This window comes from Struthio camelus, chromosome 1 (assembly GCF_040807025.1).
Source record: "Struthio camelus isolate bStrCam1 chromosome 1, bStrCam1.hap1, whole genome shotgun sequence".
Classification (NCBI taxonomy): Eukaryota; Metazoa; Chordata; class Aves; order Struthioniformes; family Struthionidae; genus Struthio; species Struthio camelus.
The window spans coordinates 27,486,163-27,555,083 of record NC_090942.1 but is presented as its reverse complement, the minus strand read 5'-3'; the positions used below and the strand labels follow the sequence as shown (position 1 = coordinate 27,555,083).

Here is a 68,921-nt window from a genome sequence, read left to right as displayed (position 1 = left end):
GGCAGCAATGCAACACGTACTACTCCATAAGAGACACGAGCAGAGGGGACAGTCATATGCGCAGGGCAGGCAAAGTCAGGAAGGGGAACAGAATAAAACGGAGAGACCTACTAGATTACAACATTTATTAAATACCAAGTTGGAACACAATACTTGCAGTTAAAGACCGCACGTTATTATTATTGGCTACACCGCACTGTTGCACTCGTACAAAAACAGTGGCAAGGGTTGCTTTTCCTCACAGCCTGGTAACGCGAGTCCCTCTGTCAGGAGGTAGTAGTCTCAGGATAACCACTCTTAGCTCTCTGGAACGGGGCTGTCAAAACATCGCGGCACTCTTGCGTTGCCCTGGAAAGTGGCTCCTGGTCTACGTTTTCTGAAGATCCTTCAGTAGATGCCCAGGGAGAAGCTCCAGCCGATCCAACGTTCAGCTCAGCCATTGCTGGGGAAGGGGCGGGGCGAGAGCGGGAGGGGAGAAAATGCCCTATGTTAGTGTTGCAGTAGGAAAAGGTCCCCAAAGCAAACAAACCTTATTACTCCCAGGAGACAGGCAACTCCAGTCACAATGCAAACGGATTCAATGCCACGGATTTGTGTCCGTCCTAGCAAACGGAAAGAGCTCTAGCGCAACGGCTGGCCACTCGCTAGGAGAGTAAAGGCTACTGGGACAGAAGGAATTGCTCTCAGGGGCTACCTGCTTTGCAACAGGCCCAGTCACCGCCAAGCCACAACTCTGGAGAAACAATTATCCTGAAGAGGTGGAATTGCTCAGGGCTCGGGGGCAGGGGCTGAACGTGCGCATAGGCCGCTTTTCCTCTCTGTGATCTAAAGGCAACTGCATACGACTCTGTACGACTATTATTTGCATAAGCAGCAAGTTGCCTCGCAGAGCTCTAGGTTGGAAAGCTAGTAGAAAACAACTGTGCTTAGCACAGGAGCTTGGCAGCTTTCCAGTAGTTGTGTTCAAAATGGAGGAACCGTCCTCTTCCTTGGTAACACCGCTAACAGATCCTGACAGATTACCTTGCTCAAGTTCTTCAGCGATATTTTTGACCATTCCCGCCGCACCTGCAAGTACAGACAAGATACCCTTAAGGCCTCAGTAGCTACATTCTTGTAGCATTAGCTTCTCAAGCCAACTGCAACATGGGAATAAACACTGGAAACATCACCCCCACTACAGAGAAAGTCTTTGTCCACCAAGGCCCAGCGTTCCCATTACTCTATGGCATTAACCGTCTCACAAAGCAATCCCCAACTCGAGAGCTTCTCCACACCCCCACTCTGTGCAAAGGCGGGAACGGATCACGGCATTTTGTGAAGAATCACGTGCTCCCTTGCCCCACTCTCGGCATGCGCTTCCCAAACCTCAGGGCACGCTGCTCACCACGCTGTGAGGAACATGCCGTCACACGGACTGCTAATTCTGGGGCGCGCCCGGACCAGAGCTTTTGCCGAGGTTGCAGCGCTCTGAGGGTCAGCAGGCGTGTCTAGACTCCTAGATTGGGTGCGGTGGAGCTAGGAACGGATGCTCATTTTCAGCTTGAGAATAACAGGTATTCCCAATGCCTTACCTCAGCCATATGAGCTTCCACTCTCTCCGTCACAGAGGAAGCGCTGCCCACCGGGTTCGTTGCCAGAGAGTGGCTTCTGCAGGGCTCATAGCATTGCGCAGCAGCAGCAGCTTCCGCAAGCCTCTCGTTAGCGCTCTCTCACTGCAGGCGTTTTGTGAGAGCCAATTCATATTCTAAATGCCTAACTCTCTGCTGCAGTCGGCCTACCGCGGAAGCTGCAGAAGCGGCTCTTAGTTGTTCCGCTCGGTCCTGGGCGGCTGCCTGTGCCTGAAGCAGATAATGCAGTTTCAACCCCCAGGAAAGAAAAAGAGATCATTCCCCCCAGGCCCTTTCACACACCCACTTTGAAGAGCACAACCTCACCCAGGGAGCCAACTGGGCCTCCTCACTGCCCTCTACAATCAAGGGCAAAACCCAAAAGCACCCCATTACATCATCCTTTTGGTTCAGAAAGAAACCGGCTCTCTCAGCGCAACTTTTTGCTTTGCTTTGTTTTGTTTTGAATCAGAGCTAGTTCTGATTCAAGCCACCTCTGTCTCTCTAAGACACTAGTCCACTTGCAATTCTCGTCTTTCTTGGCGCTGTTACAGATTCGCCAGTGACCGAGGTGCGTAAAGAAGATTATTCACCACATCTCAGAATGCCTGAGGACAAGCATCCAACAAGCTCGCACCCTTCAGCAACCTCCTGAAGCTATAACGAGCCCATGACCCCACAGCACTGACCGGCACAAGCATAACATACCGAGAAATGACAACAGTAAAGAATGAATGACAAGCCACAAACGGACTGCGCGTACTAGCGGTAAGGGAGCTCACCTGCAGAAAGAGATTGACTTCCTGTAGTTTTTGCCTTAGCTCTTGCCCAGCCTTTTGCTCAATCTCCCTTTTATCCTCTTCTCTGTGCCTCTGATCCCTCATCTTGGCCTCTAAGCGACACCTCAGCGCAACCACCTCTTCTTCCAGCTGCCGCTTGCTCTTCCGCAGTTTGTCACGGCTCCCATGCAGCCAAGCCAACTCTTCTCGCGCACCTTCGTTTGCTTTCTCTAGCTGCCTCGACTTCCTCCGCTCTGCCTCCAGGGAGCAGCACAGCTCACGGACCTGCACACAGGGAAAGGACTCACTCACCTAAGCAGACCCAGAGGTCTAAGCGTACGCAGTTCTGTGACAATCCACCGAGCGTGTCCCTTTGTGCCGGGAGGCCTCCGCAGAACGACCGAACCAGTTGAGAGGCATTTTGCCCTGGTAAGGTAATTCGGCGGGCTCCCGACACTAAACAGGGTCGGCTGGTAGTGTAGGTGTCCCTACTCCTTAGGAATGAGTTTACTATTGTAACAGGTAAGTAACCGAGTGTAATGAACTAATGAACGGGAACGATAACAACTGTAATCATATTGACAACAATATACAATAATCACAAGGTATTCACTTGTTTACAGTGGTATACCTGAAGCTTCAGGAAAGAGGAAACAGAAATGATTATCTCTTTCTACATACACGCACACACACGCACACACACACACACACACACACACACACACAGGTTTGAGTTTAGAAGACAATCAACAAAGAAGTGCCAGGGTTTCAGTAGGCCCCAAAGGTCAACTAAAACTCTGCCGCCGTCGTCGTCGTCTTCTCTCCGCAGAAACGCACCTTTTCCACACCTCTCACACCTATGCTTCCGATGTCCTTGCCTTTCATACTGTGGTTAGGCTTATAATGGTCCTACTTACCGGTCTTCCAGAGCACAAATTCATCTGTCAGACCTCAAAGATGCTGCCAGGGCCTCAAGCTTTCAAGCTGGGCTCTCGCCCAGAAAGGCCCAGGCTCACAAGTGCCCCGCTATCGCAACGCCTCTTCACTTCCCAAAGGATTACACAGGCTTTTTCAGGGACCATAAGAGACAGCCGTTCTTTTCAAACACGGCCACCACATAATTAACACCACAACCCAACAGCCAGGAAAAGAATCTTACAGCTTTCCAAAACAAGCACCACAACAAGCCAACCAAAGCTCACCTTTGTTCGTAATTTAGCAACTTCTCTGCCCCTTCCCGAACACGGGTCCTCCCTTTCGCCCGGGAAATTCATCTGGGACTCTCGCGCCCGCCTCTCATACGCCCTCACTTTCTTCATAGCTTTCTCCAGAAGCCTCTTCGACCTGCACAGCACATTAGCAAGTAAAGTAGGAAGCCCAAGCACAGTCCGCCTTTACGCATGCACTTCCCTAAGCACCACGCATACGGTGCGGGGCTTACTTCATTTGTACCATGGCGGACAGGCCAGGACTTCCAGAACAAGACACCAAGCCAAAACACCACACCAACCCACCCACCCACATCATTCCCCTCCCACACATCACTTGCCCAGTCAACATTTCATCTGCTCCCTTGAAGCTTCTCCCTCTGCCTGACAACAGGCACAAGACACAAGCGACTTCTTCCTGCCCTCCCGCCCTCCCTCTCTTCCCAGGACAACTGCCCTCCTGCCTGCACTTCCACCTACCTAAAACCGCACGCTCCCCTACAGAAGCCACTTGCAAGACCTAACGCAAGCCTTGAGCTCGCTCACCAACAGATACGTACTCGGAGTCTCAGGGGCAAGGTACATAACGCCTGACTCCCCGCTCATTCGACAGCTCTTACAAGTACTCAACGGCTGTACCTGTTGCATTCTTTCTGCAGTGCAACGTTTTTCTTCATTTCTTCCTCCAGGCGGGCTTCTGCGGGTTGTTTCCACTCTGCCAGCTCCTTCCCTGGCTTTCTTCCGCTCTCACGCTTTCCGGACAGGAAGAAGAAATGGCACACACGACTCACTCACGGCACCTAGAAGCACTAGGTGCGCACAGCCTTCCTCACAAAGGTGCGGCAGGACATCTCTCTCTGCTAGCCGAGGGCCGGCCCCACAACTCCAGGGGACAGAATCCCACGCAAACTGCAGCACTTCAATATTTCCACCACCCAGGCTAAGACCGAGGGACAGAAACTGGTGCCTGCCACCCCTCTCTCCCCCCACACCACCCTCCCCCCGACCCCCACTAAAGCAAAGACCACCCGCTACTAGCGAGGGGCTCACGGGGGCAAAGGTGCCACGCACACTGGAGAACACCTTCCTCAGGCCCTCCGCTAATAGCCGACGGTACTTAGGTATCCCCATCCGGGCAGAGCACAGCTTAATTTAAAGCTCCAGGGGGATCTTCAGCGACCAGCGGCAAATGGAATTCCTGGCACAGCCTGAGGAGGCCGCTTAAGACTTGGCAACGACGTGCTTGGCACCAAGGACGTTCCACAAGTTCACTTGCAGAACGCCTTTAAGGCGGCAACAGCTGAAGTGCTGCTGCCACACGGCTTAAGCACCACAACCGGTACAAAGCAGCAACCATTCACACCGGCGCACAAGTGCCGTAAGTGCCCTTACCTCAAACACTGTTAAGTAAGACTCAGCAGAGTAGCGCACAAAACCAGAAAGCCTGCGAGCGGACCAACAGCAGCCGATCGCCTGCAGCCTGCAGGGAATGATTTCCCCGAGGCTCCCCAGGAAAATCTCTTCCGAAAACGCCCCCGCATACATACACACACAACTGCGCACAGTAGCTCATGAAACAGGAAGGCTATGACTAGCTTACAGAGGCAGAGGCGTGCAGCTCTTTCTGAAGAGCTTCGAGTCTAGCTGCCTGCTGCTGCCCTGTGTCTTCCAGCCGGGCGTTTTCCAGTTCAAGTCTTGAAAAGAAACACAGGCCTCGTCATGGAAATCCACAGGAGCACCAACACTGGCACAACAGCGCCAAATCACACAGTCCAAAGCAAAAGCCTCTCCCAAAATCGTGTACTGACTTGCTGAGATGCAACAAGGCCATCCTGCTGCTATTACACCAGCCCACAAAGCAAAGCCTTGCTTCACTGTGCCACTTCCTTACCGTCCCACTCGTTCCTCCAGGTCTTTTAGGCTAACGCCTCCCAAAGAGGCTTCCAGAAGGTCTTGCAGTTGCCGGGAAGAAGCTGTCGCTTCCCTCTGTTTCTCTGCCAGGGCCGTCTTCAAATCCTGAACACAACGCTCAGCCTGAACATGCTGCTCTTCCAACGCCTGCAACTGTAAAACCACGCTAGTCAGGACCCACGCTAGTCAGCTTCGCTTTCAGACAGACGACTCCACTGCTTCGACTCTCCAAAACCACGTTGCTCCTTCCGCTTTCATACCGGCCTCTCCCATCCCCATCTCAATTTCCTACCAGCTGCCCAAACGCAGCTGCAACACCAATCCTACTCCTTCCCGTGACTCGGGACGCTCCTAGCATCCAGCTGCTCGCTCCCCCACGGGAAGCATTACTGCAAAGGCTCTCCCTTCTCCTGCTGGCACTTCCCAACTCCAGGATAACGACCACAATCACAAAGACTTCTAGTCCAACGCTGCCCACGCTGCTATACCTTATTCTTACACAAATGGTGGAAAGCCGGTCCCTACACTCCTTCCTTCAACTCCGTACTTGCGTTGGTGGCAGCGGTGGGCGTAGTGAACGGAAAGCAAGTCAGTAGCTCTGAACGTAGCTCTCTCCAAAAACAACTTGGAAGTGAATTAGCATTTCGGGATCCTAATGCTTACTAACTACAGGTTCATCCCCAGGGCCCTGCAGGAACTATAGCACTTTGCGGCACATTTGCATCATGCAGCCACAAGATGGCCAAGATGTTTTCTACAGAAAAAGCTCAGCACTAGGGCCAACCCACGGCCTTCTCCGGGCAGCTAGGTTAGGAGGTCAAGTTCCTCCTACAGTCAGGGAACAGGACAAGTCACAGCACCTGCCTGACATGCTGCTTCCCGTATACAGTGCAAAAACCCCACCTAGCAACCAGCGCTGCGTGTGCGAGCGCAAACCATGAAGAAGGATCGCACCCTTTCAAGTGCTGCCCCCCCCCAGAACACAGACTGTCACCTTCGCAGGCATTTGACCAGCTACAAAGAAGGAACCAAAGCTCTACACACACAGCCAAATATAGAGAAAGAGTACAACAGCCTCAACAGGAAAACACGCAGCACTCTCAGGGCACCCGGAGCTCACCCACTGTCACCTTCAGGTCCACCTCAAAGCTCAGGCGGGTTCGGAGAGACAACAAGCTGCTTGAGCAGCCTCCTCGTGGGTAGGTGTGACCCCCAACACACTGCTTGGCCCCTCACGCTTGAAAGGGCAGCTCCCTGACGCGCTTGGTCTGTTTGCCACCATGGGGCAGCGGCGGGAAGAAGGGAAGGCAACAGAAGGGACACCACTGCACTACTACCCTACAGCCTCAACAAGGGCTTTTCCCCATCGTTTACAGGGGAAAACCACCTCCTCACAGTCATGCAGGCCGCTACAGGCTTTGCCTACCTTGGCTTTCACCCTGGCCAGTTCCTCTTGCAACCGCAACTTGTCTCCCTGCAGCTCACCGCAGGAAACCTTTGGAACTTCAAGTGAACCTTCTGGAAGCAACTGCTTTCCAGGAGCTTCAGCAACCTCCGCCGGCAGCTCTGCGGCCATCGCCTAAGGAAAGATTGTGCCGTGAGCCTCACAAAAAGGGCACGAACATGCACTACCACCTTCTTTTCACTCACGACAGCCTTCTTCAGAGGGAGCCCAAAGATAACATACATCTAAAGTATATTTCACATCTGCCACTCTCTGCGGTCTTCCGCCTGCGCTCTTTTGGCAATAACACCTTGCTCTAGGCTAACATCTCCACAGCTCTTCAACACAGCTCCTCACCTGTCCGTCACACTGAAAATCAGTCTGTGTTGCAGCAGCCTCGCGTCCTTCACGCTCTCCTCCCTCCTTTGCAGACACCTAGGTGAGCGAGAACACAAACAAGCAGAGAGTGGTGCAAGCAATCTCCAGAAACGCTTCACCCACAAACTGCATTTCAAATGCAGGACTACCCAAGCACAACTCGGATTGTCGATCAAGCATTACCTGCAGATTCACTGCTGCTTCGGGACTTTGGCAGGCCGTCAAGGAACGCAGGCTCTGGAAGTAGAACAGCCCTTTCAGAACCCCCAACTGCGCTCCCTCCAAGCCTACACCCACTCTGCTGCTGTCCTTAGTACTTGGCTGCACCGTCCCAAACACGCTCCTTTCACTGCATAACCCGGCAAAGCAGCAGCAACCCTTCCAAGCACGCACAGAACCAGAACCTTCTCTCTTGCAGTAGGACTCTAGAAATACAACTCAAAGGCCACTTGCTGCCACTCCCAGGACATTAGCACACCCCACTTAGGCACAGTCCTCACCAAACCGCTTGCACAGAGCACAAGCGGCTCCAGGTCACAGGAACAAACCTGTGGCGCAGCCACCACAAGCGGCAACTGAGCCTCATCCCTGCTAGGGCCCACGTCCAAGGCAAGCTCCCGCGCACTTCCCCCCACGGGCAACCCACTGCGCCCCTCACACCAAGCACCTCGGAATCCCAGGGAGAGTCGCTCTCGTCCTCCTGCTCCGCTCCTGCGGACGACGCAACACCTGCAAAGGAAGCCACAAATGACACACCACCGCTCCTTCTTTCCCTCTCCTGCTCTCCTCCAGCACGCAAGCCCTGCGCCCAGGACACACCAAACCGTTCCACTCCCCAGGAAAAACAAAGCAGCGTCATTTAAGGGCGCCTGCACCCCCAGCCGCACCACCACGCCATCGCCACTTCCTGCCGCCTTCTTGCCAGCACCACAGGCCCAAGCCCAGCAGCACAGCTCACGCCCCTACCAAGAACGCCCAACACATGCTCGGCGAGCATCCAAACAAGGCTCTGCCATGCCACAGTCGCCGACTACGCAGCTCTGACGGCATCTCCCCTCCAAACTACAGCTCCAGAGTTGGCCCTTCACAATCCCTCGGCACGCTACAGGAGCGACCCGCAAAGCACTAGCCAAACACCCTCCCACCCGCAGGAAGTCACCAAGAAACAACCCTCCTTCCCTAGCACTACCACAAAACATCTCCCTCCAGCTACGTTCCCTCCCCCCCTCCCCGCCATTGCCTGCCCAGCGCCTACCTGCCTGCTCTACCCTCTCACAGGCAGATCGCCATTTCAGTTCATTCACCCAGCCCAAAGAGCAGAGAAACAAAGCCCCTCCATGTCTAGAAACTCACCTCTCACACCAGCAGGGGCTCCTGCAGCAGCCGCCACTTGGGCACCACCAGGAGCCTCCTCTCCCTTCCTTTCCGGTGAGTCGTCCTAAAAGAGATCGGCCCGCACACTTAGAAAGAACAGAAACAAGCAGCCTCCACGAGAACGTATGTGAAGGGACGGCAATGCCGAAGCTCACAAACGCCCTGCTCCCTTCCCCTAAAGCCCCTGAGAAGCACTACCCACACTCCAGCTTCCCCTACGCGGCAATACTCAGCAGCACACACATCCTCCCCCCCTCCTTTGCACCAACAAACACCGCCAGCTGCCTGCTTCTCCAACAACCTGAGGCAAACCTCCCCCTGGGCCCTCGCTTCCACTCTCCAACCCCCAACTGCGCTCCCTCCAAGCCTACACCCACTCTGCTGCTGTCCTTAGTACTTGGCTGCACCGTCCCAAACACGCTCTTTTCACTGCATAACCTGGCAAAGCAGCAGCAACCCTTCCAAGCACGCACAGAACCAGAACCTTCTCTCTTGCAGTAGGACTCTAGAAATACAACTCAAAGGCCACTTGCTGCCACTCCCAGGACATTAGCACACCCCACTTAGGCACAGTCCTCACCAAACCGCTTGCACAGAGCACAAGCGGCTCCAGGTCACAGGAACAAACCTGTGGCGCAGCCACCACAAGCGGCAACTGAGCCTCATCCCTGCTAGGGCCCACGTCCAAGGCAAGCTCCCGCGCACTTCCCCCCTCGGGCAACCCACTGCGCCCCTCACACCAAGCACCTCGGAATCCCAGGGAGAGTCGCTCTCGTCCTCCTGCTCCGCTCCTGCGGACGACGCAACACCTGCAAAGGAAGCCACAAATGACACACCACCGCTCCTTCTTTCCCTCTCCTGCTCTCCTCCAGCACGCAAGCCCTGCGCCCAGGACACACCAAACCGTTCCACTCCCCAGGAAAAACAAAGCAGCGTCATTTAAGGGCGCCTGCACCCCCAGCCGCACCACCACGCCATCGCCACTTCCTGCCGCCTTCTTGCCAGCACCACAGGCCCAAGCCCAGCAGCACAGCTCACGCCCCTACCAAGAACGCCCAACACATGCTCGGCGAGCATCCAAACAAGGCTCTGCCATGCCACAGTCGCCGACTACGCAGCTCTGACGGCATCTCCCCTCCAAACTACAGCTCCAGAGTTGGCCCTTCACAATCCCTCGGCACGCTACAGGAGCGACCCGCAAAGCACTAGCCAAACACCCTCCCACCCGCAGGAAGTCACCAAGAAACAACCCTCCTTCCCTAGCACTACCACAAAACATCTCCCTCCAGCTACGTTCCCTCCCCCCCTCCCCGCCATTGCCTGCCCAGCGCCTACCTGCCTGCTCTACCCTCTCACAGGCAGATCGCCATTTCAGTTCATTCACCCAGCCCAAAGAGCAGAGAAACAAAGCCCCTCCATGTCTAGAAACTCACCTCTCACACCAGCAGGGGCTCCTGCAGCAGCCGCCACTTGGGCACCACCAGGAGCCTCCTCTCCCTTCCTTTCCGGTGAGTCGTCCTGAAAGAGATCGGCCCGCACACTTAGAAAGAACAGAAACAAGCAGCCTCCACGAGAACGTATGTGAAGGGACGGCAATGCCGAAGCTCACAAACGCCCTGCTCCCTTCCCCTAAAGCCCCTGAGAAGCACTACCCACACTCCAGCTTCCCCTACACGGCAATACTCAGCAGCACACACATCCTCCCCCCCTCCTTTGCACCAACAAACACCGCCAGCTGCCTGCTTCTCCAACAACCTGAGGCAAACCTCCCCCTGGGCCCTCGCTTCCACTCTCCAACCCCCAACTGCGCTCCCTCCAAGCCTACACCCACTCTGCTGCTGTCCTTAGTACTTGGCTGCACCGTCCCAAACACGCTCCTTTCACTGCATAACCTGGCAAAGCAGCAGCAACCCTTCCAAGCACGCACAGAACCAGAACCTTCTCTCTTGCAGTAGGACTCTAGAAATACAACTCCAAGGCCACTTGCTGCCACTCCCAGGACAGCAGCCTCTGCCCAGGCCATCCACACCTTGCCAAATACTTCTCCTCTCTCGAGCCACAGAGAAAAACCTTCTCGCTCCTCTTTTACAAGGCCTGCAGATGTCTTTATGTACACAGCAATACCTAATGTCACTAACGTCCTGCTCCCATTCCATAAAGCCCCCCGAGAAGCACTGCCCGCACACAGTCAGGCTCTGCCTTCACCTACGTTACCTTATCCAGCAGCACACACACCCTTTCCCCCTCCCTTGGGCTCACGAGACCACCAGCTGCCTGCTTCTCAAACTACCGTAGTCTCACCTCCCCCTCTTTCCTCACTTTCACTCCTCCAACCACCATCACATCTTACTATGCCACACTAGCTCTTCTCACACAACAGCTGCCACAGTCTCTGACAGGCCACTGAGACAAGGGCAACCAGGTTGCAAATAAACATGCCTGCATCTCCAGCACTACGGGGTGCGTTCCTGCACCACACTCGGCTTCTTCAGCTTCTTCATCATGGCACAGCCCCAATGCCACACACCTCAACTGAAAAACAAACCAAAACAAAACAAAAGAAACAAAAGGAAGGGGAAACAGGTGGTGTGAGATCCCATGCAAGCCCGCAATGCCATCCCCCAGGAGGAAAAAAAGACCCTCTTGAGCCACTCCCCCCGCCCCCAAGCACTCTTGGGCAACCTGACAAGGACGAAAGAAAGGAGAGCCAGGAGATGAAGCATTGCAGCAGATCTTGAACAGCAAGTGCCCTTTTCCCCATATCAGCCTGAATTCTATCACCAAAGTTACTGGAAACAAACAGCAAGGCTTGGAGGACAAAAGAACAGGCCATCTAGAGGCTGATCAGCTTTGGGACGAGAACTCTGACTCAGGTGAAGAAAACCATGCGGTCGCTTTTCTTGTCACCTACTGCTCTTCCCACCCGCAACCGCAAGCCTGCTGCATGCTCTGCCACGGACGGCTACAAGGCTTGGAGCAAACAGCTCACCGCAGCTGAAAGACTGGCAGGCAGGAGACCGCGGGGCAGGAGAAAACCACCCTGCCTGGACACGCGCTTTTGCCCAAATCTAGACAGCTCTGCCCTGCAAACGAGTCGCTCCACGGGCAGTTCTCCTTCTGGAGGCACTTTACCTTGGCAGCTAAACTGCTTTTTTCTTCCTCAGAAGCAGGACAGCTGTCATCGCTCTCCTCTGCCTCCAACACTCTTCAAAGGCAAAGGCAAAGGCAAGAAGGACCGTCTCGCTCAAATCTCCCCTCTTTTTCGGCAGGTTAAGGTCGTTGGCAAAAGCTACTGTTCGAGTCTCACCTCGTGAAGTATTCGTGGGAAAAGCCACCTCTCACTGTTCAAATATTAATTGACAGGATTAATTCTTAGCATGTCGGACCTTCGACTTTCAGCAATGCAGACAAGCATGTTACACGGACAATTCTACAGGCCAGACTAGAGTGAAGCAGTCATGCCAGACAGCATGAACGAAAGCATGCCCCAAACCACCAATTTCTCCCATCCTACTCAATTCTCGCTGCCCCCCCCCACCCCCCGCAAAATAAAAAAGGACAAGAATTCCACACCGCCCTTGTCTTTCCTTCGAACGTTCCAAACCTCAAACCTGCCATGGCATGAATATGCTATGTGAGCAGGCAGCGAGCAAATGCTGGTAGCGGTTGAACAGGACAAGAAGGAAACAAACTGCCGAGCTCTTCATACCACACAGGCAGAGATCGGTCTCTCTCTCGTGCTCTCTTTGCCTCTACCCCCACCCCCGCCAACCTGTGCTTCAAAATGCCAGAGACTACGCTGTATTTCCTGCTCTACCCAGCCTCCCACCCATCACCCCCAAAACCAAAAGCCAGCCTCAAAACCAAAGGACTATCCTCACGGAGGAGGATCACCAGCGCGTCTCTACTCCGTCCCTAGCAAGGGTACTCAACAGGCAAGAGGGACGGAACCCTGCCAAGCTTCAATACAAGCCACCACAAGAAAAGGCCGTAGGCATTCTCCTCCTCAGCTCCTCCACAGTTAAGCCTCCTACCTCCTCGGTCCGCAGCAGGTGTGCCCAACGCAAACGCAGCAGCTCCTGCCTCGCAACGAGTGCTAAGCACTGGCGTGCTTTCTGCGCTGCCTGCACAAGCTTCTCCCACGTTTTTCTCGGCTGCGCGGTCTGCCAGCTGTTCACTAACACTAGGGAGGTGCGGAAAGAAAGGGAACACTGTCACTATAATCAACTACATCCTTGCATAACACCACTTACCAAACAAGACGATTTGCGGGGGAAGCTTTCCTCAACTCCCCAACTCACACTTGACACAGGGAACGCTACGTCCCGGAAGATTCCACTGAGCCCACCTTCAACAAAGGTCTCCACGCATCATTAAACCTTGCGCCTCTTACCAAACACGTCCGCACACCAACACGGACATTCGGACCGCTTAGCGACTCTCACCGTGACCTAAAGCACTTACCCAGTGTGTCCAGACCTCCTAGCATAAGCCTCCGCTGTCCATCCAAGAACGTCTTTCTGGCAAAGGTCAGCACCATAGCCAAGAAGAACTTCTATCATGCTCACGTCCCCGGCAGAGGCGGCAAGCATCAGAGGGGTCCTAAAGCAGCCACAAGACGAGACAAAAGCTATCAGGAGACACCGACGTTTCACTGGCGTTCCTTTCATCCCTATTTGCTCCCAAAACAATTACACCTCCCCCTTTCCTACAGCCAGGAGGAAAGCAAAGCCAACCACACGGAAGCCCACGAGAACTCGGGTTGCAAGGGGCCGCAGCACGTCCCTGGGCCAAACGTCTCCCCCGCTAAGCACCCTCGGCTACCCGGCCAGACCAGGCAAACTTCACCAATGCTCAGGAGACCCACGCCCCGTTTTGACAAACCCTTCACCTTTCCGACTGATCTCGAGCGTGCACGTCGGCTCCTTTGCTAAGCAGGAACTCCACCATCTCTACGTGATGCGCGGACACGGCCAGAGAAAGGGGCGTGTATCCCATCTGAAAGCATAACGCCCCTCTCCAGTTAGAAAAACACAGAGAAGCAAAGCAACTTTTTCTTCTCAGGAGCGGCCTGACCCAAATTCCACGCTTACCTTATTCTGCGCATCAAGATGGGCGTTGTGCGCCAGTAACTGCCCTGCTAGGCAGGTGTTAGGAGCAAGGGCAGCCAGGTGAAGGGCAGTGTTGCCGTTAGCATCCGCAAGGTTAGCGTCGGCGCCATGCGCTAGCAGAATGGCGACGCAGCCTTCGTGCTGGCACTGCACTGCCTGCCAACCACACGGGAAACAAGGAAACGTTGCCAGCAATTACGCTTCCCTCTGGCAGAATTCCCACAGCTTGCCGACCTCGGACAACAATAACGCGCCCAAACATTAGGCAACGCACGCCTAGCCAGCGCCCAGCGCACCACAAGCTCCACCCAGACCTACCTCCAGAATCACCCAAGAGCTCGATCGCTCGGGGCGCAATTTAGAAGCCCTGCCTACCGCAGCACCCACGTACCTTCATCAGTGGCGATCTCTTGAAGTTGTCACGAGGATTTAGCTTGCACTTCCTCTCTACTAAGTACAAGACAACCTCCGCATGTCCGTTAGCGCAAGCCAGATGCAGAGGTGTCCTAAAAATTGAGCATGTTACCTTAGCGCAGGCCAGACAGCTGAAGAGACCGCGCCTGCCCATGTCACGCGGGTGACCGCTGCACACCCAAAGCCCGAGACGCCGGGGCTAGGAAAAAGCCCCTCCCCGCCCCAGCCCCAGCCCCAGCCCCAGCCCCCACTTAGGAAGACAACGTTGCCTCAGCTCCGCGCTCCCTTCCCTGCGCGTGCATCCCTGCGCCCAGGCCCCCCATTTCTCCCAGCCAGCCTCCGGCTTCCGCTCTGCAACTGCTGCCCTCCGCCCCGGCACCTCCTCCCTGCCTCCAACACCACTACGCACACAGCCCAGCAAGCAAGAGCAAGGCTTGCGCACCTCCAGCCTACGGCAAGGCAACCTCCACCTGCTGCCAGGACCACTCACGCCACAGCAGCAGGCCGCAGGCCCAGCACGTGCCTTTTATAACACCAGAACATCCCCTCGCTGCTGGCCTTGCCGGGAAGTCGCGCCCTCTGGCCTCTTCCCGGCCTTACTGCTGCAGCAAGCACCAGCACGCGCTCGCTCCCAAGGGCCCTCCACAACACCTACCAAACCCGACAGCAGAAACCTTCCCCCTCGACCCTGTCACGCTCCCAGCAACAAAGTCCCGCTCCGGCCTGGCCACACACGCAACCGGCCTCCGAGCCCCGAGCCCCGAGCCCCGAGCCCACCCCGCGCGCGCAAGGCCGACTGCCCTCCCGCACTCCCTCGCCAGCCCAAGCAAACGGCCCTGCCTTCCCGGCACAAAGGCGCTCCTGCCAGCTGCACGCCAGCTCCAACCCACCAGCCGCCGCCCCCGCCGGCACCGACGCAGCAGCCCGGCCCTCGCCGCCGCCCCCCCCACCCCCCGCGCCGCCCCGGCCCCCCCGCCGCCCCTCACCGCTTCGCCTTGTCCCGCCCGTCGAGGCCGACTCTCGGCAGCCACCGCCGCCGCCGCACCCGCGCCAGGTCGCCGCTGGCGGCCGCGCGGTGCAGCTTGCCCAGCTCCTTCTCCCGGAGCTCGTAGGCAGCGCCGACGCAGCGCAGGGGCGCGCTGCCGCCGCACGCCCACCGCGACCGCGACCGCGACCGCGACGGCGACGGCGAAGGCGGCTGCCCCTGGCCCTGGCCGAAGAGCCCCAAGAGCCTCTTCATGCTGCGGCGGGCACGCGGGCGGCGGACAGCCCCGAGCAGGGGCCGCGGCCCGGGCCAGCTGCTGCGGGGCTGAGTCCCGGCGAGCTCGGAGCCCCCGGGCCGGGGGCAGAGGCGCCGGCCGAGGACAGCGACGCAGCGACGCTGGCAGCGAGGCACACGGCCGCAACAGCACCGAGGACCACCGGCTCCGGAGGCGGTGGCGGGCGCGCCGCGCATGCGCAACAGCCGCGGCGAGGGCGCGGGGGGGGGCGTCACAGGGCAGCGGGGTGACGCGCCGAGGGGCGGGGCTGTGCAGCGAGGGGGCGGGGCTGCGGCCGGGGCGGGCCCGGGGCGGGGCGGGGGGGGGCGCTGCCGCCTCCTTCGCGGCGCTGCCGGGCCGGGCCGGGGGGCGGCGGCGGCGGCGGCGGCGGCGGCGGGTGGCTGCGGCCGGCCGAAGGACGTCTTTGTTGGGGGTCCCTCCCCGGCGGCCCCCAGCTCCAGCTCTTACTCTGCTGTGCCGTCATTTCCCTGAAGAATTCATGCTGCTGCTGCTCCAGGTGCGGGACACTGTGCTCCTCGCAAACCTGCGCTCCCACTGTTTCCCTAAGGGCGCGGGCGTCGCGAGCGCTTGGCCGAGCTCGCAGGGCTGAAGTAGCTCGTTGCGCCTGAAGAGACGGCGACTGCTTAGGTTGAGCCCCGCAGCTGGCTGCTCTGGCTGCTGCCCGGCCAGGCCGCGAGCGTGCCGGTCCTTCTGGGCTCCCAGCTCTGCGCCTGCGCCGTAGGAAGCCCAAGTGCCGGAGGGAGCCAAATTGGCCGCGAGTCGCGACTCTCACCGAGGTGAGCGACTCTCACCGAAAGCGGATCGCTCCAGCTGTTAGCAGAGACCACAGCGAGAGGCTGGAGGGCGATTGCTCCCTTTGGCAGAAAGTTATTATCAAAACGATTAAAATGTGGTTACGATTTCTTTCTCTAACCATTGCTGACTCCTTGCTGCCCACCTGCACCCCCAGGCCTTCCTCTGCCCAGCTGCTTTCCTGGCAGTAGCCCCCAGCCTGCCCCAGGTGCAGCCCTTGACAGTTCCCCTTGTCGAACTTGACTAGATGCCCGGTCGCCCGCTTCTCCTGCTTGTCACAGAATCACCGGACGTTTGAGGTTGGAAGGCACCTCTGGAGATCGTCTCGTCCAGCCCCCCCTACTCAAGCAGGATCACCTCAAGTAGTCGGCCCAGGACCCTAGCCAGACGGCTTGGGAACATCTCCGAGGACGGAGACTCCCCAAGCTCTCTGGGCAACCTCTTCCAGGGCTCAGTCACCCCTCACAGCAAAGAACTTTTTCCTCCTGTTCAGACAGGACGGCCTGTGTTTCAGTTTGTGCCCCTTGCCCCTCGTCCTACCGCTAGGCACCGCTGAGAAGAGTCTGCCTCCGACTTCTTTACACCCTCCCTTCGCATCCTGCCTACACCCTGATCCGCGGTCTTCTCTTCTGCAGGCTGAACAATCCCAGCTCTCTCAGCCTTTCCTCGTATGAGAGCTACTCCAGTCCCTTAATCATCTTAGTAGCCCTTCGCTGGACTCGCTCCAGTAGCTCCATCCCTCTCCTCTAGTGCAGGGGCCAGAACAGACGGGACTTTGCTCTACCCGCCTTGTAAGCGCTACCAGCTCCTGTCATGCCAGATGCCAGCGCTGAATTTCAGTGCTGCTGCTCCGGCGGCCAAGAACTTTCACCTCTCCCTGACACCCAGCAGGACAGAAGCAGGCAGGGAACCACTGGAAAACAGTTCCTCTCAGAGTTTGGCAACAGGACAACCCAAAGCGAAGGCACTTCAGAGGCGTTCCGCACCTGCTTTTGCTTTGCAGAGAGAAGAGCAAGTGCCCAGCACTGGACAGCGGTTCCGCTTTGCCAGTCACGCTGCAGGGCAGAGAACTTCCATAACCCCTTTCCCCTTTGCAGACTGCAAGCGGATCCAACAGCCTTCCAGACCGGCGGGCTTTGCGACCTTTCCTGGCTACCAGAAGCTCTCGCCCTCCCTTCTGCCCAGACCACAGGAAGCATCGTTCTCAAAGGCAGCAAGAGGCCAGTGCCCCGCTACGAGCGAGACGTGAGGCAACCGGGCACCTTGTCAAGTTCAACAAGGGGAACCGCCAAGGGCTGCACCTGGGGACGATCGAGGCCCCTGTCTTCACACACTCGTGCTTCCAGCCCCCGCTGAGGAAAAACACACAGTCTGCATGCTGGCCCTTGGCCTGGCTGCCAGGACAGGCTGAAGGAGCAGCTGGGAAGCCAGCTGAAGGGAGCAGAGCAGAGCAGAGCTGAGCTCTCCCTTGGACAAACGGCCTCTCTGCCCTCAGGCCTGGAGCTGTCTGCATAAGTGACTTTTGGTCAGACCAGCGCGAGGCAGAAGGGCTAAGCGCCTGCCCAGGAAGAAAGCCTGGCTAGGCCTTCAAAAACATGACTTCCATCATCCGTGCTGGCTAGCGCTGAACAACTCGCAAAACGCAGGGACAAAACGCAGCCCTTGCCCGCAAATGCCGCAGCAGGCCAGACTTCCACCAGCATGCACCATTTGGCAGCAATGCAACACGTACTACTCCATAAGAGACACGAGCAGAGGGGACAGTCATATGCGCAGGGCAGGCAAAGTCAGGAAGGGGAACAGAATAAAACGGAGAGACCTACTAGATTACAACATTTATTAAATACCAAGTTGGAACACAATACTTGCAGTTAAAGACCGCACGTTATTATTATTGGCTACACCGCACTGTTGCACTCGTACAAAAACAGTGGCAAGGGTTGCTTTTCCTCACAGCCTGGTAACGCGAGTCCCTCTGTCAGGAGGTAGTAGTCTCAGGATAACCACTCTTAGCTCTCTGGAACGGGGCTGTCAAAACATCGCGGCACTCTTGCGTTGCCCTGGAAAGTGGCTCCTGGTCTACGTTTTCTGAAGATCCTTCAGTAGATGCCCAGGGAGAAGCTCCAGCCGATCCAACGTTCAGCTCAGCCATTGCTGGGGAAGGGGCGGGGCGAGAGCGGGAGGGGAGAAAATGCCCTATGTTAGTGTTGCAGTAGGAAAAGGTCCCCAAAGCAAACAAACCTTATTACTCCCAGGAGACAGGCAACTCCAGTCACAATGCAAACGGATTCAATGCCACGGATTTGTGTCCGTCCTAGCAAACGGAAAGAGCTCTAGCGCAACGGCTGGCCACTCGCTAGGAGAGTAAAGGCTACTGGGACAGAAGGAATTGCTCTCAGGGGCTACCTGCTTTGCAACAGGCCCAGTCACCGCCAAGCCACAACTCTGGAGAAACAATTATCCTGAAGAGGTGGAATTGCTCAGGGCTCGGGGGCAGGGGCTGAACGTGCGCATAGGCCGCTTTTCCTCTCTGTGATCTAAAGGCAACTGCATACGACTCTGTACGACTATTATTTGCATAAGCAGCAAGTTGCCTCGCAGAGCTCTAGGTTGGAAAGCTAGTAGAAAACAACTGTGCTTAGCACAGGAGCTTGGCAGCTTTCCAGTAGTTGTGTTCAAAATGGAGGAACCGTCCTCTTCCTTGGTAACACCGCTAACAGATCCTGACAGATTACCTTGCTCAAGTTCTTCAGCGATATTTTTGACCATTCCCGCCGCACCTGCAAGTACAGACAAGATACCCTTAAGGCCTCAGTAGCTACATTCTTGTAGCATTAGCTTCTCAAGCCAACTGCAACATGGGAATAAACACTGGAAACATCACCCCCACTACAGAGAAAGTCTTTGTCCACCAAGGCCCAGCGTTCCCATTACTCTATGGCATTAACCGTCTCACAAAGCAATCCCCAACTCGAGAGCTTCTCCACACCCCCACTCTGTGCAAAGGCGGGAACGGATCACGGCATTTTGTGAAGAATCACGTGCTCCCTTGCCCCACTCTCGGCATGCGCTTCCCAAACCTCAGGGCACGCTGCTCACCACGCTGTGAGGAACATGCCGTCACACGGACTGCTAATTCTGGGGCGCGCCCGGACCAGAGCTTTTGCCGAGGTTGCAGCGCTCTGAGGGTCAGCAGGCGTGTCTAGACTCCTAGATTGGGCGCGGTGGAGCTAGGAACGGATGCTCATTTTCAGCTTGAGAATAACAGGTATTCCCAATGCCTTACCTCAGCCATATGAGCTTCCACTCTCTCCGTCACAGAGGAAGCGCTGCCCACCGGGTTCGTTGCCAGAGAGTGGCTTCTGCAGGGCTCATAGCATTGGGCAGCAGCAGCAGCTTCCGCAAGCCTCTCGTTAGCGCTCTCTCACTGCAGGCGTTTTGTGAGAGCCAATTCATATTCTAAATGCCTAACTCTCTGCTGCAGTCGGCCTACCGCGGAAGCTGCAGAAGCGGCTCTTAGTTGTTCCGCTCGGTCCTGGGCGGCTGCCTGTGTCTGAAGCAGATAATGCAGTTTCAACCCCCAGGAAAGAAAAAGAGATCATTCCCCCCAGGCCCTTTCACACACCCACTTTGAAGAGCACAACCTCACCCAGGGAGCCAACTGGGCCTCCTCACTGCCCTCTACAATCAAGGGCAAAACCCAAAAGCACCCCATTACATCATCCTTTTGGTTCAGAAAGAAACCGGCTCTCTCAGCGCAACTTTTTGCTTTGCTTTGTTTTGTTTTGAATCAGAGCTAGTTCTGATTCAAGCCACCTCTGTCTCTCTAAGACACTAGTCCACTTGCAATTCTCGTCTTTCTTGGCGCTGTTACAGATTCGCCAGTGACCGAGGTGCGTAAAGAAGATTATTCACCACATCTCAGAATGCCTGAGGACAAGCATCCAACAAGCTCGCACCCTTCAGCAACCTCCTGAAGCTATAACGAGCCCATGACCCCACAGCACTGACCGGCACAAGCATAACATACCGAGAAATGACAACAGTAAAGAATGAATGACAAGCCACAAACGGACTGCGCGTACTAGCGGTAAGGGAGCTCACCTGCAGAAAGAGATTGACTTCCTGTAGTTTTTGCCTTAGCTCTTGCCCAGCCTTTTGCTCAATCTCCCTTTTATCCTCTTCTCTGTGCCTCTGATCCCTCATCTTGGCCTCTAAGCGACACCTCAGCGCAACCACCTCTTCTTCCAGCTGCCGCTTGCTCTTCCACAGTTTGTCACGGCTCCCATGCAGCCAAGCCAACTCTTCTCGCGCACCTTCGTTTGCTTTCTCTAGCTGCCTCGACTTCCTCCGCTCTGCCTCCAGGGAGCAGCACAGCTCACGGACCTGCACACAGGGAAAGGACTCACTCACCTAAGCAGACCCAGAGGTCTAAGCGTACGCAGTTCTGTGACAATCCACCGAGCGTGTCCCTTTGTGCCGGGAGGCCTCCGCAGAACGACCGAACCAGTTGAGAGGCATTTTGCCCTGGTAAGGTAATTCGGCGGGCTCCCGACACTAAACAGGGTCGGCTGGTAGTGTAGGTGTCCCTACTCCTTAGGAATGAGTTTACTATTGTAACAGGTAAGTAACCGAGTGTAATGAACTAATGAACGGGAACGGTAACAACTGTAATCATATTGACAACAATATACAATAATCACAAGGTATTCACTTGTTTACAGTGGTATACCTGAAGCTTCAGGAAAGAGGAAACAGAAATGATTATCTCTTTCTACATACACGCACACACACGCACACACACACACACACACACACAGGTTTGAGTTTAGAAGACAATCAACAAAGAAGTGCCAGGGTTTCAGTAGGCCCCAAAGGTCAACTAAAACTCTGCCGCCGTCGTCGTCGTCTTCTCTCCGCAGAAACGCACCTTTTCCACACCTCTCACACCTATGCTTCCGATGTCCTTGCCTTTCATACTGTGGTTAGGCTTATAATGGTCCTACTTACCGGTCTTCCAGAGCACAAATTCATCTGTCAGACCTCAAAGATGCTGCCAGGGCCTCAAGCTTTCAAGCTGGGCTCTCGCCCAGAAAGGCCCAGGCTCACAAGTGCCCCGCTATCGCAACGCCTCTTCACTTCCCAAAGGATTACACAGGCTTTTTCAGGGACCATAAGAGACAGCCGTTCTTTTCAAACACGGCCACCACATAATTAACACCACAACCCAACAGCCAGGAAAAGAATCTTACAGCTTTCCAAAACAAGCACCACAACAAGCCAACCAAAGCTCACCTTTGTTCGTAATTTAGCAACTTCTCTGCCCCTTCCCGAACACGGGTCCTCCCTTTCGCCCGGGAAATTCATCTGGGACTCTCGCGCCCGCCTCTCATACGCCCTCACTTTCTTCATAGCTTTCTCCAGAAGCCTCTTCGACCTGCACAGCACATTAGCAAGTAAAGTAGGAAGCCCAAGCACAGTCCGCCTTTACGCATGCACTTCCCTAAGCACCACGCATACGGTGCGGGGCTTACTTCATTTGTACCATGGCGGACAGGCCAGGACTTCCAGAACAAGACACCAAGCCAAAACACCACACCAACCCACCCACCCACATCATTCCCCTCCCACACATCACTTGCCCAGTCAACATTTCATCTGCTCCCTTGAAGCTTCTCCCTCTGCCTGACAACAGGCACAAGACACAAGCGACTTCTTCCTGCCCTCCCGCCCTCCCTCTCTTCCCAGGACAACTGCCCTCCTGCCTGCACTTCCACCTACCTAAAACCGCACGCTCCCCTACAGAAGCCACTTGCAAGACCTAACGCAAGCCTTGAGCTCGCTCACCAACAGATACGTACTCGGAGTCTCAGGGGCAAGGTACATAACGCCTGACTCCCCGCTCATTCGACAGCTCTTACAAGTACTCAACGGCTGTACCTGTTGCATTCTTTCTGCAGTGCAACGTTTTTCTTCATTTCTTCCTCCAGGCGGGCTTCTGCGGGTTGTTTCCACTCTGCCAGCTCCTTCCCTGGCTTTCTTCCGCTCTCACGCTTTCCGGACAGGAAGAAGAAATGGCACACACGACTCACTCACGGCACCTAGAAGCACTAGGTGCGCACAGCCTTCCTCACAAAGGTGCGGCAGGACATCTCTCTCTGCTAGCCGAGGGCCGGCCCCACAACTCCAGGGGACAGAATCCCACGCAAACTGCAGCACTTCAATATTTCCACCACCCAGGCTAAGACCGAGGGACAGAAACTGGTGCCTGCCACCCCTCTCTCCCCCCACACCACCCTCCCCCCGACCCCCACTAAAGCAAAGACCACCCGCTACTAGCGAGGGGCTCACGGGGGCAAAGGTGCCACGCACACTGGAGAACACCTTCCTCAGGCCCTCCGCTAATAGCCGACGGTACTTAGGTATCCCCATCCGGGCAGAGCACAGCTTAATTTAAAGCTCCAGGGGGATCTTCAGCGACCAGCGGCGAATGGAATTCCTGGCACAGCCTGAGGAGGCCGCTTAAGACTTGGCAACGACGTGCTTGGCACCAAGGACGTTCCACAAGTTCACTTGCAGAACGCCTTTAAGGCGGCAACAGCTGAAGTGCTGCTGCCACACGGCTTAAGCACCACAACCGGTACAAAGCAGCAACCATTCACACCGGCGCACAAGTGCCGTAAGTGCCCTTACCTCAAACACTGTTAAGTAAGACTCAGCAGAGTAGCGCACAAAACCAGAAAGCCTGCGAGCGGACCAACAGCAGCCGATCGCCTGCAGCCTGCAGGGAATGATTTCCCCGAGGCTCCCCAGGAAAATCTCTTCCGAAAACGCCCCCGCATACATACACACACAACTGCGCACAGTAGCTCATGAAACAGGAAGGCTATGACTAGCTTACAGAGGCAGAGGCGTGCAGCTCTTTCTGAAGAGCTTCGAGTCTAGCTGCCTGCTGCTGCCCTGTGTCTTCCAGCCGGGCGTTTTCCAGTTCAAGTCTTGAAAAGAAACACAGGCCTCGTTATGGAAATCCACAGGAGCACCAACACTGGCACAACAGCGCCAAATCACACAGTCCAAAGCAAAAACCTCTCCCAAAATCGTGTACTGACTTGCTGAGATGCAACAAGGCCATCCTGCTGCTATTACACCAGCCCACAAAGCAAAGCCTTGCTTCACTGTGCCACTTCCTTACCGTCCCACTCGTTCCTCCAGGTCTTTTAGGCTAACGCCTCCCAAAGAGGCTTCCAGAAGGTCTTGCAGTTGCCGGGAAGAAGCTGTCGCTTCCCTCTGTTTCTCTGCCAGGGCCGTCTTCAAATCCTGAACACAACGCTCAGCCTGAACATGCTGCTCTTCCAACGCCTGCAACTGTAAAACCACGCTAGTCAGGACCCACGCTAGTCAGCTTCGCTTTCAGACAGACGACTCCACTGCTTCGACTCTCCAAAACCACGTTGCTCCTTCCGCTTTCATACCGGCCTCTCCCATCCCCATCTCAATTTCCTACCAGCTGCCCAAACGCAGCTGCAACACCAATCCTACTCCTTCCCGTGACTCGGGACGCTCCTAGCATCCAGCTGCTCGCTCCCTCACGGGAAGCATTACTGCAAAGGCTCTCCCTTCTCCTGCTGGCACTTCCCAACTCCAGGATAACGACCACAATCACAAAGACTTCTAGTCCAACGCTGCCCACGCTGCTATACCTTATTCTTACACAAATGGTGGAAAGCCGGTCCCTACACTCCTTCCTTCAACTCCGTACTTGCGTTGGTGGCAGCGGTGGGCGTAGTGAACGGAAAGCAAGTCAGTAGCTCTGAACGTAGCTCTCTCCAAAAACAACTTGGAAGTGAATTAGCATTTCGGGATCCTAATGCTTACTAACTACAGGTTCATCCCCAGGGCCCTGCAGGAACTATAGCACTTTGCGGCACATTTGCATCATGCAGCCACAAGATGGCCAAGATGTTTTCTACAGAAAAAGCTCAGCACTAGGGCCAACCCACGGCCTTCTCCGGGCAGCTAGGTTAGGAGGTCAAGTTCCTCCTACAGTCAGGGAACAGGACAAGTCACAGCACCTGCCTGACATGCTGCTTCCCGTATACAGTGCAAAAACCCCACCTAGCAACCAGCGCTGCGTGTGCGAGCGCAAACCATGAAGAAGGATCGCACCCTTTCAAGTGCTGCCCCCCCCCAGAACACAGACTGTCACCTTCGCAGGCATTTGACCAGCTACAAAGAAGGAACCAAAGCTCTACACACACAGCCAAATATAGAGAAAGAGTACAACAGCCTCAACAGGAAAACACGCAGCACTCTCAGGGCACCCGGAGCTCACCCACTGTCACCTTCAGGTCCACCTCAAAGCTCAGGCGGGTTCGGAGAGACAACAAGCTGCTTGAGCAGCCTCCTCGTGGGTAGGTGTGACCCCCAACACACTGCTTGGCCCCTCACGCTTGAAAGGGCAGCTCCCTGACGCGCTTGGTCTGTTTGCCACCATGGGGCAGCGGCGGGAAGAAGGGAAGGCAACAGAAGGGACACCACTGCACTACTACCCTACAGCCTCAACAAGGGCTTTTCCCCATCGTTTACAGGGGAAAACCACCTCCTCACAGTCATGCAGGCCGCTACAGGCTTTGCCTACCTTGGCTTTCACCCTGGCCAGTTCCTCTTGCAACCGCAACTTGTCTCCCTGCAGCTCACCGCAGGAAACCTTTGGAACTTCAAGTGAACCTTCTGGAAGCAACTGCTTTCCAGGAGCTTCAGCAACCTCCGCCGGCAGCTCTGCGGCCATCGCCTAAGGAAAGATTGTGCCGTGAGCCTCACAAAAAGGGCACGAACATGCACTACCACCTTCTTTTCACTCACGACAGCCTTCTTCAGAGGGAGCCCAAAGATAACATACATCTAAAGTATATTTCACATCTGCCACTCTCTGCGGTCTTCCGCCTGCGCTCTTTTGGCAATAACACCTCGCTCTAGGCTAACATCTCCACAGCTCTTCAACACAGCTCCTCACCTGTCCGTCACACTGAAAATCAGTCTGTGTTGCAGCAGCCTCGCGTCCTTCACGCTCTCCTCCCTCCTTTGCAGACACCTAGGTGAGCGAGAACACAAACAAGCAGAGAGTGGTGCAAGCAATCTCCAGAAACGCTTCACCCACAAACTGCATTTCAAATGCAGGACTACCCAAGCACAACTCGGATTGTCGCTCAAGCATTACCTGCAGATTCACTGCTGCTTCGGGACTTTGGCAGGCCGTCAAGGAACGCAGGCTCTGGAAGTAGAACAGCCCTTTCAGAACCCCCAACTGCGCTCCCTCCAAGCCTACACCCACTCTGCTGCTGTCCTTAGTACTTGGCTGCACCGTCCCAAACACGCTCCTTTCACTGCATAACCCGGCAAAGCAGCAGCAACCCTTCCAAGCACGCACAGAACCAGAACCTTCTCTCTTGCAGTAGGACTCTAGAAATACAACTCAAAGGCCACTTGCTGCCACTCCCAGGACATTAGCACACCCCACTTAGGCACAGTCCTCACCAAACCGCTTGCACAGAGCACAAGCGGCTCCAGGTCACAGGAACAAACCTGTGGCGCAGCCACCACAAGCGGCAACTGAGCCTCATCCCTGCTAGGGCCCACGTCCAAGGCAAGCTCCCGCGCACTTCCCCCCTCGGGCAACCCACTGCGCCCCTCACACCAAGCACCTCGGAATCCCAGGGAGAGTCGCTCTCGTCCTCCTGCTCCGCTCCTGCGGACGACGCAACACCTGCAAAGGAAGCCACAAATGACACACCACCGCTCCTTCTTTCCCTCTCCTGCTCTCCTCCAGCACGCAAGCCCTGCGCCCAGGACACACCAAACCGTTCCACTCCCCAGGAAAAACAAAGCAGCATCATTTAAGGGCGCCTGCAACCCCAACCGCACCACCACGCCATCGCCACTTCCTGCCGCCTTCTTGCCAGCACCACAGGCCCAAGCCCAGCAGCACAGCTCACGCCCCTACCAAGAACGCCCAACACATGCTCGGCGAGCATCCAAACAAGGCTCTGCCATGCCACAGTCGCCGACTACGCAGCTCTGACGGCATCTCCCCTCCAAACTACAGCTCCAGAGTTGGCCCTTCACAATCCCTCGGCACGCTACAGGAGCGACCCGCAAAGCACTAGCCAAACACCCTCCCACCCGCAGGAAGTCACCAAGAAACAACCCTCCTTCCCTAGCACTACCACAAAACATCTCCCTCCAGCTACGTTCCCTCCCCCCTTCCCCGCCATTGCCTGCCCAGCGCCTACCTGCCTGCTCTACCCTCTCACAGGCAGATCGCCATTTCAGTTCATTCACCCAGCCCAAAGAGCAGAGAAACAAAGCCCCTCCATGTCTAGAAACTCACCTCTCACACCAGCAGGGGCTCCTGCAGCAGCCGCCACTTGGGCACCACCAGGAGCCTCCTCTCCCTTCCTTTCCGGTGAGTCGTCCTAAAAGAGATCGGCCCGCACACTTAGAAAGAACAGAAACAAGCAGCCTCCACGAGAACGTATGTGAAGGGACGGCAATGCCGAAGCTCACAAACGCCCTGCTCCCTTCCCCTAAAGCCCCTGAGAAGCACTACCCACACTCCAGCTTCCCCTACACGGCAATACTCAGCCGCACACACATCCTTCCCCCCTCCTTTGCACTAACAAACACCGCCAGCTGCCTGCTTCTCCAACAACCTGAGGCAAACCTCCCCCTGGGCCCTCGCTTCCACTCTCCAACCCCCAACTGCGCTCCCTCCAAGCCTACACCCACTCTGCTGCTGTCCTTAGTACTTGGCTGCACCGTCCCAAACACGCTCCTTTCACTGCATAACCTGGCAAAGCAGCAGCAACCCTTCCAAGCACGCACAGAACCAGAACCTTCTCTCTTGCAGTAGGACTCTAGAAATACAACTCCAAGGCCACTTGCTGCCACTCCCAGGACATTAGCACACCCCACTTAGGCACAGTCCTCACCAAACCGCTTGCACAGAGCACAAGCGGCTCCAGGTCACAGGAACAAACCTGTGGCGCAGCCACCACAAGCGGCAACTGAGCCTCATCCCTGCTAGGGCCCACGTCCAAGGCAAGCTCCCGCGCACTTCCCCCCTCGGGCAACCCACTGCGCCCCTCACACCAAGCACCTCGGAATCCCAGGGAGAGTCGCTCTCGTCCTCCTGCTCCGCTCCTGCGGACGACGCAACACCTGCAAAGGAAGCCACAAATGACACACCACCGCTCCTTCTTTCCCTCTCCTGCTCTCCTCCAGCACGCAAGCCCTGCGCCCAGGACACACCAAACCGTTCCACTCCCCAGGAAAAACAAAGCAGCGTCATTTAAGGGCGCCTGCACCCCCAGCCGCACCACCACGCCATCGCCACTTCCTGCCGCCTTCTTGCCAGCACCACAGGCCCAAGCCCAGCAGCACAGCTCACGCCCCTACCAAGAACGCCCAACACATGCTCGGCGAGCATCCAAACAAGGCTCTGCCATGCCACAGTCGCCGACTACGCAGCTCTGACGGCATCTCCCCTCCAAACTACAGCTCCAGAGTTGGCCCTTCACAATCCCTCGGCACGCTACAGGAGCGACCCGCAAAGCACTAGCCAAACACCCTCCCACCCGCAGGAAGTCACCAAGAAACAACCCTCCTTCCCTAGCACTACCACAAAACATCTCCCTCCAGCTACGTTCCCTCCCCCCCTCCCCGCCATTGCCTGCCCAGCGCCTACCTGCCTGCTCTACCCTCTCACAGGCAGATCGCCATTTCAGTTCATTCACCCAGCCCAAAGAGCAGAGAAACAAAGCCCCTCCATGTCTAGAAACTCACCTCTCACACCAGCAGGGGCTCCTGCAGCAGCCGCCACTTGGGCACCACCAGGAGCCTCCTCTCCCTTCCTTTCCGGTGAGTCGTCCTAAAAGAGATCGGCCTGCACACTTAGAAAGAACAGAAACAAGCAGCCTCCACGAGAACGTATGTGAAGGGACGGCAATGCCGAAGCTCACAAACGCCCTGCTCCCTTCCCCTAAAGCCCCTGAGAAGCACTACCCACACTCCAGCTTCCCCTACACGGCAATACTCAGCAGCACACACATCCTTCCCCCCTCCTTTGCACCAACAAACACCGCCAGCTGCCTGCTTCTCCAACAACCTGAGGCAAACCTCCCCCTGGGCCCTCGCTTCCACTCTCCAACCCCCAACTGCGCTCCCTCCAAGCCTACACCCACTCTGCTGCTGTCCTTAGTACTTGGCTGCACCGTCCCAAACACGCTCCTTTCACTGCATAACCCGGCAAAGCAGCAGCAACCCTTCCAAGCACGCACAGAACCAGAACCTTCTCTCTTGCAGTAGGACTCTAGAAATACAACTCAAAGGCCACTTGCTGCCACTCCCAGGACATTAGCACACCCCACTTAGGCACAGTCCTCACCAAACCGCTTGCACAGAGCACAAGCGGCTCCAGGTCACAGGAACAAACCTGTGGCGCAGCCACCACAAGCGGCAACTGAGCCTCATCCCTGCTAGGGCCCACGTCCAAGGCAAGCTCCCGCGCACTTCCCCCCACGGGCAACCCACTGCGCCCCTCACACCAAGCACCTCGGAATCCCAGGGAGAGTCGCTCTCATCCTCCTGCTCCGCTCCTGCGGACGACGCAACACCTGCAAAGGAAGCCACAAATGACACACCACCGCTCCTTCTTTCCCTCTCCTGCTCTCCTCCAGCACGCAAGCCCTGCGCCCAGGACACACCAAACCGTTCCACTCCCCAGGAAAAACAAAGCAGCGTCATTTAAGGGCGCCTGCACCCCCAGCCGCACCACCACGCCATCGCCACTTCCTGCCGCCTTCTTGCCAGCACCACAGGCCCAAGCCCAGCAGCACAGCTCACGCCCCTACCAAGAACGCCCAACACATGCTCGGCGAGCATCCAAACAAGGCTCTGCCATGCCACAGTCGCCGACTACGCAGCTCTGACGGCATCTCCCCTCCAAACTACAGCTCCAGAGTTGGCCCTTCACAATCCCTCGGCACGCTACAGGAGCGACCCGCAAAGCACTAGCCAAACACCCTCCCACCCGCAGGAAGTCACCAAGAAACAACCCTCCTTCCCTAGCACTACCACAAAACATCTCCCTCCAGCTACGTTCCCTCCCCCCTTCCCCGCCATTGCCTGCCCAGCGCCTACCTGCCTGCTCTACCCTCTCACAGGCAGATCGCCATTTCAGTTCATTCACCCAGCCCAAAGAGCAGAGAAACAAAGCCCCTCCATGTCTAGAAACTCACCTCTCACACCAGCAGGGGCTCCTGCAGCAGCCGCCACTTGGGCACCACCAGGAGCCTCCTCTCCCTTCCTTTCCGGTGAGTCGTCCTAAAAGAGATCGGCCTGCACACTTAGAAAGAACAGAAACAAGCAGCCTCCACGAGAACGTATGTGAAGGGACGGCAATGCCGAAGCTCACAAACGCCCTGCTCCCTTCCCCTAAAGCCCCTGAGAAGCACTACCCACACTCCAGCTTCCCCTACACGGCAATACTCAGCAGCACACACATCCTCCCCCCCTCCTTTGCACCAACAAACACCGCCAGCTGCCTGCTTCTCCAACAACCTGAGGCAAACCTCCCCCTGGGCCCTCGCTTCCACTCTCCAACCCCCAACTGCGCTCCCTCCAAGCCTACACCCACTCTGCTGCTGTCCTTAGTACTTGGCTGCACCGTCCCAAACACGCTCCTTTCACTGCATAACCTGGCAAAGCAGCAGCAACCCTTCCAAGCACGCACAGAACCAGAACCTTCTCTCTTGCAGTAGGACTCTAGAAATACAACTCCAAGGCCACTTGCTGCCACTCCCAGGACAGCAGCCTCTGCCCAGGCCATCCACACCTTGCCAAATACTTCTCCTCTCTCGAGCCACAGAGAAAAACCTTCTCGCTCCTCTTTTACAAGGCCTGCAGATGTCTTTATGTACACAGCAATACCTAATGTCACTAACGTCCTGCTCCCATTCCATAAAGCCCCCCGAGAAGCACTGCCCGCACACAGTCAGGCTCTGCCTTCACCTACGTTACCTTATCCAGCAGCACACACACCCTTTCCCCCTCCCTTGGGCTCACGAGACCACCAGCTGCCTGCTTCTCAAACTACCGTAGTCTCACCTCCCCCTCTTTCCTCACTTTCACTCCTCCAACCACCATCACATCTTACTATGCCACACTAGCTCTTCTCACACAACAGCTGCCACAGTCTCTGACAGGCCACTGAGACAAGGGCAACCAGGTTGCAAATAAACATGCCTGCATCTCCAGCACTACGGGGTGCGTTCCTGCACCACACTCGGCTTCTTCAGCTTCTTCATCATGGCACAGCCCCAATGCCACACACCTCAACTGAAAAACAAACCAAAACAAAACAAAAGAAACAAAAGGAAGGGGAAACAGGTGGTGTGAGATCCCATGCAAGCCCGCAATGCCATCCCCCAGGAGGAAAAAAAGACCCTCTTGAGCCACTCCCCCCGCCCCCAAGCGCTCTTGGGCAACCTGACAAGGACGAAAGAAAGGAGAGCCAGGAGATGAAGCATTGCAGCAGATCTTGAACAGCAAGTGCCCTTTTCCCCATATCAGCCTGAATTCTATCACCAAAGTTACTGGAAACAAACAGCAAGGCTTGGAGGACAAAAGAACAGGCCATCTAGAGGCTGATCAGCTTTGGGACGAGAACTCTGACTCAGGTGAAGAAAACCATGCGGTCGCTTTTCTTGTCACCTACTGCTCTTCCCACCCGCAACCGCAAGCCTGCTGCATGCTCTGCCACGGACGGCTACAAGGCTTGGAGCAAACAGCTCACCGCAGCTGAAAGACTGGCAGGCAGGAGACCGCGGGGCAGGAGAAAACCACCCTGCCTGGACACGCGCTTTTGCCCAAATCTAGACAGCTCTGCCCTGCAAACGAGTCGCTCCACGGGCAGTTCTCCTTCTGGAGGCACTTTACCTTGGCAGCTAAACTGCTTTTTTCTTCCTCAGAAGCAGGACAGCTGTCATCGCTCTCCTCTGCCTCCAACACTCTTCAAAGGCAAAGGCAAAGGCAAAGGCAAGAAGGACCGTCTCGCTCAAATCTCCCCTCTTTTTCGGCAGGTTAAGGTCGTTGGCAAAAGCTACTGTTCGAGTCTCACCTCGTGAAGTATTCGTGGGAAAAGCCACCTCTCACTGTTCAAATATTAATTGACAGGATTAATTCTTAGCATGTCGGACCTTCGACTTTCAGCAATGCAGACAAGCATGTTACACGGACAATTCTACAGGCCAGACTAGAGTGAAGCAGTCATGCCAGACAGCATGAACGAAAGCATGCCCCAAACCACCAATTTCTCCCATCCTACTCAATTCTCGCTGCCCCCCCCCACCCCCCGCAAAATAAAAAAGGACAAGAATTCCACACCGCCCTTGTCTTTCCTTCGAACGTTCCAAACCTCAAACCTGCCATGGCATGAATATGCTATGTGAGCAGGCAGCGAGCAAATGCTGGTAGCGGTTGAACAGGACAAGAAGGAAACAAACTGCCGAGCTCTTCATACCACACAGGCAGAGATCGGTCTCTCTCTCGTGCTCTCTTTGCCTCTACCCCCACCCCCGCCAACCTGTGCTTCAAAATGCCAGAGACTACGCTGTATTTCCTGCTCTACCCAGCCTCCCACCCATCACCCCCAAAACCAAAAGCCAGCCTCAAAACCAAAGGACTATCCTCACGGAGGAGGATCACCAGCGCGTCTCTACTCCGTCCCTAGCAAGGGTACTCAACAGGCAAGAGGGACGGAACCCTGCCAAGCTTCAATACAAGCCACCACAAGAAAAGGCCGTAGGCATTCTCCTCCTCAGCTCCTCCACAGTTAAGCCTCCTACCTCCTCTGTCCGCAGCAGGTGTGCCCAACGCAAACGCAGCAGCTCCTGCCTCGCAACGAGTGCTAAGCACTGGCGTGCTTTCTGCGCTGCCTGCACAAGCTTCTCCCACGTTTTTCTCGGCTGCGCGGTCTGCCAGCTGTTCACTAACACTAGGGAGGTGCGGAAAGAAAGGGAACACTGTCACTATAATCAACTACATCCTTGCATAACACCACTTACCAAACAAGACGATTTGCGGGGGAAGCTTTCCTCAACTCCCCAACTCACACTTGACACAGGGAACGCTACGTCCCGGAAGATTCCACTGAGCCCACCTTCAACAAAGGTCTCCACGCATCATTAAACCTTGCGCCTCTTACCAAACACGTCCGCACACCAACACGGACATTCGGACCGCTTAGCGACTCTCACCGTGACCTAAAGCACTTACCCAGTGTGTCCAGACCTCCTAGCATAAGCCTCCGCTGTCCATCCAAGAACGTCTTTCTGGCAAAGGTCAGCACCATAGCCAAGAAGAACTTCTATCATGCTCACGTCCCCGGCAGAGGCGGCAAGCATCAGAGGGGTCCTAAAGCAGCCACAAGACGAGACAAAAGCTATCAGGAGACACCGACGTTTCACTGGCGTTCCTTTCATCCCTATTTGCTCCCAAAACACCTCCCCCTTTCCTACAGCCAGGAGGAAAGCAAAGCCAACCACACGGAAGCCCACGAGAACTCGGGTTGCAAGGGGCCGCAGCACGTCCCTGGGCCAAACGTCTCCCCCGCTAAGCACCCTCGGCTACCCGGCCAGACCAGGCAAACTTCACCAATGCTCAGGAGACCCACGCCCCGTTTTGACAAACCCTTCACCTTTCCGACTGATCTCGAGCGTGCACGTCGGCTCCTTTGCTAAGCAGGAACTCCACCATCTCTACGTGATGCGCGGACACGGCCAGAGAAAGGGGCGTGTATCCCATCTGAAAGCATAACGCCCCTCTCCAGTTAGAAAAACACAGAGAAGCAAAGCAACTTTTTCTTCTCAGGAGCGGCCTGACCCAAATTCCACGCTTACCTTATTCTGCGCATCAAGATGGGCGTTGTGCGCCAGTAACTGCCCTGCTAGGCAGGTGTTAGGAGCAAGGGCAGCCAGGTGAAGGGCAGTGTTGCCGTTAGCATCCGCAAGGTTAGCGTCGGCGCCATGCGCTAGCAGAATGGCGACGCAGCCTTCGTGCTGGCACTGCACTGCCTGCCAACCACACGGGAAACAAGGAAACGTTGCCAGCAATTACGCTTCCCTCTGGCAGAATTCCCACAGCTTGCCGACCTCGGACAACAATAACGCGCCCAAACATTAGGCAACGCACGCCTAGCCAGCGCCCAGCGCACCACAAGCTCCACCCAGACCTACCTCCAGAATCACCCAAGAGCTCGATCGCTCGGGGCGCAATTTAGAAGCCCTGCCTACCGCAGCACCCACGTACCTTCATCAGTGGCGATCTCTTGAAGTTGTCACGAGGATTTAGCTTGCACTTCCTCTCTACTAAGTACAAGACAACCTCCGCATGTCCGTTAGCGCAAGCCAGATGCAGAGGTGTCCTAAAAATTGAGCATGTTACCTTAGCGCAGGCCAGACAGCTGAAGAGACCGCGCCTGCCCATGTCACGCAGGTGACCGCTGCACACCCAAAGCCCGAGACGCCGGGGCTAGGAAAAAGCCCCTCCCCGCCCCAGCCCCAGCCCCAGCCCCAGCCCCCACTTAGGAAGACAACGTTGCCTCAGCTCCGCGCTCCCTTCCCTGCGCGTGCATCCCTGCGCCCAGGCCCCCCATTTCTCCCAGCCAGCCTCCGGCTTCCGCTCTGCAACTGCTGCCCTCCGCCCCGGCACCTCCTCCCTGCCTCCAACACCACTACGCACGCAGCCCAGCAAGCAAGAGCAAGGCTTGCGCACCTCCAGCCTACGGCAAGGCAACCTCCACCTGCTGCCAGGACCACTCACGCCACAGCAGCGGGCCGCAGGCCCAGCACGTGCCTTTTATAACACCAGAACATCCCCTCGCTGCTGGCCTTGCCGGGAAGTCGCGCCCTCTGGCCTCTTCCCGGCCTTACTGCTGCAGCAAGCACCAGCACGCGCTCGCTCCCAAGGGCCCTCCACAACACCTACCAAACCCGACAGCAGAAACCTTCCCCCTCGACCCTGTCACGCTCCCAGCAACAAAGTCCCGCTCCGGCCTGGCCACACACGCAACCGGCCTCCGAGCCCCGAGCCCCGAGCCCCGAGCCCCGAGCCCACCCCGCGCGCGCAAGGCCGACTGCCCTCCCGCACTCCCTCGCCAGCCCAAGCAAACGGCCCTGCCTTCCCGGCACAAAGGCGCTCCTGCCAGCTGCACGCCAGCTCCAACCCACCAGCCGCCGCCCCCGCCGGCACCGACGCAGCAGCCCGGCCCTCGCCGCCGCCCCCCCCACCCCCCGCGCCGCCCCGGCCCCCCCGCCGCCCCTCACCGCTTCGCCTTGTCCCGCCCGTCGAGGCCGACTCTCGGCAGCCACCGCCGCCGCCGCACCCGCGCCAGGTCGCCGCTGGCGGCCGCGCGGTGCAGCTTGCCCAGCTCCTTCTCCCGGAGCTCGTAGGCAGCGCCGACGCAGCGCAGGGGCGCGCTGCCGCCGCACGCCCACCGCGACCGCGACCGCGACCGCGACGGCGACGGCGAAGGCGGCTGCCCCTGGCCCTGGCCGAAGAGCCCCAAGAGCCTCTTCATGCTGCGGCGGGCACGCGGGCGGCGGACAGCCCCGAGCAGGGGCCGCGGCCCGGGCCAGCTGCTGCGGGGCTGAGTCCCGGCGAGCTCGGAGCCCCCGGGCCGGGGGCAGAGGCGCCGGCCGAGGACAGCGACGCAGCGACGCTGGCAGCGAGGCACACGGCCGCAACAGCACCGAGGACCACCGGCTCCGGAGGCGGTGGCGGGCGCGCCGCGCATGCGCAACAGCCGCGGCGAGGGCGCGGGGGGGGGCGTCACAGGGCAGCGGGGTGACGCGCCGAGGGGCGGGGCTGTGCAGCGAGGGGGCGGGGCTGCGGCCGGGGCGGGCCCGGGGCGGGGCGGGGGGGGGCGCTGCCGCCTCCTTCGCGGCGCTGCCGGGCCGGGCCGGGGGGCGGCGGCGGCGGCGGCGGCGGGTGGCTGCGGCCGGCCGAAGGACGTCTTTGTTGGGGGTCCCTCCCCGGCGGCCCCCAGCTCCAGCTCTTACTCTGCTGTGCCGTCATTTCCCTGAAGAATTCATGCTGCTGCTGCTCCAGGTGCGGGACACTGTGCTCCTCGCAAACCTGCGCTCCCACTGTTTCCCTAAGGGCGCGGGCGTCGCGAGCGCTTGGCCGAGCTCGCAGGGCTGAAGTAGCTCGTTGCGCCTGAAGAGACGGCGACTGCTTAGGTTGAGCCCCGCAGCTGGCTGCTCTGGCTGCTGCCCGGCCAGGCCGCGAGCGTGCCGGTCCTTCTGGGCTCCCAGCTCTGCGCCTGCGCCGTAGGAAGCCCAAGTGCCGGAGGGAGCCAAATTGGCCGCGAGTCGCGACTCTCACCGAGGTGAGCGACTCTCACCGAAAGCGGATCGCTCCAGCTGTTAGCAGAGACCACAGCGAGAGGCTGGAGGGCGATTGCTCCCTTTGGCAGAAAGTTATTATCAAAACGATTAAAATGTGGTTACGATTTCTTTCTCTAACCATTGCTGACTCCTTGCTGCCCACCTGCACCCCCAGGCCTTCCTCTGCCCAGCTGCTTTCCTGGCAGTAGCCCCCAGCCTGCCCCAGGGCACAGGGGCTATTTGTCCCCAGGTGCAGCCCTTGACAGTTCCCCTTGTCGAACTTGACTAGATGCCCGGTCGCCCGCTTCTCCTGCTTGTCACAGAATCACCGGACGTTTGAGGTTGGAAGGCACCTCTGGAGATCGTCTCGTCCAGCCCCCCCTACTCAAGCAGGATCACCTCAAGTAGTCGGCCCAGGACCCTAGCCAGACGGCTTGGGAACATCTCCGAGGACGGAGACTCCCCAAGCTCTCTGGGCAACCTCTTCCAGGGCTCAGTCACCCCTCACAGCAAAGAACTTTTTCCTCCTGTTCAGACAGGACGGCCTGTGTTTCAGTTTGTGCCCCTTGCCCCTCGTCCTACCGCTAGGCACCGCTGAGAAGAGTCTGCCTCCGACTTCTTTACACCCTCCCTTCGCATCCTGCCTACACCCTGATCCGCGGTCTTCTCTTCTGCAGGCTGAACAATCCCAGCTCTCTCAGCCTTTCCTCGTATGAGAGCTACTCCAGTCCCTTAATCATCTTAGTAGCCCTTCGCTGGACTCGCTCCAGTAGCTCCATCCCTCTCCTCTAGTGCAGGGGCCAGAACAGACGGGACTTTGCTCTACCCGCCTTGTAAGCGCTACCAGCTCCTGTCATGCCAGATGCCAGCGCTGAATTTCAGTGCTGCTGCTCCGGTGGCCAAGAACTTTCACCTCTCCCTGACACCCAGCAGGACAGAAGCAGGCAGGGAACCACTGGAAAACAGTTCCTCTCAGAGTTTGGCAACAGGACAACCCAAAGCGAAGGCACTTCAGAGGCGTTCCGCACCTGCTTTTGCTTTGCAGAGAGAAGAGCAAGTGCCCAGCACTGGACAGCGGTTCCGCTTTGCCAGTCACGCTGCAGGGCAGAGAACTTCCATAACCCCTTTCCCCTTTGCAGACTGCAAGCGGATCCAACAGCCTTCCAGACCGGCGGGCTTTGTGACCTTTCCTGGCTACCAGAAGCTCTCGCCCTCCCTTCTGCCCAGACCACAGGAAGCATCGTTCTCAAAGGCAGCAAGAGGCCAGTGCCCCGCTACGAGCGAGACGTGAGGCAACCGGGCACCTTGTCAAGTTCAACAAGGGGAACCGCCAAGGGCTGCACCTGGGGACGATCGAGGCCCCTGTCTTCACACACTCGTGCTTCCAGCCCCCGCTGAGGAAAAACACACAGTCTGCATGCTGGCCCTTGGCCTGGCTGCCAGGACAGGCTGAAGGAGCAGCTGGGAAGCCAGCTGAAGGGAGCAGAGCAGAGCAGAGCTGAGCTCTCCCTTGGACAAACGGCCTCTCTGCCCTCAGGCCTGGAGCTGTCTGCATAAGTGACTTTTGGTCAGACCAGCGCGAGGCAGAAGGGCTAAGCGCCTGCCCAGGAAGAAAGCCTGGCTAGGCCTTCAAAAACATGACTTCCATCATCCGTGCTGGCTAGCGCTGAACAACTCGCAAAACGCAGGGACAAAACGCAGCCCTTGCCCGCAAATGCCGCAGCAGGCCAGACTTCCACCAGCATGCACCATTTGGCAGCAATGCAACACGTACTACTCCATAAGAGACACGAGCAGAGGGGACAGTCATATGCGCAGGGCAGGCAAAGTCAGGAAGGGGAACAGAATAAAACGGAGAGACCTACTAGATTACAACATTTATTAAATACCAAGTTGGAACACAATACTTGCAGTTAAAGACCGCACGTTATTATTATTGGCTACACCGCACTGTTGCACTCGTACAAAAACAGTGGCAAGGGTTGCTTTTCCTCACAGCCTGGTAACGCGAGTCCCTCTGTCAGGAGGTAGTAGTCTCAGGATAACCACTCTTAGCTCTCTGGAACGGGGCTGTCAAAACATCGCGGCACTCTTGCGTTGCCCTGGAAAGCGGCTCCTGGTCTACGTTTTCTGAAGATCCTTCAGTAGATGCCCAGGGAGAAGCTCCAGCCGATCCAACGTTCAGCTCAGCCATTGCTGGGGAAGGGGCGGGGCGAGAGCGGGAGGGGAGAAAATGCCCTATGTTAGTGTTGCAGTAGGAAAAGGTCCCCAAAGCAAACAAACCTTATTACTCCCAGGAGACAGGCAACTCCAGTCACAATGCAAACGGATTCAATGCCACGGATTTGTGTCCGTCCTAGCAAACGGAAAGAGCTCTAGCGCAACGGCTGGCCACTCGCTAGGAGAGTAAAGGCTACTGGGACAGAAGGAATTGCTCTCAGGGGCTACCTGCTTTGCAACAGGCCCAGTCACCGCCAAGCCACAACTCTGGAGAAACAATTATCCTGAAGAGGTGGAATTGCTCAGGGCTCGGGGGCAGGGGCTGAATGTGCGCATAGGCCGCTTTTCCTCTCTGTGATCTAAAGGCAACTGCATACGACTCTGTACGACTATTATTTGCATAAGCAGCAAGTTGCCTCGCAGAGCTCTAGGTTGGAAAGCTAGTAGAAAACAACTGTGCTTAGCACAGGAGCTTGGCAGCTTTCCAGTAGTTGTGTTCAAAATGGAGGAACCGTCCTCTTCCTTGGTAACACCGCTAACAGATCCTGACAGATTACCTTGCTCAAGTTCTTCAGCGATATTTTTGACCATTCCCGCCGCACCTGCAAGTACAGACAAGATACCCTTAAGGCCTCAGTAGCTACATTCTTGTAGCATTAGCTTCTCAAGCCAACTGCAACATGGGAATAAACACTGGAAACATCACCCCCACTACAGAGAAAGTCTTTGTCCACCAAGGCCCAGCGTTCCCATTACTCTATGGCATTAACCGTCTCACAAAGCAATCCCCAACTCGAGAGCTTCTCCACACCCCCACTCTGTGCAAAGGCGGGAACGGATCACGGCATTTTGTGAAGAATCACGTGCTCCCTTGCCCCACTCTCGGCATGCGCTTCCCAAACCTCAGGGCACGCTGCTCACCACGCTGTGAGGAACATGCCGTCACACGGACTGCTAATTCTGGGGCGCGCCCGGACCAGAGCTTTTGCCGAGGTTGCAGCACTCTGAGGGTCAGCAGGCGTGTCTAGACTCCTAGATTGGGTGCGGTGGAGCTAGGAACGGATGCTCATTTTCAGCTTGAGAATAACAGGTATTCCCAATGCCTTACCTCAGCCATATGAGCTTCCACTCTCTCCGTCACAGAGGAAGCGCTGCCCACCGGGTTCGTTGCCAGAGAGTGGCTTCTGCAGGGCTCATAGCATTGCGCAGCAGCAGCAGCTTCCGCAAGCCTCTCGTTAGCGCTCTCTCACTGCAGGCGTTTTGTGAGAGCCAATTCATATTCTAAATGCCTAACTCTCTGCTGCAGTCGGCCTACCGCGGAAGCTGCAGAAGCGGCTCTTAGTTGTTCCGCTCGGTCCTGGGCGGCTGCCTGTGTCTGAAGCAGATAATGCAGTTTCAACCCCCAGGAAAGAAAAAGAGATCATTCCCCCCAGGCCCTTTCACACACCCACTTTGAAGAGCACAACCTCACCCAGGGAGCCAACTGGGCCTCCTCACTGCCCTCTACAATCAAGGGCAAAACCCAAAAGCACCCCATTACATCATCCTTTTCGTTCAGAAAGAAACCGGCTCTCTCAGCGCAACTTTTTGCTTTGCTTTGTTTTGTTTTGAATCAGAGCTAGTACTAAGCCACCTCTGTCTCTCTAAGACACTAGTCCACTTGCAATTCTCGTCTTTCTTGGCGCTGTTACAGATTCGCCAGTGACCGAGGTGCGTAAAGAAGATTATTCACCACATCTCAGAATGCCTGAGGACAAGCATCCAACAAGCTCGCACCCTTCAGCAACCTCCTGAAGCTATAACGAGCCCATGACCCCACAGCACTGACCGGCACAAGCATAACATACCGAGAAATGACAACAGTAAAGAATGAATGACAAGCCACAAACGGACTGCGCGTACTAGCGGTAAGGGAGCTCACCTGCAGAAAGAGATTGACTTCCTGTAGTTTTTGCCTTAGCTCTTGCCCAGCCTTTTGCTCAATCTCCCTTTTATCCTCTTCTCTGTGCCTCTGATCCCTCATCTTGGCCTCTAAGCGACACCTCAGCGCAACCACCTCTTCTTCCAGCTGCCGCTTGCTCTTCCGCAGTTTGTCACGGCTCCCATGCAGCCAAGCCAACTCTTCTCGCGCACCTTCGTTTGCTTTCTCTAGCTGCCTCGACTTCCTCCGCTCTGCCTCCAGGGAGCAGCACAGCTCACGGACCTGCACACAGGGAAAGGACTCACTCACCTAAGCAGACCCAGAGGTCTAAGCGTATGCAGTTCTGTGACAATCCACCGAGCGTGTCCCTTTGTGCCGGGAGGCCTCCGCAGAACGACTGAACCAGTTGAGAGGCATTTTGCCCTGGTAAGGTAATTCGGCGGGCTCCCGACACTAAACAGGGTCGGCTGGTAGTGTAGGTGTCCCTACTCCTTAGGAATGAGTTTACTATTGTAACAGGTAAGTAACCGAGTGTAATGAACTAATGAACGGGAACGATAACAACTGTAATCATATTGACAACAATATACAATAATCACAAGGTATTCACTTGTTTACAGTGGTATACCTGAAGCTTCAGGAAAGAGGAAACAGAAATGATTATCTCTTTCTACATACACGCACACACACGCACACACACACACACACACACACACACACACACACAGGTTTGAGTTTAGAAGACAATCAACAAAGAAGTGCCAGGGTTTCAGTAGGCCCCAAAGGTCAACTAAAACTCTGCCGCCGTCGTCGTCGTCGTCTTCTCTCCGCAGAAACGCACCTTTTCCACACCTCTCACACCTATGCTTCCGATGTCCTTGCCTTTCATACTGTGGTTAGGCTTATAATGGTCCTACTTACCGGTCTTCCAGAGCACAAATTCATCTGTCAGACCTCAAAGATGCTGCCAGGGCCTCAAGCTTTCAAGCTGGGCTCTCGCCCAGAAAGACCCAGGCTCACAAGTGCCCCGCTATCGCAACGCCTCTTCACTTCCCAAAGGATTACACAGGCTTTTTCAGGGACCATAAGAGACAGCCGTTCTTTTCAAACACGGCCACCACATAATTAACACCACAACCCAACAGCCAGGAAAAGAATCTTACAGCTTTCCAAAACAAGCACCACAACAAGCCAACCAAAGCTCACCTTTGTTCGTAATTTAGCAACTTCTCTGCCCCTTCCCGAACACGGGTCCTCCCTTTCGCCCGGGAAATTCATCTGGGACTCTCGCGCCCGCCTCTCATACGCCCTCACTTTCTTCATAGCTTTCTCCAGAAGCCTCTTCGACCTGCACAGCACATTAGCAAGTAAAGTAGGAAGCCCAAGCACAGTCCGCCTTTACGCATGCACTTCCCTAAGCACCACGCATACGGTGCGGGGCTTACTTCATTTGTACCATGGCGGACAGGCCAGGACTTCCAGAACAAGACACCAAGCCAAAACACCACACCAACCCACCCACCCACATCATTCCCCTCCCACACATCACTTGCCCAGTCAACATTTCATCTGCTCCCTTGAAGCTTCTCCCTCTGCCTGACAACAGGCACAAGACACAAGCGACTTCTTCCTGCCCTCCCGCCCTCCCTCTCTTCCCAGGACAACTGCCCTCCTGCCTGCACTTCCACCTACCTAAAACCGCACGCTCCCCTACAGAAGCCACTTGCAAGACCTAACGCAAGCCTTGAGCTCGCTCACCAACAGATACGTACTCGGAGTCTCAGGGGCAAGGTACATAACGCCTGACTCCCCGCTCATTCGACAGCTCTTACAAGTACTCAACGGCTGTACCTGTTGCATTCTTTCTGCAGTGCAACGTTTTTCTTCATTTCTTCCTCCAGGCGGGCTTCTGCGGGTTGTTTCCACTCTGCCAGCTCCTTCCCTGGCTTTCTTCCGCTCTCACGCTTTCCGGACAGGAAGAAGAAATGGCACACACGACTCACTCACGGCACCTAGAGGCACTAGGTGCGCACAGCCTTCCTCACAAAGGTGCGGCAGGACATCTCTCTCTGCTAGCCGAGGGCCGGCCCCACAACTCCAGGGGACAGAATCCCACGCAAACTGCAGCACTTCAATATTTCCACCACCCAGGCTAAGACCGAGGGACAGAAACTGGTGCCTGCCACCCCTCTCTCCCCCCACACCACCCTCCCCCCGACCCCCACTAAAGCAAAGACCACGCGCTACTAGCGAGGGGCTCACGGGGGCAAAGGTGCCACGCACACTGGAGAACACCTTCCTCAGGCCCTCCGCTAATAGCCGACGGTACTTAGGTATCCCCATCCGGGCAGAGCACAGCTTAATTTAAAGCTCCAGGGGGATCTTCAGCGACCAGCGGCGAATGGAATTCCTGGCACAGCCTGAGGAGGCCGCTTAAGACTTGGCAACGACGTGCTTGGCACCAAGGACGTTCCACAAGTTCACTTGCAGAACGCCTTTAAGGCGGCAACAGCTGAAGTGCTGCTGCCACACGGCTTAAGCACCACAACCGGTACAAAGCAGCAACCATTCACACCGGCGCACAAGTGCCGTAAGTGCCCTTACCTCAAACACTGTTAAGTAAGACTCAGCAGAGTAGCGCACAAAACCAGAAAGCCTGCGAGCGGACCAACAGCAGCCGATCGCCTGCAGCCTGCAGGGAATGATTTCCCCGAGGCTCCCCAGGAAAATCTCTTCCGAAAACGCCCCCGCATACATACACACACAACTGCGCACAGTAGCTCATGAAACAGGAAGGCTATGACTAGCTTACAGAGGCAGAGGCGTGCAGCTCTTTCTGAAGAGCTTCGAGTCTAGCTGCCTGCTGCTGCCCTGTGTCTTCCAGCCGGGCGTTTTCCAGTTCAAGTCTTGAAAAGAAACACAGGCCTCGTCATGGAAATCCACAGGAGCACCAACACTGGCACAACAGCGCCAAATCACACAGTCCAAAGCAAAAGCCTCTCCCAAAATCGTGTACTGACTTGCTGAGATGCAACAAGGCCATCCTGCTGCTATTACACCAGCCCACAAAGCAAAGCCTTGCTTCACTGTGCCACTTCCTTACCGTCCCACTCGTTCCTCCAGGTCTTTTAGGCTAACGCCTCCCAAAGAGGCTTCCAGAAGGTCTTGCAGTTGCCGGGAAGAAGCTGTCGCTTCCCTCTGTTTCTCTGCCAGGGCCGTCTTCAAATCCTGAACACAACGCTCAGCCTGAACATGCTGCTCTTCCAACGCCTGCAACTGTAAAACCACGCTAGTCAGGACCCACGCTAGTCAGCTTCGCTTTCAGACAGACGACTCCACTGCTTCGACTCTCCAAAACCACGTTGCTCCTTCCGCTTTCATACCGGCCTCTCCCATCCCCATCTCAATTTCCTACCAGCTGCCCAAACGCAGCTGCAACACCAATCCTACTCCTTCCCGTGACTCGGGACGCTCCTAGCATCCAGCTGCTCGCTCCCTCACGGGAAGCATTACTGCAAAGGCTCTCCCTTCTCCTGCTGGCACTTCCCAACTCCAGGATAACGACCACAATCACAAAGACTTCTAGTCCAACGCTGCCCACGCTGCTATACCTTATTCTTACACAAATGGTGGAAAGCCGGTCCCTACACTCCTTCCTTCAACTCCGTACTTGCGTTGGTGGCAGCGGTGGGCGTAGTGAACGGAAAGCAAGTCAGTAGCTCTGAACGTAGCTCTCTCCAAAAACAACTTGGAAGTGAATTAGCATTTCGGGATCCTAATGCTTACTAACTACAGGTTCATCCCCAGGGCCCTGCAGGAACTATAGCACTTTGCGGCACATTTGCATCATGCAGCCACAAGATGGCCAAGATGTTTTCTACAGAAAAAGCTCAGCACTAGGGCCAACCCACAGCCTTCTCCGGGCAGCTAGGTTAGGAGGTCAAGTTCCTCCTACAGTCAGGGAACAGGACAAGTCACAGCACCTGCCTGACATGCTGCTTCCCGTATACAGTGCAAAAACCCCACCTAGCAACCAGCGCTGCGTGTGCGAGCGCAAACCATGAAGAAGGATCGCACCCTTTCAAGTGCTGCCCCCCCCCAGAACACAGACTGTCACCTTCGCAGGCATTTGACCAGCTACAAAGAAGGAACCAAAGCTCTACACACACAGCCAAATATAGAGAAAGAGTACAACAGCCTCAACAGGAAAACACGCAGCACTCTCAGGGCACCCGGAGCTCACCCACTGTCACCTTCAGGTCCACCTCAAAGCTCAGGCGGGTTCGGAGAGACAACAAGCTGCTTGAGCAGCCTCCTCGTGGGTAGGTGTGACCCCCAACACACTGCTTGGCCCCTCACGCTTGAAAGGGCAGCTCCCTGACGCGCTTGGTCTGTTTGCCACCATGGGGCAGCGGCGGGAAGAAGGGAAGGCAACAGAAGGGACACCACTGCACTACTACCCTACAGCCTCAACAAGGGCTTTTCCCCATCGTTTACAGGGGAAAACCACCTCCTCACAGTCATGCAGGCCGCTACAGGCTTTGCCTACCTTGGCTTTCACCCTGGCCAGTTCCTCTTGCAACCGCAACTTGTCTCCCTGCAGCTCACCGCAGGAAACCTTTGGAACTTCAAGTGAACCTTCTGGAAGCAACTGCTTTCCAGGAGCTTCAGCAACCTCCGCCGGCAGCTCTGCGGCCATCGCCTAAGGAAAGATTGTGCCGTGAGCCTCACAAAAAGGGCACGAACATGCACTACCACCTTCTTTTCACTCACGACAGCCTTCTTCAGAGGGAGCCCAAAGATAACATACATCTAAAGTATATTTCACATCTGCCACTCTCTGCGGTCTTCCGCCTGCGCTCTTTTGGCAATAACACCTCGCTCTAGGCTAACATCTCCACAGCTCTTCAACACAGCTCCTCACCTGTCCGTCACACTGAAAATCAGTCTGTGTTGCAGCAGCCTCGCGTCCTTCACGCTCTCCTCCCTCCTTTGCAGACACCTAGGTGAGCGAGAACACAAACAAGCAGAGAGTGGTGCAAGCAATCTCCAGAAACGCTTCACCCACAAACTGCATTTCAAATGCAGGACTACCCAAGCACAACTCGGATTGTCGCTCAAGCATTACCTGCAGATTCACTGCTGCTTCGGGACTTTGGCAGGCCGTCAAGGAACGCAGGCTCTGGAAGTAGAACAGCCCTTTCAGAACCCCCAACTGCGCTCCCTCCAAGCCTACACCCACTCTGCTGCTGTCCTTAGTACTTGGCTGCACCGTCCCAAACACGCTCCTTTCACTGCATAACCCGGCAAAGCAGCAGCAACCCTTCCAAGCACGCACAGAACCAGAACCTTCTCTCTTGCAGTAGGACTCTAGAAATACAACTCAAAGGCCACTTGCTGCCACTCCCAGGACATTAGCACACCCCACTTAGGCACAGTCCTCACCAAACCGCTTGCACAGAGCACAAGCGGCTCCAGGTCACAGGAACAAACCTGTGGCGCAGCCACCACAAGCGGCAACTGAGCCTCATCCCTGCTAGGGCCCACGTCCAAGGCAAGCTCCCGCGCACTTCCCCCCTCGGGCAACCCACTGCGCCCCTCACACCAAGCACCTCGGAATCCCAGGGAGAGTCGCTCTCGTCCTCCTGCTCCGCTCCTGCGGACGACGCAACACCTGCAAAGGAAGCCACAAATGACACACCACCGCTCCTTCTTTCCCTCTCCTGCTCTCCTCCAGCACGCAAGCCCTGCGCCCAGGACACACCAAACCGTTCCACTCCCCAGGAAAAACAAAGCAGCATCATTTAAGGGCGCCTGCACCCCCAGCCGCACCACCACGCCATCGCCACTTCCTGCCGCCTTCTTGCCAGCACCACAGGCCCAAGCCCAGCAGCACAGCTCACGCCCCTACCAAGAACGCCCAACACATGCTCGGCGAGCATCCAAACAAGGCTCTGCCATGCCACAGTCGCCGACTACGCAGCTCTGACGGCATCTCCCCTCCAAACTACAGCTCCAGAGTTGGCCCTTCACAATCCCTCGGCACGCTACAGGAGCGACCCGCAAAGCACTAGCCAAACACCCTCCCACCCGCAGGAAGTCACCAAGAAACAACCCTCCTTCCCTAGCACTACCACAAAACATCTCCCTCCAGCTACGTTCCCTCCCCCCCTCCCCGCCATTGCCTGCCCAGCGCCTACCTGCCTGCTCTACCCTCTCACAGGCAGATCGCCATTTCAGTTCATTCACCCAGCCCAAAGAGCAGAGAAACAAAGCCCCTCCATGTCTAGAAACTCACCTCTCACACCAGCAGGGGCTCCTGCAGCAGCCGCCACTTGGGCACCACCAGGAGCCTCCTCTCCCTTCCTTTCCGGTGAGTCGTCCTAAAAGAGATCGGCCCGCACACTTAGAAAGAACAGAAACAAGCAGCCTCCACGAGAACGTATGTGAAGGGACGGCAATGCCGAAGCTCACAAACGCCCTGCTCCCTTCCCCTAAAGCCCCTGAGAAGCACTACCCACACTCCAGCTTCCCCTACACGGCAATACTCAGCCGCACACACATCCTTCCCCCCTCCTTTGCACTAACAAACACCGCCAGCTGCCTGCTTCTCCAACAACCTGAGGCAAACCTCCCCCTGGGCCCTCGCTTCCACTCTCCAACCCCCAACTGCGCTCCCTCCAAGCCTACACCCACTCTGCTGCTGTCCTTAGTACTTGGCTGCACCGTCCCAAACACGCTCCTTTCACTGCATAACCCGGCAAAGCAGCAGCAGCCCTTCCAAGCACGCACAGAACCAGAACCTTCTCTCTTGCAGTAGGACTCTAGAAATACAACTCAAAGGCCACTTGCTGCCACTCCCAGGACATTAGCACACCCCACTTAGGCACAGTCCTCACCAAACCGCTTGCACAGAGCACAAGCGGCTCCAGGTCACAGGAACAAACCTGTGATGCAGCCACCACAAGCGGCAACTGAGCCTCATCCCTGCTAGGGCCCACGTCCAAGGCAAGCTCCCGCGCACTTCCCCCCTCGGGCAACCCACTGCGCCCCTCACACCAAGCACCTCGGAATCCCAGGGAGAGTCGCTCTCGTCCTCCTGCTCCGCTCCTGCGGACGACGCAACACCTGCAAAGGAAGCCACAAATGACACACCACCGCTCCTTCTTTCCCTCTCCTGCTCTCCTCCAGCACGCAAGCCCTGCGCCCAGGACACACCAAACCGTTCCACTCCCCAGGAAAAACAAAGCAGCGTCATTTAAGGGCGCCTGCACCCCCAGCCGCACCACCACGCCATCGCCACTTCCTGCCGCCTTCTTGCCAGCACCACAGGCCCAAGCCCAGCAGCACAGCTCACGCCCCTACCAAGAACGCCCAACACATGCTCGGCGAGCATCCAAACAAGGCTCTGCCATGCCACAGTCGCCGACTATGCAGCTCTGACGGCATCTCCCCTCCAAACTACAGCTCCAGAGTTGGCCCTTCACAATCCCTCGGCACGCTACAGGAGCGACCCGCAAAGCACTAGCCAAACACCCTCCCACCCGCAGGAAGTCACCAAGAAACAACCCTCCTTCCCTAGCACTACCACAAAACATCTCCCTCCAGCTACGTTCCCTCCCCCCCTCCCCGCCATTGCCTGCCCAGCGCCTACCTGCCTGCTCTACCCTCTCACAGGCAGATCGCCATTTCAGTTCATTCACCCAGCCCAAAGAGCAGAGAAACAAAGCCCCTCCATGTCTAGAAACTCACCTCTCACACCAGCAGGGGCTCCTGCAGCAGCCGCCACTTGGGCACCACCAGGAGCCTCCTCTCCCTTCCTTTCCGGTGAGTCGTCCTAAAAGAGATCGGCCCGCACACTTAGAAAGAACAGAAACAAGCAGCCTCCACGAGAACGTATGTGAAGGGACGGCAATGCCGAAGCTCACAAACGCCCTGCTCCCTTCCCCTAAAGCCCCTGAGAAGCACTACCCACACTCCAGCTTCCCCTACACGGCAATACTCAGCAGCACACACATCCTTCCCCCCTCCTTTGCACCAACAAACACCGCCAGCTGCCTGCTTCTCCAACAACCTGAGGCAAACCTCCCCCTGGGCCCTCGCTTCCACTCTCCAACCCCCAACTGCGCTCCCTCCAAGCCTACACCCACTCTGCTGCTGTCCTTAGTACTTGGCTGCACCGTCCCAAACACGCTCCTTTCACTGCATAACCCGGCAAAGCAGCAGCAACCCTTCCAAGCACGCACAGAACCAGAACCTTCTCTCTTGCAGTAGGACTCTAGAAATACAACTCAAAGGCCACTTGCTGCCACTCCCAGGACAGCAGCCTCTGCCCAGGCCATCCACACCTTGCCAAATACTTCTCCTCTCTCGAGCCACAGAGAAAAACCTTCTCGCTCCTCTTTTACAAGGCCTGCAGATGTCTTTATGTACACAGCAATACCTAATGTCACTAACGTCCTGCTCCCATTCCATAAAGCCCCCCGAGAAGCACTGCCCGCACACAGTCAGGCTCTGCCTTCACCTACGTTACCTTATCCAGCAGCACACACACCCTTTCCCCCTCCCTTGGGCTCACGAGACCACCAGCTGCCTGCTTCTCAAACTACCGTAGTCTCACCTCCCCCTCTTTCCTCACTTTCACTCCTCCAACCACCATCACATCTTACTATGCCACACTAGCTCTTCTCACACAACAGCTGCCACAGTCTCTGACAGGCCACTGAGACAAGGGCAACCAGGTTGCAAATAAACATGCCTGCATCTCCAGCACTACGGGGTGCGTTCCTGCACCACACTCGGCTTCTTCAGCTTCTTCATCATGGCACAGCCCCAATGCCACACACCTCAACTGAAAAACAAACCAAAACAAAACAAAAGAAACAAAAGGAAGGGGAAACAGGTGGTGTGAGATCCCATGCAAGCCCGCAATGCCATCCCCCAGGAGGAAAAAAAGACCCTCTTGAGCCACTCCCCCCGCCCCCAAGCACTCTTGGGCAACCTGACAAGGACGAAAGAAAGGAGAGCCAGGAGATGAAGCATTGCAGCAGATCTTGAACAGCAAGTGCCCTTTTCCCCATATCAGCCTGAATTCTATCACCAAAGTTACTGGAAACAAACAGCAAGGCTTGGAGGACAAAAGAACAGGCCATCTAGAGGCTGATCAGCTTTGGGACGAGAACTCTGACTCAGGTGAAGAAAACCATGCGGTCGCTTTTCTTGTCACCTACTGCTCTTCCCACCCGCAACCGCAAGCCTGCTGCATGCTCTGCCACGGACAGCTACAAGGCTTGGAGCAAACAGCTCACCGCAGCTGAAAGACTGGCAGGCAGGAGACCGCGGGGCAGGAGAAAACCACCCTGCCTGGACACGCGCTTTTGCCCAAATCTAGACAGCTCTGCCCTGCAAACGAGTCGCTCCACGGGCAGTTCTCCTTCTGGAGGCACTTTACCTTGGCAGCTAAACTGCTTTTTTCTTCCTCAGAAGCAGGACAGCTGTCATCGCTCTCCTCTGCCTCCAACACTCTTCAAAGGCAAAGGCAAAGGCAAGAAGGACCGTCTCGCTCAAATCTCCCCTCTTTTTCGGCAGGTTAAGGTCGTTGGCAAAAGCTACTGTTCGAGGCTCACCTCGTGAAGTATTCGTGGGAAAAGCCACCTCTCACTGTTCAAATATTAATTGACAGGATTAATTCTTAGCATGTCGGACCTTCGACTTTCAGCAATGCAGACAAGCATGTTACACGGACAATTCTACAGGCCAGACTAGAGTGAAGCAGTCATGCCAGACAGCATGAACGAAAGCATGCCCCAAACCACCAATTTCTCCCATCCTACTCAATTCTCGCTGCCCCCCCCCACCCCCCGCAAAATAAAAAAGGACAAGAATTCCACACCGCCCTTGTCTTTCCTTCGAACGTTCCAAACCTCAAACCTGCCATGGCATGAATATGCTATGTGAGCAGGCAGCGAGCAAATGCTGGTAGCGGTTGAACAGGACAAGAAGGAAACAAACTGCCGAGCTCTTCATACCACACAGGCAGAGATCGGTCTCTCTCTCGTGCTCTCTTTGCCTCTACCCCCACCCCCGCCAACCTGTGCTTCAAAATGCCAGAGACTACGCTGTATTTCCTGCTCTACCCAGCCTCCCACCCATCACCCCCAAAACCAAAAGCCAGCCTCAAAACCAAAGGACTATCCTCACGGAGGAGGATCACCAGCGCGTCTCTACTCCGTCCCTAGCAAGGGTACTCAACAGGCAAGAGGGACGGAACCCTGCCAAGCTTCAATACAAGCCACCACAAGAAAAGGCCGTAGGCATTCTCCTCCTCAGCTCCTCCACAGTTAAGCCTCCTACCTCCTCGGTCCGCAGCAGGTGTGCCCAACGCAAACGCAGCAGCTCCTGCCTCGCAACGAGTGCTAAGCACTGGCGTGCTTTCTGCGCTGCCTGCACAAGCTTCTCCCACGTTTTTCTCGGCTGCGCGGTCTGCCAGCTGTTCACTAACACTAGGGAGGTGCGGAAAGAAAGGGAACACTGTCACTATAATCAACTACATCCTTGCATAACACCACTTACCAAACAAGACGATTTGCGGGGGAAGCTTTCCTCAACTCCCCAACTCACACTTGACACAGGGAACGCTACGTCCCGGAAGATTCCACTGAGCCCACCTTCAACAAAGGTCTCCACGCATCATTAAACCTTGCGCCTCTTACCAAACACGTCCGCACACCAACACGGACATTCGGACCGCTTAGCGACTCTCACCGTGACCTAAAGCACTTACCCAGTGTGTCCAGACCTCCTAGCATAAGCCTCCGCTGTCCATCCAAGAACGTCTTTCTGGCAAAGGTCAGCACCATAGCCAAGAAGAACTTCTATCATGCTCACGTCCCCGGCAGAGGCGGCAAGCATCAGAGGGGTCCTAAAGCAGCCACAAGACGAGACAAAAGCTATCAGGAGACACCGACGTTTCACTGGCGTTCCTTTCATCCCTATTTGCTCCCAAAACAATTACACCTCCCCCTTTCCTACAGCCAGGAGGAAAGCAAAGCCAACCACACGGAAGCCCACGAGAACTCGGGTTGCAAGGGGCCGCAGCACGTCCCTGGGCCAAACGTCTCCCCCGCTAAGCACCCTCGGCTACCCGGCCAGACCAGGCAAACTTCACCAATGCTCAGGAGACCCACGCCCCGTTTTGACAAACCCTTCACCTTTCCGACTGATCTCGAGCGTGCACGTCGGCTCCTTTGCTAAGCAGGAACTCCACCATCTCTACGTGATGCGCGGACACGGCCAGAGAAAGGGGCGTGTATCCCATCTGAAAGCATAACGCCCCTCTCCAGTTAGAAAAACACAGAGAAGCAAAGCAACTTTTTCTTCTCAGGAGCGGCCTGACCCAAATTCCACGCTTACCTTATTCTGCGCATCAAGATGGGCGTTGTGCGCCAGTAACTGCCCTGCTAGGCAGGTGTTAGGAGCAAGGGCAGCCAGGTGAAGGGCAGTGTTGCCGTTAGCATCCGCAAGGTTAGCGTCGGCGCCATGCGCTAGCAGAATGGCGACGCAGCCTTCGTGCTGGCACTGCACTGCCTGCCAACCACACGGGAAACAAGGAAACGTTGCCAGCAATTACGCTTCCCTCTGGCAGAATTCCCACAGCTTGCCGACCTCGGACAACAATAACGCGCCCAAACATTAGGCAACGCACGCCTAGCCAGCGCCCAGCGCACCACAAGCTCCACCCAGACCTACCTCCAGAATCACCCAAGAGCTCGATCGCTCGGGGCGCAATTTAGAAGCCCTGCCTCACCGCAGCACCCACGTACCTTCATCAGTGGCGATCTCTTGAAGTTGTCACGAGGATTTAGCTTGCACTTCCTCTCTACTAAGTACAAGACAACCTCCGCATGTCCGTTAGCGCAAGCCAGATGCAGAGGTGTCCTAAAAATTGAGCATGTTACCTTAGCGCAGGCCAGACAGCTGAAGAGACCGCGCCTGCCCATGTCACGCGGGTGACCGCTGCACACCCAAAGCCCGAGACGCCGGGGCTAGGAAAAAGCCCCTCCCCGCCCCAGCCCCAGCCCCCACTTAGGAAGACAACGTTGCCTCAGCTCCGCGCTCCCTTCCCTGCGCGTGCATCCCTGCGCCCAGGCCCCCCATTTCTCCCAGCCAGCCTCCGGCTTCCGCTCTGCAACTGCTGCCCTCCGCCCCGGCACCTCCTCCCTGCCTCCAACACCACTACGCACGCAGCCCAGCAAGCAAGAGCAAGGCTTGCGCACCTCCAGCCTACGGCAAGGCAACCTCCACCTGCTGCCAGGACCACTCACGCCACAGCAGCGGGCCGCAGGCCCAGCACGTGCCTTTTATAACACCAGAACATCCCCTCGCTGCTGGCCTTGCCGGGAAGTCGCGCCCTCTGGCCTCTTCCCGGCCTTACTGCTGCAGCAAGCACCAGCACGCGCTCGCTCCCAAGGGCCCTCCACAACACCTACCAAACCCGACAGCAGAAACCTTCCCCCTCGACCCTGTCACGCTCCCAGCAACAAAGTCCCGCTCCGGCCTGGCCACACACGCAACCGGCCTCCGAGCCCCGAGCCCCGAGCCCCGAGCCCCGAGCCCACCCCGCGCGCGCAAGGCCGACTGCCCTCCCGCACTCCCTCGCCAGCCCAAGCAAACGGCCCTGCCTTCCCGGCACAAAGGCGCTCCTGCCAGCTGCACGCCAGCTCCAACCCACCAGCCGCCGCCCCCGCCGGCACCGACGCAGCAGCCCGGCCCTCGCCGCCGCCCCCCCCACCCCCCGCGCCGCCCCGGCCCCCCCGCCGCCCCTCACCGCTTCGCCTTGTCCCGCCCGTCGAGGCCGACTCTCGGCAGCCACCGCCGCCGCCGCACCCGCGCCAGGTCGCCGCTGGCGGCCGCGCGGTGCAGCTTGCCCAGCTCCTTCTCCCGGAGCTCGTAGGCAGCGCCGACGCAGCGCAGGGGCGCGCTGCCGCCGCACGCCCACCGCGACCGCGACGGCGACGGCGACGGCGAAGGCGGCTGCCCCTGGCCCTGGCCGAAGAGCCCCAAGAGCCTCTTCATGCTGCGGCGGGCACGCGGGCGGCGGACAGCCCCGAGCAGGGGCCGCGGCCCGGGCCAGCTGCTGCGGGGCTGAGTCCCGGCGAGCTCGGAGCCCCCGGGCCGGGGGCAGAGGCGCCGGCCGAGGACAGCGACGCAGCGACGCTGGCAGCGAGGCACACGGCCGCAACAGCACCGAGGACCACCGGCTCCGGAGGCGGTGGCGGGCGCGCCGCGCATGCGCAACAGCCGCGGCGAGGGCGCGGGGGGGGCGTCACAGGGCAGCGGGGTGACGCGCCGAGGGGCGGGGCTGTGCAGCGAGGGGGCGGGGCTGCGGCCGGGGCGGGCCCGGGGCGGGGCGGGGGGGGGCGCTGCCGCCTCCTTCGCGGCGCTGCCGGGCCGGGCCGGGGGGCGGCGGCGGCGGCGGCGGCGGGTGGCTGCGGCCGGCCGAAGGACGTCTTTGTTGGGGGTCCCTCCCCGGCGGCCCCCAGCTCCAGCTCTTACTCTGCTGTGCCGTCATTTCCCTGAAGAATTCATGCTGCTGCTGCTCCAGGTGCGGGACACTGTGCTCCTCGCAAACCTGCGCTCCCACTGTTTCCCTAAGGGCGCGGGCGTCGCGAGCGCTTGGCCGAGCTCGCAGGGCTGAAGTAGCTCGTTGCGCCTGAAGAGACGGCAACTGCTTAGGTTGAGCCCCGCAGCTGGCTGCTCTGGCTGCTGCCCGGCCAGGCCGCGAGCGTGCCGGTCCTTCTGGGCTCCCAGCTCTGCGCCTGCGCCGTAGGAAGCCCAAGTGCCGGAGGGAGCCAAATTGGCCGCGAGTCGCGACTCTCACCGAGGTGAGCGACTCTCACCGAAAGCGGATCGCTCCAGCTGTTAGCAGAGACCACAGCGAGAGGCTGGAGGGCGATTGCTCCCTTTGGCAGAAAGTTATTATCAAAACGATTAAAATGTGGTTACGATTTCTTTCTCTAACCATTGCTGACTCCTTGCTGCCCACCTGCACCCCCAGGCCTTCCTCTGCCCAGCTGCTTTCCTGGCAGTAGCCCCCAGCCTGCCCCAGGGCACAGGGGCTATTTGTCCCCAGGTGCAGCCCTTGACAGTTCCCCTTGTCGAACTTGACTAGATGCCCGGTCGCCCGCTTCTCCTGCTTGTCACAGAATCACCGGACGTTTGAGGTTGGAAGGCACCTCTGGAGATCGTCTCGTCCAGCCCCCCCTACTCAAGCAGGATCACCTCAAGTAGTCGGCCCAGGACCCTAGCCAGACGGCTTGGGAACATCTCCGAGGACGGAGACTCCCCAAGCTCTCTGGGCAACCTCTTCCAGGGCTCAGTCACCCCTCACAGCAAAGACCTTTTTCCTCCTGTTCAGACAGGACGGCCTGTGTTTCAGTTTGTGCCCCTTGCCCCTCGTCCTACCGCTAGGCACCGCTGAGAAGAGTCTGCCTCCGACTTCTTTACACCCTCCCTTCGCATCCTGCCTACACCCTGATCCGCGGTCTTCTCTTCTGCAGGCTGAACAATCCCAGCTCTCTCAGCCTTTCCTCGTATGAGAGCTACTCCAGTCCCTTAATCATCTTAGTAGCCCTTCGCTGGACTCGCTCCAGTAGCTCCATCCCTCTCCTCTAGTGCAGGGGCCAGAACAGACGGGACTTTGCTCTACCCGCCTTGTAAGCGCTACCAGCTCCTGTCATGCCAGATGCCAGCGCTGAATTTCAGTGCTGCTGCTCCGGCGGCCAAGAACTTTCACCTCTCCCTGACACCCAGCAGGACAGAAGCAGGCAGGGAACCACTGGAAAACAGTTCCTCTCAGAGTTTGGCAACAGGACAACCCAAAGCGAAGGCACTTCAGAGGCGTTCCGCACCTGCTTTTGCTTTGCAGAGAGAAGAGCAAGTGCCCAGCACTGGACAGCGGTTCCGCTTTGCCAGTCACGCTGCAGGGCAGAGAACTTCCATAACCCCTTTCCCCTTTGCAGACTGCAAGCGGATCCAACAGCCTTCCAGACCGGCGGGCTTTGCGACCTTTCCTGGCTACCAGAAGCTCTCGCCCTCCCTTCTGCCCAGACCACAGGAAGCATCGTTCTCAAAGGCAGCAAGAGGCCAGTGCCCCGCTACGAGCGAGACGTGAGGCAACCGGGCACCTTGTCAAGTTCAACAAGGGGAACCGCCAAGGGCTGCACCTGGGGACGATCGAGGCCCCTGTCTTCACACACTCGTGCTTCCAGCCCCCGCTGAGGAAAAACACACAGTCTGCATGCTGGCCCTTGGCCTGGCTGCCAGGACAGGCTGAAGGAGCAGCTGGGAAGCCAGCTGAAGGGAGCAGAGCAGAGCAGAGCTGAGCTCTCCCTTGGACAAACGGCCTCTCTGCCCTCAGGCCTGGAGCTGTCTGCATAAGTGACTTTTGGTCAGACCAGCGCGAGGCAGAAGGGCTAAGCGCCTGCCCAGGAAGAAAGCCTGGCTAGGCCTTCAAAAACATGACTTCCATCATCCGTGCTGGCTAGCGCTGAACAACTCGCAAAACGCAGGGACAAAACGCAGCCCTTGCCCGCAAATGCCGCAGCAGGCCAGACTTCCACCAGCATGCACCATTTGGCAGCAATGCAACACGTACTACTCCATAAGAGACACGAGCAGAGGGGACAGTCATATGCGCAGGGCAGGCAAAGTCAGGAAGGGGAACAGAATAAAACGGAGAGACCTACTAGATTACAACATTTATTAAATACCAAGTTGGAACACAATACTTGCAGTTAAAGACCGCACGTTATTATTATTGGCTACACCGCACTGTTGCACTCGTACAAAAACAGTGGCAAGGGTTGCTTTTCCTCACAGCCTGGTAACGCGAGTCCCTCTGTCAGGAGGTAGTAGTCTCAGGATAACCACTCTTAGCTCTCTGGAACGGGGCTGTCAAAACATCGCGGCACTCTTGCGTTGCCCTGGAAAGCGGCTCCTGGTCTACGTTTTCTGAAGATCCTTCAGTAGATGCCCAGGGAGAAGCTCCAGCCGATCCAACGTTCAGCTCAGCCATTGCTGGGGAAGGGGCGGGGCGAGAGCGGGAGGGGAGAAAATGCCCTATGTTAGTGTTGCAGTAGGAAAAGGTCCCCAAAGCAAACAAACCTTATTACTCCCAGGAGACAGGCAACTCCAGTCACAATGCAAACGGATTCAATGCCACGGATTTGTGTCCGTCCTAGCAAACGGAAAGAGCTCTAGCGCAACGGCTGGCCACTCGCTAGGAGAGTAAAGGCTACTGGGACAGAAGGAATTGCTCTCAGGGGCTACCTGCTTTGCAACAGGCCCAGTCACCGCCAAGCCACAACTCTGGAGAAACAATTATCCTGAAGAGGTGGAATTGCTCAGGGCTCGGGGGCAGGGGCTGAACGTGCGCATAGGCCGCTTTTCCTCTCTGTGATCTAAAGGCAACTGCATACGACTCTGTACGACTATTATTTGCATAAGCAGCAAGTTGCCTCGCAGAGCTCTAGGTTGGAAAGCTAGTAGAAAACAACTGTGCTTAGCACAGGAGCTTGGCAGCTTTCCAGTAGTTGTGTTCAAAATGGAGGAACCGTCCTCTTCCTTGGTAACACCGCTAACAGATCCTGACAGATTACCTTGCTCAAGTTCTTCAGCGATATTTTTGACCATTCCCGCCGCACCTGCAAGTACAGACAAGATACCCTTAAGGCCTCAGTAGCTACATTCTTGTAGCATTAGCTTCTCAAGCCAACTGCAACATGGGAATAAACACTGGAAACATCACCCCCACTACAGAGAAAGTCTTTGTCCACCAAGGCCCAGCGTTCCCATTACTCTATGGCATTAACCGTCTCACAAAGCAATCCCCAACTCGAGAGCTTCTCCACACCCCCACTCTGTGCAAAGGCGGGAACGGATCACGGCATTTTGTGAAGAATCACGTGCTCCCTTGCCCCACTCTCGGCATGCGCTTCCCAAACCTCAGGGCACGCTGCTCACCGCGCTGTGAGGAACATGCCGTCACACGGACTGCTAATTCTGGGGCGCGCCCGGACCAGAGCTTTTGCCGAGGTTGCAGCGCTCTGAGGGTCAGCAGGCGTGTCTAGACTCCTAGATTGGGTGCGGTGGAGCTAGGAACGGATGCTCATTTTCAGCTTGAGAATAACAGGTATTCCCAATGCCTTACCTCAGCCATATGAGCTTCCACTCTCTCCGTCACAGAGGAAGCGCTGCCCACCGGGTTCGTTGCCAGAGAGTGGCTTCTGCAGGGCTCATAGCATTGCGCAGCAGCAGCAGCTTCCGCAAGCCTCTCGTTAGCGCTCTCTCACTGCAGGCGTTTTGTGAGAGCCAATTCATATTCTAAATGCCTAACTCTCTGCTGCAGTCGGCCTACCGCGGAAGCTGCAGAAGCGGCTCTTAGTTGTTCCGCTCGGTCCTGGGCGGCTGCCTGTGTCTGAAGCAGATAATGCAGTTTCAACCCCCAGGAAAGAAAAAGAGATCATTCCCCCCAGGCCCTTTCACACACCCACTTTGAAGAGCACAACCTCACCCAGGGAGCCAACTGGGCCTCCTCACTGCCCTCTACAATCAAGGGCAAAACCCAAAAGCACCCCATTACATCATCCTTTTGGTTCAGAAAGAAACCGGCTCTCTCAGCGCAACTTTTTGCTTTGCTTTGTTTTGTTTTGAATCAGAGCTAGTACTAAGCCACCTCTGTCTCTCTAAGACACTAGTCCACTTGCAATTCTCGTCTTTCTTGGCGCTGTTACAGATTCGCCAGTGACCGAGGTGCGTAAAGAAGATTATTCACCACATCTCAGAATGCCTGAGGACAAGCATCCAACAAGCTCGCACCCTTCAGCAACCTCCTGAAGCTATAACGAGCCCATGACCCCACAGCACTGACCGGCACAAGCATAACATACCGAGAAATGACAACAGTAAAGAATGAATGACAAGCCACAAACGGACTGCGCGTACTAGCGGTAAGGGAGCTCACCTGCAGAAAGAGATTGACTTCCTGTAGTTTTTGCCTTAGCTCTTGCCCAGCCTTTTGCTCAATCTCCCTTTTATCCTCTTCTCTGTGCCTCTGATCCCTCATCTTGGCCTCTAAGCGACACCTCAGCGCAACCACCTCTTCTTCCAGCTGCCGCTTGCTCTTCCGCAGTTTGTCACGGCTCCCATGCAGCCAAGCCAACTCTTCTCGCGCACCTTCGTTTGCTTTCTCTAGCTGCCTCGACTTCCTCCGCTCTGCCTCCAGGGAGCAGCACAGCTCACGGACCTGCACACAGGGAAAGGACTCACTCACCTAAGCAGACCCAGAGGTCTAAGCGTACGCAGTTCTGTGACAATCCACCGAGCGTGTCCCTTTGTGCCGGGAGGCCTCCGCAGAACGACCGAACCAGTTGAGAGGCATTTTGCCCTGGTAAGGTAATTCGGCGGGCTCCCGACACTAAACAGGGTCGGCTGGTAGTGTAGGTGTCCCTACTCCTTAGGAATGAGTTTACTATTGTAACAGGTAAGTAACCGAGTGTAATGAACTAATGAACGGGAACGATAACAACTGTAATCATATTGACAACAATATACAATAATCACAAGGTATTCACTTGTTTACAGTGGTATACCTGAAGCTTCAGGAAAGAGGAAACAGAAATGATTATCTCTTTCTACATACACGCACACACACACACACACACACACACAGGTTTGAGTTTAGAAGACAATCAACAAAGAAGTGCCAGGGTTTCAGTAGGCCCCAAAGGTCAACTAAAACTCTGCCGCCGTCGTCGTCGTCGTCGTCTTCTCTCCGCAGAAACGCACCTTTTCCACACCTCTCACACCTATGCTTCCGATGTCCTTGCCTTTCATACTGTGGTTAGGCTTATAATGGTCCTACTTACCGGTCTTCCAGAGCACAAATTCATCTGTCAGACCTCAAAGATGCTGCCAGGGCCTCAAGCTTTCAAGCTGGGCTCTCGCCCAGAAAGGCCCAGGCTCACAAGTGCCCCGCTATCGCAACGCCTCTTCACTTCCCAAAGGATTACACAGGCTTTTTCAGGGACCATAAGAGACAGCCGTTCTTTTCAAACACGGCCACCACATAATTAACACCACAACCCAACAGCCAGGAAAAGAATCTTACAGCTTTCCAAAACAAGCACCACAACAAGCCAGCCAAAGCTCACCTTTGTTCGTAATTTAGCAACTTCTCTGCCCCTTCCCGAACACGGGTCCTCCCTTTCGCCCGGGAAATTCATCTGGGACTCTCGCGCCCGCCTCTCATACGCCCTCACTTTCTTCATAGCTTTCTCCAGAAGCCTCTTCGACCTGCACAGCACATTAGCAAGTAAAGTAGGAAGCCCAAGCACAGTCCGCCTTTACGCATGCACTTCCCTAAGCACCACGCATACGGTGCGGGGCTTACTTCATTTGTACCATGGCGGACAGGCCAGGACTTCCAGAACAAGACACCAAGCCAAAACACCACACCAACCCACCCACCCACATCATTCCCCTCCCACACATCACTTGCCCAGTCAACATTTCATCTGCTCCCATGAAGCTTCTCCCTCTGCCTGACAACAGGCACAAGACACAAGCGACTTCTTCCTGCCCTCCCGCCCTCCCTCTCTTCCCAGGACAACTGCCCTCCTGCCTGCACTTCCACCTACCTAAAACCGCACGCTCCCCTACAGAAGCCACTTGCAAGACCTAACGCAAGCCTTGAGCTCGCTCACCAACAGATACGTACTCGGAGTCTCAGGGGCAAGGTACATAACGCCTGACTCCCCGCTCATTCGACAGCTCTTACAAGTACTCAACGGCTGTACCTGTTGCATTCTTTCTGCAGTGCAACGTTTTTCTTCATTTCTTCCTCCAGGCGGGCTTCTGCGGGTTGTTTCCACTCTGCCAGCTCCTTCCCTGGCTTTCTTCCGCTCTCACGCTTTCCGGACAGGAAGAAGAAATGGCACACACGACTCACTCACGGCACCTAGAAGCACTAGGTGCGCACAGCCTTCCTCACAAAGGTGCGGCAGGACATCTCTCTCTGCTAGCCGAGGGCCGGCCCCACAACTCCAGGGGACAGAATCCCACGCAAACTGCAGCACTTCAATATTTCCACCACCCAGGCTAAGACCGAGGGACAGAAACTGGTGCCTGCCACCCCTCTCTCCCCCCACACCACCCTCCCCCCGACCCCCACTAAAGCAAAGACCACCCGCTACTAGCGAGGGGCTCACGGGGGCAAAGGTGCCACGCACACTGGAGAACACCTTCCTCAGGCCCTCCGCTAATAGCCGACGGTACTTAGGTATCCCCATCCGGGCAGAGCACAGCTTAATTTAAAGCTCCAGGGGGATCTTCAGCGACCAGCGGCAAATGGAATTCCTGGCACAGCCTGAGGAGGCCGCTTAAGACTTGGCAACGACGTGCTTGGCACCAAGGACGTTCCACAAGTTCACTTGCAGAACGCCTTTAAGGCGGCAACAGCTGAAGTGCTGCTGCCACACGGCTTAAGCACCACAACCGGTACAAAGCAGCAACCATTCACACCGGCGCACAAGTGCCGTAAGTGCCCTTACCTCAAACACTGTTAAGTAAGACTCAGCAGAGTAGCGCACAAAACCAGAAAGCCTGCGAGCGGACCAACAGCAGCCGATCGCCTGCAGCCTGCAGGGAATGATTTCCCCGAGGCTCCCCAGGAAAATCTCTTCCGAAAACGCCCCCGCATACATACACACACAACTGCGCACAGTAGCTCATGAAACAGGAAGGCTATGACTAGCTTACAGAGGCAGAGGCGTGCAGCTCTTTCTGAAGAGCTTCGAGTCTAGCTGCCTGCTGCTGCCCTGTGTCTTCCAGCCGGGCGTTTTCCAGTTCAAGTCTTGAAAAGAAACACAGGCCTCGTCATGGAAATCCACAGGAGCACCAACACTGGCACAACAGCGCCAAATCACACAGTCCAAAGCAAAAGCCTCTCCCAAAATCGTGTACTGACTTGCTGAGATGCAACAAGGCCATCCTGCTGCTATTACACCAGCCCACAAAGCAAAGCCTTGCTTCACTGTGCCACTTCCTTACCGTCCCACTCGTTCCTCCAGGTCTTTTAGGCTAACGCCTCCCAAAGAGGCTTCCAGAAGGTCTTGCAGTTGCCGGGAAGAAGCTGTCGCTTCCCTCTGTTTCTCTGCCAGGGCCGTCTTCAAATCCTGAACACAACGCTCAGCCTGAACATGCTGCTCTTCCAACGCCTGCAACTGTAAAACCACGCTAGTCAGGACCCACGCTAGTCAGCTTCGCTTTCAGACAGACGACTCCACTGCTTCGACTCTCCAAAACCACGTTGCTCCTTCCGCTTTCATACCGGCCTCTCCCATCCCCATCTCAATTTCCTACCAGCTGCCCAAACGCAGCTGCAACACCAATCCTACTCCTTCCCGTGACTCGGGACGCTCCTAGCATCCAGCTGCTCGCTCCCTCACGGGAAGCATTACTGCAAAGGCTCTCCCTTCTCCTGCTGGCACTTCCCAACTCCAGGATAACGACCACAATCACAAAGACTTCTAGTCCAACGCTGCCCACGCTGCTATACCTTATTCTTACACAAATGGTGGAAAGCCGGTCCCTACACTCCTTCCTTCAACTCCGTACTTGCGTTGGTGGCAGCGGTGGGCGTAGTGAACGGAAAGCAAGTCAGTAGCTCTGAACGTAGCTCTCTCCAAAAACAACTTGGAAGTGAATTAGCATTTCGGGATCCTAATGCTTACTAACTACAGGTTCATCCCCAGGGCCCTGCAGGAACTATAGCACTTTGCGGCACATTTGCATCATGCAGCCACAAGATGGCCAAGATGTTTTCTACAGAAAAAGCTCAGCACTAGGGCCAACCCACGGCCTTCTCCGGGCAGCTAGGTTAGGAGGTCAAGTTCCTCCTACAGTCAGGGAACAGGACAAGTCACAGCACCTGCCTGACATGCTGCTTCCCGTATACAGTGCAAAAACCCCACCTAGCAACCAGCGCTGCGTGTGCGAGCGCAAACCATGAAGAAGGATCGCACCCTTTCAAGTGCTGCCCCCCCCCAGAACACAGACTGTCACCTTCGCAGGCATTTGACCAGCTACAAAGAAGGAACCAAAGCTCTACACACACAGCCAAATATAGAGAAAGAGTACAACAGCCTCAACAGGAAAACACGCAGCACTCTCAGGGCACCCGGAGCTCACCCACTGTCACCTTCAGGTCCACCTCAAAGCTCAGGCGGGTTCGGAGAGACAACAAGCTGCTTGAGCAGCCTCCTCGTGGGTAGGTGTGACCCCCAACACACTGCTTGGCCCCTCACGCTTGAAAGGGCAGCTCCCTGACGCGCTTGGTCTGTTTGCCACCATGGGGCAGCGGCGGGAAGAAGGGAAGGCAACAGAAGGGACACCACTGCACTACTACCCTACAGCCTCAACAAGGGCTTTTCCCCATCGTTTACAGGGGAAAACCACCTCCTCACAGTCATGCAGGCCGCTACAGGCTTTGCCTACCTTGGCTTTCACCCTGGCCAGTTCCTCTTGCAACCGCAACTTGTCTCCCTGCAGCTCACCGCAGGAAACCTTTGGAACTTCAAGTGAACCTTCTGGAAGCAACTGCTTTCCAGGAGCTTCAGCAACCTCCGCCGGCAGCTCTGCGGCCATCGCCTAAGGAAAGATTGTGCCGTGAGCCTCACAAAAAGGGCACGAACATGCACTACCACCTTCTTTTCACTCACGACAGCCTTCTTCAGAGGGAGCCCAAAGATAACATACATCTAAAGTATATTTCACATCTGCCACTCTCTGCGGTCTTCCGCCTGCGCTCTTTTGGCAATAACACCTCGCTCTAGGCTAACATCTCCACAGCTCTTCAACACAGCTCCTCACCTGTCCGTCACACTGAAAATCAGTCTGTGTTGCAGCAGCCTCGCGTCCTTCACGCTCTCCTCCCTCCTTTGCAGACACCTAGGTGAGCGAGAACACAAACAAGCAGAGAGTGGTGCAAGCAATCTCCAGAAACGCTTCACCCACAAACTGCATTTCAAATGCAGGACTACCCAAGCACAACTCGGATTGTCGCTCAAGCATTACCTGCAGATTCACTGCTGCTTCGGGACTTTGGCAGGCCGTCAAGGAACGCAGGCTCTGGAAGTAGAACAGCCCTTTCAGAACCCCCAACTGCGCTCCCTCCAAGCCTACACCCACTCTGCTGCTGTCCTTAGTACTTGGCTGCACCGTCCCAAACACGCTCCTTTCACTGCATAACCCGGCAAAGCAGCAGCAACCCTTCCAAGCACGCACAGAACCAGAACCTTCTCTCTTGCAGTAGGACTCTAGAAATACAACTCAAAGGCCACTTGCTGCCACTCCCAGGACATTAGCACACCCCACTTAGGCACAGTCCTCACCAAACCGCTTGCACAGAGCACAAGCGGCTCCAGGTCACAGGAACAAACCTGTGGCGCAGCCACCACAAGCGGCAACTGAGCCTCATCCCTGCTAGGGCCCACGTCCAAGGCAAGCTCCCGCGCACTTCCCCCCACGGGCAACCCACTGCGCCCCTCACACCAAGCACCTCGGAATCCCAGGGAGAGTCGCTCTCGTCCTCCTGCTCCGCTCCTGCGGACGACGCAACACCTGCAAAGGAAGCCACAAATGACACACCACCGCTCCTTCTTTCCCTCTCCTGCTCTCCTCCAGCACGCAAGCCCTGCGCCCAGGACACACCAAACCGTTCCACTCCCCAGGAAAAACAAAGCAGCGTCATTTAAGGGCGCCTGCACCCCCAGCCGCACCACCACGCCATCGCCACTTCCTGCCGCCTTCTTGCCAGCACCACAGGCCCAAGCCCAGCAGCACAGCTCACGCCCCTACCAAGAACGCCCAACACATGCTCGGCGAGCATCCAAACAAGGCTCTGCCATGCCACAGTCGCCGACTACGCAGCTCTGACGGCATCTCCCCTCCAAACTACAGCTCCAGAGTTGGCCCTTCACAATCCCTCGGCACGCTACAGGAGCGACCCGCAAAGCACTAGCCAAACACCCTCCCACCCGCAGGAAGTCACCAAGAAACAACCCTCCTTCCCTAGCACTACCACAAAACATCTCCCTCCAGCTACGTTCCCTCCCCCCCTCCCCGCCATTGCCTGCCCAGCGCCTACCTGCCTGCTCTACCCTCTCACAGGCAGATCGCCATTTCAGTTCATTCACCCAGCCCAAAGAGCAGAGAAACAAAGCCCCTCCATGTCTAGAAACTCACCTCTCACACCAGCAGGGGCTCCTGCAGCAGCCGCCACTTGGGCACCACCAGGAGCCTCCTCTCCCTTCCTTTCCGGTGAGTCGTCCTAAAAGAGATCGGCCCGCACACTTAGAAAGAACAGAAACAAGCAGCCTCCACGAGAACGTATGTGAAGGGACGGCAATGCCGAAGCTCACAAACGCCCTGCTCCCTTCCCCTAAAGCCCCTGAGAAGCACTACCCACACTCCAGCTTCCCCTACACGGCAATACTCAGCAGCACACACATCCTTCCCCCCTCCTTTGCACCAACAAACACCGCCAGCTGCCTGCTTCTCCAACAACCTGAGGCAAACCTCCCCCTGGGCCCTCGCTTCCACTCTCCAACCCCCAACTGCGCTCCCTCCAAGCCTACACCCACTCTGCTGCTGTCCTTAGTACTTGGCTGCACCGTCCCAAACACGCTCCTTTCACTGCATAACCTGGCAAAGCAGCAGCAGCCCTTCCAAGCACGCACAGAACCAGAACCTTCTCTCTTGCAGTAGGACTCTAGAAATACAACTCAAAGGCCACTTGCTGCCACTCCCAGGACATTAGCACACCCCACTTAGGCACAGTCCTCACCAAACCGCTTGCACAGAGCACAAGCGGCTCCAGGTCACAGGAACAAACCTGTGGCGCAGCCACCACAAGCGGCAACTGAGCCTCATCCCTGCTAGGGCCCACGTCCAAGGCAAGCTCCCGCGCACTTCCCCCCACGGGCAACCCACTGCGCCCCTCACACCAAGCACCTCGGAATCCCAGGGAGAGTCGCTCTCGTCCTCCTGCTCCGCTCCTGCGGACGACGCAACACCTGCAAAGGAAGCCACAAATGACACACCACCGCTCCTTCTTTCCCTCTCCTGCTCTCCTCCAGCACGCAAGCCCTGCGCCCAGGACACACCAAACCGTTCCACTCCCCAGGAAAAACAAAGCAGCGTCATTTAAGGGCGCCTGCACCCCCAGCCGCACCACCACGCCATCGCCACTTCCTGCCGCCTTCTTGCCAGCACCACAGGCCCAAGCCCAGCAGCACAGCTCACGCCCCTACCAAGAACGCCCAACACATGCTCGGTGAGCATCCAAACAAGGCTCTGCCATGCCACAGTCGCCGACTACGCAGCTCTGACGGCATCTCCCCTCCAAACTACAGCTCCAGAGTTGGCCCTTCACAATCCCTCGGCACGCTACAGGAGCGACCCGCAAAGCACTAGCCAAACACCCTCCCACCCGCAGGAAGTCACCAAGAAACAACCCTCCTTCCCTAGCACTACCACAAAACATCTCCCTCCAGCTACGTTCCCTCCCCCCCTCCCCGCCATTGCCTGCCCAGCGCCTACCTGCCTGCTCTACCCTCTCACAGGCAGATCGCCATTTCAGTTCATTCACCCAGCCCAAAGAGCAGAGAAACAAAGCCCCTCCATGTCTAGAAACTCACCTCTCACACCAGCAGGGGCTCCTGCAGCAGCCGCCACTTGGGCACCACCAGGAGCCTCCTCTCCCTTCCTTTCCGGTGAGTCGTCCTAAAAGAGATCGGCCCGCACACTTAGAAAGAACAGAAACAAGCAGCCTCCACGAGAACGTATGTGAAGGGACGGCAATGCCGAAGCTCACAAACGCCCTGCTCCCTTCCCCTAAAGCCCCTGAGAAGCACTACCCACACTCCAGCTTCCCCTACACGGCAATACTCAGCAGCACACACATCCTTCCCCCCTCCTTTGCACCAACAAACACCGCCAGCTGCCTGCTTCTCCAACAACCTGAGGCAAACCTCCCCCTGGGCCCTCGCTTCCACTCTCCAACCCCCAACTGCGCTCCCTCCAAGCCTACACCCACTCTGCTGCTGTCCTTAGTACTTGGCTGCACCGTCCCAAACACGCTCCTTTCACTGCATAACCTGGCAAAGCAGCAGCAACCCTTCCAAGCACGCACAGAACCAGAACCTTCTCTCTTGCAGTAGGACTCTAGAAATACAACTCAAAGGCCACTTGCTGCCACTCCCAGGACAGCAGCCTCTGCCCAGGCCATCCACACCTTGCCAAATACTTCTCCTCTCTCGAGCCACAGAGAAAAACCTTCTCGCTCCTCTTTTACAAGGCCTGCAGATGTCTTTATGTACACAGCAATACCTAATGTCACTAACGTCCTGCTCCCATTCCATAAAGCCCCCCGAGAAGCACTGCCCGCACACAGTCAGGCTCTGCCTTCACCTACGTTACCTTATCCAGCAGCACACACACCCTTTCCCCCTCCCTTGGGCTCACGAGACCACCAGCTGCCTGCTTCTCAAACTACCGTAGTCTCACCTCCCCCTCTTTCCTCACTTTCACTCCTCCAACCACCATCACATCTTACTATGCCACACTAGCTCTTCTCACACAACAGCTGCCACAGTCTCTGACAGGCCACTGAGACAAGGGCAACCAGGTTGCAAATAAACATGCCTGCATCTCCAGCACTACGGGGTGCGTTCCTGCACCACACTCGGCTTCTTCAGCTTCTTCATCATGGCACAGCCCCAATGCCACACACCTCAACTGAAAAACAAACCAAAACAAAACAAAAGAAACAAAAGGAAGGGGAAACAGGTGGTGTGAGATCCCATGCAAGCCCGCAATGCCATCCCCCAGGAGGAAAAAAAGACCCTCTTGAGCCACTCCCCCCGCCCCCAAGCACTCTTGGGCAACCTGACAAGGACGAAAGAAAGGAGAGCCAGGAGATGAAGCATTGCAGCAGATCTTGAACAGCAAGTGCCCTTTTCCCCATATCAGCCTGAATTCTATCACCAAAGTTACTGGAAACAAACAGCAAGGCTTGGAGGACAAAAGAACAGGCCATCTAGAGGCTGATCAGCTTTGGGACGAGAACTCTGACTCAGGTGAAGAAAACCATGCGGTCGCTTTTCTTGTCACCTACTGCTCTTCCCACCCGCAACCGCAAGCCTGCTGCATGCTCTGCCACGGACGGCTACAAGGCTTGGAGCAAACAGCTCACCGCAGCTGAAAGACTGGCAGGCAGGAGACCGCGGGGCAGGAGAAAACCACCCTGCCTGGACACGCGCTTTTGCCCAAATCTAGACAGCTCTGCCCTGCAAACGAGTCGCTCCACGGGCAGTTCTCCTTCTGGAGGCACTTTACCTTGGCAGCTAAACTGCTTTTTTCTTCCTCAGAAGCAGGACAGCTGTCATCGCTCTCCTCTGCCTCCAACACTCTTCAAAGGCAAAGGCAAAGGCAAAGGCAAAGGCAAGAAGGACCGTCTCGCTCAAATCTCCCCTCTTTTTCGGCAGGTTAAGGTCGTTGGCAAAAGCTACTGTTCGAGGCTCACCTCGTGAAGTATTCGTGGGAAAAGCCACCTCTCACTGTTCAAATATTAATTGACAGGATTAATTCTTAGCATGTCGGACCTTCGACTTTCAGCAATGCAGACAAGCATGTTACACGGACAATTCTACAGGCCAGACTAGAGTGAAGCAGTCATGCCAGACAGCATGAACGAAAGCATGCCCCAAACCACCAATTTCTCCCATCCTACTCAATTCTTGCTGCCCTCCCCCACCCCCCGCAAAATAAAAAAGGACAAGAATTCCACACCGCCCTTGTCTTTCCTTCGAACGTTCCAAACCTCAAACCTGCCATGGCATGAATATGCTATGTGAGCAGGCAGCGAGCAAATGCTGGTAGCGGTTGAACAGGACAAGAAGGAAACAAACTGCCGAGCTCTTCATACCACACAGGCAGAGATCGGTCTCTCTCTCGTGCTCTCTTTGCCTCTACCCCCACCCCCGCCAACCTGTGCTTCAAAATGCCAGAGACTACGCTGTATTTCCTGCTCTACCCAGCCTCCCACCCATCACCCCCAAAACCAAAAGCCAGCCTCAAAACCAAAGGACTATCCTCACGGAGGAGGATCACCAGCGCGTCTCTACTCCGTCCCTAGCAAGGGTACTCAACAGGCAAGAGGGACGGAACCCTGCCAAGCTTCAATACAAGCCACCACAAGAAAAGGCCGTAGGCATTCTCCTCCTCAGCTCCTCCACAGTTAAGCCTCCTACCTCCTCTGTCCGCAGCAGGTGTGCCCAACGCAAACGCAGCAGCTCCTGCCTCGCAACGAGTGCTAAGCACTGGCGTGCTTTCTGCGCTGCCTGCACAAGCTTCTCCCACGTTTTTCTCGGCTGCGCGGTCTGCCAGCTGTTCACTAACACTAGGGAGGTGCGGAAAGAAAGGGAACACTGTCACTATAATCAACTACATCCTTGCATAACACCACTTACCAAACAAGACGATTTGCGGGGGAAGCTTTCCTCAACTCCCCAACTCACACTTGACACAGGGAACGCTACGTCCCGGAAGATTCCACTGAGCCCACCTTCAACAAAGGTCTCCACGCATCATTAAACCTTGCGCCTCTTACCAAACACGTCCGCACACCAACACGGACATTCGGACCGCTTAGCGACTCTCACCGTGACCTAAAGCACTTACCCAGTGTGTCCAGACCTCCTAGCATAAGCCTCCGCTGTCCATCCAAGAACGTCTTTCTGGCAAAGGTCAGCACCATAGCCAAGAAGAACTTCTATCATGCTCACGTCCCCGGCAGAGGCGGCAAGCATCAGAGGGGTCCTAAAGCAGCCACAAGACGAGACAAAAGCTATCAGGAGACACCGACGTTTCACTGGCGTTCCTTTCATCCCTATTTGCTCCCAAAACAATTACACCTCC

The 68,921-nt window shown here is 56.5% G+C and overlaps 5 protein-coding genes across 5 annotated transcripts; all 5 read right to left on the bottom strand.

The window, feature by feature from the left end:
- Nucleotides 1-13,194: 13,194 nt before the first annotated feature.
- Nucleotides 13,195-15,328, bottom strand: LOC138065735 (ankyrin repeat domain-containing protein 7-like; the record flags this gene model as incomplete). Its single annotated transcript, XM_068931152.1, has 5 exons — nt 13,195-13,306; nt 13,596-13,702; nt 13,798-13,971; nt 14,207-14,321; nt 15,216-15,328. Coding segments are annotated over 5 exons (621 nt in total), but the record flags the coding sequence as incomplete, so codon positions are not given.
- Nucleotides 15,329-32,659: 17,331 nt separating this feature from the next.
- Nucleotides 32,660-34,794, bottom strand: LOC138065734 (ankyrin repeat domain-containing protein 7-like; the record flags this gene model as incomplete). Its single annotated transcript, XM_068931151.1, has 5 exons — nt 32,660-32,771; nt 33,055-33,161; nt 33,257-33,430; nt 33,666-33,780; nt 34,682-34,794. Coding segments are annotated over 5 exons (621 nt in total), but the record flags the coding sequence as incomplete, so codon positions are not given.
- A 2,815-nt stretch (nt 34,795-37,609) lies between these two features.
- On the bottom strand, nt 37,610-46,261 carry LOC138065733 (ankyrin repeat domain-containing protein 26-like). The gene is made up of 13 exons (XM_068931150.1): nt 46,183-46,261; nt 45,497-45,558; nt 45,013-45,066; nt 44,809-44,886; nt 44,434-44,586; nt 42,988-43,160; nt 42,697-42,790; nt 41,736-41,848; nt 41,091-41,232; nt 39,885-40,166; nt 39,072-39,338; nt 38,521-38,565; nt 37,610-37,939 (listed from the first exon to the last, which is right to left on the bottom strand). The coding sequence occupies exons 5-11, from the start codon at nt 44,581-44,583 to the stop codon at nt 39,210-39,212; spliced, it is 1,083 nt and encodes a 360-aa protein (XP_068787251.1). The 5' UTR covers nt 44,584-44,586; nt 44,809-44,886; nt 45,013-45,066; nt 45,497-45,558; nt 46,183-46,261; the 3' UTR covers nt 37,610-37,939; nt 38,521-38,565; nt 39,072-39,209.
- A 2,381-nt stretch (nt 46,262-48,642) lies between these two features.
- On the bottom strand, nt 48,643-53,181 carry LOC138065732 (ankyrin repeat domain-containing protein 7-like). Its single transcript, XM_068931149.1, has 8 exons — nt 52,711-53,181; nt 51,707-51,821; nt 51,297-51,470; nt 51,095-51,201; nt 50,668-50,805; nt 50,238-50,386; nt 49,511-49,544; nt 48,643-49,408 (listed from the first exon to the last, which is right to left on the bottom strand). The coding sequence occupies exons 1-8, from the start codon at nt 53,172-53,174 to the stop codon at nt 49,189-49,191; spliced, it is 1,401 nt and encodes a 466-aa protein (XP_068787250.1). The 5' UTR covers nt 53,175-53,181; the 3' UTR covers nt 48,643-49,188.
- Nucleotides 53,182-55,631: 2,450 nt separating this feature from the next.
- LOC138065731 (ankyrin repeat domain-containing protein 26-like) lies at nt 55,632-59,231 on the bottom strand. Its single transcript, XM_068931148.1, has 5 exons — nt 59,096-59,231; nt 57,907-58,188; nt 57,094-57,360; nt 56,543-56,587; nt 55,632-55,961 (listed from the first exon to the last, which is right to left on the bottom strand). Exons 1-3 carry the CDS (start codon nt 59,210-59,212, stop codon nt 57,232-57,234), a joined length of 528 nt encoding a protein of 175 aa, XP_068787249.1. The 5' UTR covers nt 59,213-59,231; the 3' UTR covers nt 55,632-55,961; nt 56,543-56,587; nt 57,094-57,231.
- Between the last annotated feature and the right edge of the window lie 9,690 nt (nt 59,232-68,921).

What these genes read in the sequence shown, in the direction of transcription:
- LOC138065731 (XM_068931148.1), bottom strand. Translation starts at nt 59,212, where the DNA reads ATGAAGAAAGTGAGGGCGTATGAGAGGCGGGCGCGAGAGTCCCAGATG. An exon ending in TTGCTAAATTACGAACAAAG is followed by an intron (nt 58,189 to 59,095) that starts GTGAGCTTTGGC and finishes CCCTGTGTGCAG; the next exon opens with GTCCGTGAGCTGTGCTGCTC. An exon ending in AAGTCAATCTCTTTCTGCAG is followed by an intron (nt 57,361 to 57,906) that starts GTGAGCTCCCTT and finishes TATCTGCTTCAG; the next exon opens with ACACAGGCAGCCGCCCAGGA.
- LOC138065732 (XM_068931149.1), bottom strand. Translation starts at nt 53,174, where the DNA reads ATGCGCGGCGCGCCCGCCACCGCCTCCGGAGCCGGTGGTCCTCGGTGC. An exon ending in ATCTTGATGCGCAGAATAAG is followed by an intron (nt 51,202 to 51,296) that starts GTAAGCGTGGAA and finishes TTATGCTTTCAG; the next exon opens with ATGGGATACACGCCCCTTTC. An exon ending in AGGAGGTCTGGACACACTGG is followed by an intron (nt 50,387 to 50,667) that starts GTAAGTGCTTTA and finishes GCACCTCCCTAG; the next exon opens with TGTTAGTGAACAGCTGGCAG.
- LOC138065733 (XM_068931150.1), bottom strand. Translation starts at nt 44,583, where the DNA reads ATGGCCGCAGAGCTGCCGGCGGAGGTTGCTGAAGCTCCTGGAAAGCAG. An exon ending in TGGCCAGGGTGAAAGCCAAG is followed by an intron (nt 43,161 to 44,433) that starts GTAGGCAAAGCC and finishes GTGGTTTTACAG; the next exon opens with TTGCAGGCGTTGGAAGAGCA. An exon ending in AAGTCAATCTCTTTCTGCAG is followed by an intron (nt 39,339 to 39,884) that starts GTGAGCTCCCTT and finishes TATCTGCTTCAG; the next exon opens with ACACAGGCAGCCGCCCAGGA.